The sequence below is a fragment of the Melospiza georgiana genome, chromosome 11 (genome assembly GCF_028018845.1).
Source record: "Melospiza georgiana isolate bMelGeo1 chromosome 11, bMelGeo1.pri, whole genome shotgun sequence".
Classification (NCBI taxonomy): Eukaryota; Metazoa; Chordata; class Aves; order Passeriformes; family Passerellidae; genus Melospiza; species Melospiza georgiana.
Window position 1 is genome coordinate 23484164 of NC_080440.1, and position 71325 is coordinate 23555488.

The following is a 71325-nucleotide window of genomic DNA, read 5'->3' on the forward strand; positions in this document are numbered from 1 at the left end:
GACTGTTGAGATAAAATGAAGGTATGGGTAGGGAAAGGCTTTAAAGGGGGAAGGGCTTCAAGGCCCTTTCCAACCAAAACCATTCTGTGATTTTATTTGTCACAGCTGTAAACCAAGGAAAACCAAGCCAAGTATCATGACACTAACCAGCTAACTGATGATAAAGTAAATTTTAAGAATATTGCCTTCTTTATCATTAAAAGAAGACTGTATTAGTATGCACAAGATAGTAAAGCAAAGTTGTCTTTATTCAAAACTAAACAAGGGTTTCTTGCTAAATTTAGACTAGTTCAAGAGAGATAGAGAGGATTTCTGCCTGTTTTCATCACATTATTTTTTACTGGATACGTTTTTAACAATAATAGGACGCCCTAGGAAGGATCCAAATAGCTGTCAGTGGTTTTCACTGAATGCTGTGACATTTCCAGGGTACTCTGAATGATTAAAATAATGAAATGTGATAACTTCTGGAAAAAAACCCCATTGGATAGTTAATAGCTGAATATTGCTTAAAGACCTTTTGGGTGTTAAATTGCCTCAGAAGGGACGAAGAGAGGAGTAATTTTGCTACATTCCCACCTTGCTCAGCCGACGACTGGATGAGATACATTTGCTTGGAGAAAAACAGAAGAAAAAATTTAAAAAGTAAGAGAAGAAGCTCTTGGGTCATTAATACTGATGCATCATAACTTAACAGTGTTCATCCCTGTCAGTCAGAACGTATTAAAACAACTTAAAACAAGCCACTGATATTAACAGCATAACATCCACCACTTCAGGATGGTTGCATTTTCCAAGCAAATTAAGGCCCCATCCAGCTTTACCTGGATACATCATTCTAAGAATACAAAAGGCCTTCCATTGAATTACAGACAATTTAAATACATTTCTTCTTATCATTTCTAAAAAACAAATACATTACACCTTTTTTTGCAAACTCAAAAGGTTACAAAGGCATGGGGTAGATTTCAAGAATTGCAGCAGGTTTTCCTAGAGGCATGAATTTTCCAGATCTGTGTATCTTTGTCTTCTCTGTGTGCATCCTGCATTCTAAGTCCCCTTGACAGAGCTGTCCATCTGCTCTCCGTGCTCTGAGTGTTGTGTGTGGGGCCCTTTGGAGAGCAGTGCCATAGGAACAGCTCATGGGCTTTCCCTCTCCATGCTCCCACTGGAGCTGCATGCTCCTCTCCATCTCTGCAGCCTTCCCCCGGGGTCTGAACCTCCACTTCTCTATTTTCTCACAGACAGAGATAAAAAATTACTTTGGGGGCAAAACTTCAGAACTAGACAGAGTTGTTGCTTAGCTACACACAGGCATTTACATTTGTATTGCCCGTCAAGAGGAAAAAAGACAACTCTATTGGAGTAGCAGGGATAAAACAGCACTGTAGAGAGTTCACCCAGCCCAGCCCGATGCTCTGAGGCAGGGTCCTCAAAGCATGCACCACTCCTGCCAAGTTACATCTTGTTCCAGCCTGTTCTTAGCAGACCTCCAGTGGTGGATAATCCACGTCTCACAATGCAGGCCAGCGGCCAGGGCCCCGGTGGAGGATCCTTCCCTCACACCAACAATGGTCCTTTTTATTCTGTTCTGGCAAACACAGAAAGGGACTTCTATCCCATAGATCAGGCTAATTCTCTTGCTTGGTTTCTGCCAGCTGAGCTTTGAAGATGCCCAATAATTCTAGTCCTACAAGAGTGTTACGAGCTGTTGTCTGACAAGCACATCATCAAGGGTAACACTTGAATGGTTTTTAAATTGTTTCTCTTAGTCAAAGAATTAAAATAAAAATTAAAAAGAGACAGAAGAAACAGTACAAGCTTTAGACAAATATAAAAGGAATGCTTAGACACTATGAAAACCAAGGGAGAACATAATTACAGACCATGTTTCACTGAGAGCATGACTCATTAGAGAAGACTAAAAAAACACCTTAAACATACATATCTAACTGTTTGGCTGATAATAAAAGTGATAATTAAAAACTCCAGACACTTTGGGACTCCTTGAATCCCTCAGATTCTTCCATCCAGAAGTACAAATCCGAGCCCATCCTCAGGTGGTGCACGGAGTGTTCCAACTCCCCCAGGTGCCAGATGGCTGCTGCAGCTGCAGAGCCTCTGGGCCTTGGACAAACCACACGTGCAGACCCTGGGATGGTGGCAAGCAGGAGTTGGTTGTACACAAGGCTGATGGTTGAGTGGGGCGTGAGCCCCATCAGGCTGGGCTGGCTGTGAACAGCCACGTGCCCCAGCAATGTTGGGTGCGCCAGTAATCTCAGACAGCAGCCAGGGGAGCTACTTCCAATTCAAAGAGATTTGAAAAGGCCATTTCCACCCCCAGTATGCTCACCGGCACCTGTACGAGATTACTGGAAGCTCAGTATGTCACAGCACACTGTGTGTTCCATCACAGAAGTGGTTTGAGCCTGAGTTACCAGCAATGTCTTGCCAAGATTGCAAGGAGCAAGGTCATTCCAGATGTGCACAAGGACACAGCAGCAGCATGGTTTAGATTATGGTTTTGCCCAGCTTCCCAGCAATGGAAAAGTAAAGCAAAACTTGACCTTTCTTTACTGAAAAAGCAGTAAAGCATTGGAACAGGCTGCTCAGGGCAGTAATGGAGTAGTAAAGCCAACAGGTAAGGCCAGCTTTAAGGTTCTATGATGCCTGTCTTTTGCTGAGAAAAGTGAAAGAAAAAGAAATCTGTTGATATCTGATCACTGAATAGATGTACTCCAACAGGATTTACATGAGCACCCACATACACAAGATGTTGTCTGATGTGTGTAAATGCAGATATATCAAAATAGATACATGTATTGATTAACTCCCGCAGCAGTTTAAACCTCCCAGCTATTAAAAACTCCAAAAAGGCAGTCAAATTGCTTAAAAGCTTAAGGAAGAGCTACTTTTCAGCTTTTATTATTCTGCATTCAGTCCAAGAGCATTGCAGAAGTCTCAAGGCATGCCTAGAGAGACATAATCATGCTGGTAAAATAACCTCAAGATGCTTTTGTGGAAACCTGTATTATGCTGTGTCCCTGAAGTCCCATCATCCCCTGAAGATGATGTTTCCATAATGAAATTGCAGCTGCATGATATTACCACTATTGCATTTTAAGAACACATGCTCAACTGTGTAAGAGAATGAACAAGAGCGCTGGAAAAAGCCATTGCACAGTAATCGTACTCTAGGCAATTTTCTTCAAAAAAATTTTAAAAACCCAGCAACCTGATTTTACATAAGGTAATTGCAGAGGTGAAAAAATGTAATGGGAGGTGTTAGAATTGTGCCACAGTTAAAACACAACAGTCAGCAGGGCAAATTATGGACTGCTTTTAAAATTAATATCAAACACCATGCGCCAAAAACCTAAATATGTAAATCTTGGCAAAAATTCAGCTCTTTTCTTAAAATCAAATGTACAGATTCCTCTTTGGAGTGTATAATGTATCCTTTGTGCCTCTGCCTAGCAACAAGCTGCCTGGGGCTGGATGCTCTCAGGAGAGACATTCCTATTATCCAGACCTCCCATCTCTTCACATCTTCTGCAGGGTTTTTAGGGGAAGTCAGTCCTATTTCAGGTTTTCTCCACACTCATTCTGTCTGAAGCAATGGTGTAAGGTGGGCAGGCTGCACAGTTCTTACATTAAACAGACTACTGGTGAGCTGTATTCTGTCACTGCACAGTTGTACTCACAATTACAGTCTCACACCCGATGTTGATCGTGTTTACTGGCAAGACCTATCTTGTCAATGATGACCAAAGCCTAATTTGTCACCTAATGGCTTGGACTTATTAATAGGACTGCACAGAGGCTTTAGACCCAACCTTTGCTCTCATATTGCCAAAGGCTATAATTAAATTTTAATTGACAGCCTGAATCCACCCAAGAGTTATTTCCTCACCCCTCCCAAGGGCTTGCAGGGTGCTGTTCCCTGGACCTGGCTTGCATTTACTCAGAGCTGAATAGTACTCACAGGAGCATCAGGGTTTTTACCAAGCTTAATTCAAGCCCCAGATCTAGAATAAAGAGTAACACACCTAACCTTTGTCTGAATCAAAGGCTTTTCCATTTTATGTGATGGGTGGCCATTCCCCATGGGAGGGCTGCCAGCCATCCACCACGTACCTGCATGAATGCCTCCTGCAGCTCCAGTCTGAACAGAGAAACCCCTTGACTGGTGGTCTCAGACCCTGTTTGTCAATGATAAGGTTTGATAAACTCTCTGTAAAGAGGATATCTTTGCTCTTCCAGCCCACACTTCTGCAGAAAAAGACCTTCTGCTACAACCAAAGGTCACCTTTGCAGCTGGGGTTGGAAGCTGTGGAGTCTCCCCCAGAAATGGGGGAAGGAAAGCACTGGCAGAGGAGGGCACACATGAAGGCATTTGTCTCCGTACATGTTCACTTAACTTCATTTCCATTCTACACAAAACCTTCTCCCACCCAAAACCACCCCAACAACACCCCACAGCAATACAGATTTTAAATAAGGGTTTTTTTCACAGACAGGATGTGAAAGTCAATGGGACATTTGATGCAGGCAGTACATTTTTATCCTGGAAGCAGCCTGGTTCTCCCTCCTGCCAGCGTATATTATTCCTAAAAAAGACTACCAGCTAAGAAGGGAAATCCACAGCTACAGACTCTGCATACACTGAGTCTGAAAAAAGAAAAGCTATTGTAGGCAAGGGAGATCAAACATGCAAGCTACACAACAGGTATCAAATGTCTTTTTCTTTTTCATTTTAACACCAGCATTTTTATATGTTTTATCGCAGTCTTGGTTCATGTTCAACACAGCAAAAGCTCACTGCAGGATTTCCTTCAACTTCGACAAGATCTGGATCAACTCTCAAAAATACAGGCTCTCTTTCCAGTACAGAATCACAGAACCATAGAATGGGTCAGGTTGGAAGAGACCACAGTGGGCTCACCGGGCCCAAAAGCCCTGTCAGTCGCCTCCCGAAGGTCACTGGGAGCACTAGCCCACAAAAGATGCAGAGTACACACATGCATGACGAGCAAGAGGCTCACCCACAATCCACAGCTTGGAAATCGTGTTGGTAGCAGCCCCCTGGCCATGAGTGACTTCATCTCAACAACCAGAAGTGTCTGTAGAGATGCATCAGGATGCTTGCTCTGCACTGGCAGACTCAGGAATGTTGTCTGGCAGCCAGCACACACAGCTGTGCTCTGTACCACAGTACCACCCAGTTAGGATATAAGTATTGAAGTGGGGTAGGCAGTTTAACTCTCTTTCCAGTGCATTTTTCAGTATATCTATTAGGGAGATAATGCCTGGCTGTGCCAGGTTGTTTCTCAAATCACTAGCCCCATGAAAAAGCATTTTTGATTATGTTTGCATATGTCTGCAGATCTTCTCCTAAATTAGGCTGTTGGCCTTTCCAGTAACACTTAGGTGCTTTTTACAGCAAGTCTATAGTGAATTGTGTTTGAAGAGAATGGCCCTAGATATCCTTGAACTTCTTTAAATCAAAGCAAGCTGTATATCTGAACCTGAGCAGATAAACAGAGAGACACAAGAAATACTTTTAAAATCCTACTCTCCTTTTGCTAATTCAGTGGCATAGCAGAAAAACCTGTGCAAAAGTCTACAATTGTATTCTAGAATCATACCTCGAAAGACTTACCTCAAATGTACTGTCTACAGGCCTGCTTTACCTTTACTAAAAGCCTTTGCTTATTATGGGTAATTTCTGAAGGCATGTTTCACCATACTTTTGATTTTTGGCTTCTAACTTGAGCTGGAAACTGAGAGCAGCTTTCTTGTTTCAGTGCATGCTCAGGCTCCTCGGCACAGCAGAAATCTCAGGGCATCTGATGGCCTCAGCACAAAGCTGCGTTTTGTTCTGCCTGTCTGGAGCGCGCTGGGTGTGATGGCACGCCAGGTGCTGCTGCAGGGACAGCCTTGCACACCAGAGCACGGCTCCACGGCAGAGCTGCTCCCAGGGAAACTCCACAGGCACAAGGCAGCAGCTTCCCCCACAGCCCTCCCAAAAGGGCAGAAATCCTGCGCCTCAGCCACCACTCAGCATTACCTACAGACACAGGGTCATTACTTACTTTGTTTGCAGCTGCTTACCCAGGCTTTGGCTCGTTATTTAATAGGGCCCCTTATTTTGATTATTCAGGAATTTAGGAGTTTTGTTAAAACCTTTGCGAAAAACACAAAGTTAAACACAGCAGCCATTTTCAAATCGTCCCAAAGGATCAAAGCAGGTTAAAGAACTACAACATGCAGTTGGTTAATTTGTGCTGGTTTGGCTCTGTGGGACTGGGATTTTCTCAAGCCTTGTGTACCTGTCCTTAATTGTACTTTCAATGAATTCCTGAATGGACAGTAATGCTGTCTACAGCAAGGCACACCACTTAAAAGCAAAGCAAATAATTTCTTGGGATCATTACTTCAACATGGTAACATAAACATGTATTTTGTGCCTTGATCAGTATCAGAATAAGCTGACTCAGAGCACTGACCAAAGATACCCTTTCCTACTGCTTTTGCCAGATTTATGTAAAAAAGAAAAAAAAAAAATTTTTAAAAAAAGAGAAAATCTACTGTTAGATAGTCAGAGAAACTGACAGACAAGCTTTGTATATATTTAGTGGATTAAATTTCCTTTAATAAACTGGAGCCATTTCAATAACAATAATAGACTCCTAGATGCTGGTTTCCAACAATTCATCCCATATAACAGTGCAATTTCACTTTGCATTGTTTTGTCTATGACTTGGATGAACACCATCTAAAGGCAGGATGTTGGGAGGATTTACATTGTGAACTCACCTTCAGACCTTGCCCTAAGGTTACCAAAATAATTTTAAATTCCTGGAAAGCCACACTACTGATCCCATGTCACAGTGAAAATGGAATAAATATCTCATTTCTTTTCCTAACAGCTTTGCTGTTCTGCTAGAACAGACCAGGATGGATCTCTTTACCTGCTAGCTCATATACATACCTCTTATTTTATCCCATTATATGGATGCTTTTAAGAGTCCACCAAAATTAATAAAGATGCATTTGACTATGTCTAGTCTGAAAAACAGTTAAGAACACTTAATAAAACAAAAAATTAATGATATTTGGAACCAGGATGTTAAAGCCCAACTTGGTGTCTAAACTGTATGGTCTTTGAAATCACCAATGGATCTGACATAAAGATATCAAAGCTGAAGTTTTCAGGAGTTTTAATTCTGATTTCTTTAATACATTAAGACAAAAAGTATTTGGAACATATATGTAACCAGAAACTGGCACCCCTGAAGTTGGGACAATTGGACATCTTAGTTTTCCTATAATATTTTCAGACAGGTGGTCTGGAAAACAGCCCCAGTTTTAAGCTTTACATGCTCATGGCAGTTGTACTAGGTTTGGTAGAAATGTGGTTTTAGGAGGTAAGTGACTGGCCAGTAGCAATTAAGTACATCAGAGCAGTTTTTACCTCTCACACTTTGCATTTCTCCTGACAGGAGTTCTTTAATGTCTATGCTCAAGGTTTTAATGCCTCACTTCCCATACAGCAGCACCATTGCAGAAGCCTCAGCCAGGGAAATCTGCAATGTTACTCACCCAGAAGGAGACTAACCATAATTGTTGACAATAATACCTGTCAATATTTACACTGTAACATAAACCAAGGCTTACACTATAATATAAACATGGTGGCTGGAGCATGGTGCAGCCAGGCTAAGGAGTCCACATATAGATTTCTTTCTCAGCTTCCTAATTAATCTTTTTATCACCATCGATATAAAAAAATGCAGCATTTCCAAGCTAGGCTGAAATTCTGTGTTTTCCTTTCTTAAAAATATGAAGGTGTTAATTTCTGTCTTGATCATTTTCTTTTTTTAATATTTTCAAAATTGCTGTTCTGTATTTTGAGTCTATAGTTGCAATGCTTTTATAAAGGTCCTGAGACTGCCCAGTGTTGTGTAAGAATTCGTTACTCTTAAACACTATCATCGGAGTTTCTCTTCTGAAATAAAAACCAAGTGCCTAGAGATGCAGCACACAACAGCATCCAAACCACAACTGCCCTGGCCTCAGCATTAGGACATTTCCTGTCTCTGTCATTGATTACCTCTGGTTTGCATATTAATCCTGCAGGAAAGTAATGGCAGAGAGAAAGATAAATTCATACTCAATCCCCCTGCCTACTTAGGAAGTCAGAAAAATGGTTTGGTGGTGCTCAAGAAGGAAACCCTCAGAAGGGACTAATGACTTCCCCTTGAATTATAACCCTTGTACAATCCATCACATTGATTCAGGGCCTCACAGTTCGCCCTCCTGACAGCCACTGCACTGCAGTGATTCTCTACGGTCCTACAGCAGAGACAGCTCTAGCTGAAAAGACTCAATTCTGCCTGCATGCACACCTTGAGCCCAGCCCTCCCTGGGCCTGTGGAGGCTGGCAGCGAATAAGAGCACAGGGGTGCAGATGCAGGCACCCGGAGTCTGCTCCAAGAACTGGATCTGGCCTGTGCTTAGTCACTGCAAGCTCCCTTAGGAGCCAGGTCCACTACAGAATTGCATTTAGCAGTGCTTCATCTTGAAGCAGCTGATCCCAAACCAAAACTGTGACTGTACCCAGTTGTTTTATCACAATGGGATTGGACACAGCCAGCAGTGCTGGATTTCCCTTTGGGGCTTACTCTCATTAGCATGCCTGACTTGCCAATGCTTTGAGGCAGCAGCTTTTTCTCCTTCTATCCTCAGACATTCAAGTCACCCAGCTTCAATGAAGGTTCACAGCCTAGAATGGTTTTCCTCCTCCAGCAGATGTGTGAAATTCTTTTCTGAAATGAAGGAGTGTGTTTTCCCTAGTAAAGTGCAGTAGTGTAGCTGTCAGAGCACTCAGCTAACTCCTTTATCAACAGGAGGGATTCAGGCCTGTGCCCCAGACACCATGATAGTGGCTTTGTCACTGTCAGGGTCATGGTGATCTGCCTCTCACACTGCAGCCATGTCACTTCCCCTGAAAATACTTGCTGGATCAGCAAAAGAGTGATTTTGGATTGACTTTCTCTTTGCTCCCCAAAGCATTGCTGAGCTGCTCCATGCTGGGCTGAGACCCTAAACTTCTCCCACTTCTGGGCATAATCCCAAACTTATATCTAGTACTACCAATTTAGCTCCTCTAAGGCCTATGATTTAAAGTAAAATTGCATCTTCACCCTGCAGACAAGAGGGACCTGAGCCTTGTCAATATAATCTGGATATGCCTGGGGTGGATGGGGAACAGCTCCATGCTCAGATCCTCAGGGAGGTGAGTTAACCAGGGTTCAGCTTTCAGGCAGATTCAGCAGCACGATGCTCAATGAAAGCATTTCTTTAGGTAGAAGCACAACTACTGATTTTAATCTCTGACTAGACAGAGGGTTTAAAAACCACATTTGCAGATCTTAACACCATTTATCTGTTGGAAATTTCCTCCACACCTCAGGATTTCAGTAACACTGGACTGATGTTCAACTCCTCCACGAGTCATAGGAGCATTAAACAGAGATGTTGGCAGCACAGTTTGGCAATGGCAGAAACTGTCACAGCAAAGTTTAAAAAGTAAAACGTGCATGCTAATGGGACAGTTTTCCTAAACTTACATTCCATGTAAATTTCTACAAAGCTTCTACGAAAACAGATAGGAATTTATTAGAACAAATACCCTGTAAATACAAGCTGTTTATATATCCATGGGCTATATAACTGACATTATTATATTCTTGATACCTTTTGTATTTATTTTATGTACTATTACTTCCATGATCACTATACTCTAAGTCAAAGAAAATCATTCACAAGTAGTGCAATCATCAAGAATTAATAAAAACACAAGAGTCACTCAGCAAGTAAAAGTAGAAAAAACAACAATGGGAAATAATTGCTAGTATAAGGAAGTGAAAACATCGCAACAGTGCTAATAAACTGGTTGAGTTGAAATTAGTTTTATACACTGCAACAAATATTTGGTGAAAAAAAGGAAGAGAAAGCCAGATGGCGCTGCAACATGTCTTGCAAGGAAAAGCCCTTCTGTTCATATGAGGTTTTGGAGATAGGAACCAGAAGAGAGAAATATTTGCAATGTCTTTCTGATAGTCTGCCAGTAAAACAACAGAAAATTTGTATTTTTACAGGCAGCCCTCACCATAACTGCAGAGGGGAATACAGACCACAGGCAGAATTAATGTCTACAGGTTCTGCTGAGGCCACTTCAAGGTGAAACAGATTTTAAAATTTCCTTATGTATCATATTTAATGGTTTCAGTCCAGTCTAGTGTATAGACTGAGATTTTACCACATCCCAAAGCTGTCAAGTTTTTTTAATGTCAGCTTTAAAAGCAATGCCAAGGAGTCCAACAAAGCCAACTATCCTTCTCTGGTTCAACCACAAGCTACTGAGCAAACTGTGAGTGGTGCTGCATGAAATTCAAGCAATAGGGATTTCTGGCCACAAAATTCCATCTGGGCTTGAATACCCTCTTACTATTTTAAACTGTGTCAGTAGTAAACAACAATCTGTCTTTGGTACCTATCTGGTCACTTTAAATCATCCAAACCTAAAGATTTCATGTGCTTTTCTTTAAAATTCAAACAAACAAATGAAAAGTTATACTGTCAAATTCCTCACTTTTCAAAAAGCTTCTGTCTATGAATCTGGCAAAAGAAAGCATGGCAGGGATGGAAATTTATATTTGCAAATTCATATATTGGAATATTATAATGACAAAGAAACTACCCAAAAATGCTCAAAGGCCAATGAGCATGAGCCAGCCCTAAGTCACCTGGTGTGGCCTCACAGCTTACCCTACTTGAGCAAAATGTTAGTCTGGCTGACCTCCTGATGTTTCTTTCAACCTGGATTATCCAGAGAATCTAGCAAAAACTTCCAGAAATTCTGGGAAAAACAACCATAATAAGGAACTCTTTCTAGAGAACGAAACCAGCCCCACTGCTTGTTCACTCCAGACACGAGAGTTCCCATGCTGCACACACCAGTCACACTCACAAGCCCATTCTGCAGTATTTATGGGCACATGCAATGCATATAAACTCATCCCATTGCACACTGTGGAACCTGAACTCAGTCTTGAGAGAGCGCAAAAACCCCAAAAGGGATCAGGCCCTACAGCCCTGTGCACAGACACAATCCTACTGCTGCACAGCAGCTCTAAATCTTGACTCATGCTGCAGAACTGGGATAGCTGGCAAACATCACATTGTATTTTGGGGGGGGGTTGTTTGTTTTGTTTTGGTGGCTTTGTTTGTTTGTTTGTTTTGGAGTTTGTATGGATTTTGGTGGTTTGGTTTGGTTTGGTTTGGTTTGGGTTTTTGGTGGGTTTTTAAGGTCAGTAATATTAATAAAAGACACAACAAATGGGAACAGGCTGCACCTGGGTAATGAAGGCTGCTTCTTTCATGCCTTCCCTCTGGGCCATTGCAGGGCAGGAGCTTGGGCTCCTGGGGGCTTCTTTTTCTGCCTTCCTCTCTCCCTCCTCTCCCCATGCATCTTGGAAGCTGGGAACAACTCCTGAAAACATGAGTCTGATACAAAAGAACCCTTGGAACAGCTAATTTATTTCCTTTTTTCCTTTCCTCTTTTCTTTTTTTCTTCTTTTTTTAAATGCATTTCAATAGCATGCATTGTTCTATGACTTACATTTGGGAGTAATTCCATACACAAAGGCCTTTTCATTTAACTAGATTAGTCTTTTCATTGAATTACTCTTTCCCAACAGTAGTTCTAGGGTCTGATTCTTCTCTTATTGACCTGGTTGCTGACAAGTTATGTGGGGACATACAAGTCAGATTCACACCTGTAATGAGACCTGGCATTTTAAACAGATGCATTCTTTACTCTGGTTTACAGATAACCTCCTTCCACTCCCTCTTCTAGACCACTGCTCCACTTCTGCACAATCCTGAAAAAATACATTAGGTTTGATTTTTCTTTGAATTCTTTCTTTTGGGGTATATTGCTGCAAATGGGTCATCTCTGACCTATTGCTGCCTATGCATTTGATGAAAAAAGTTTAAATTCACCTTTCAAAAGTAAACATTAAATCCAAAATTTGCACATAGATGTATTTAAATCATTCTCCATCTATTTGACATAACAAAATCTATTAAAAGAATTCATTGATCATAAGAAAGTTCTGTTGGCTAGAATGAAACAATGACAACACAGTTCAGGAACATAAATGCAACTGATTCCTGGTCTCATTCATTACCTAGATTAAGATTCAGCACCTCTGAAGTGAACTGAAGTACATCCTCTAAAAACACACCAGCACCTCCTAAACACTGTGTTGTTTGTGGATTTTGTAACAAACCGCTAAGTTACGCAGCTTCAGGCACATGCAAATGTGGTTTTCTGAGCAAGACACTTTACCAGCTAACAGAAATCATTAACACACAGTTTTAAAAAAGACAATGCTCAAGCACAGCAGAACTTTTATACCAGGCTTCCCATGCCAAATTTGCAATTTTATATACCATTTCATTTCAGCTCCACAATTTCCTCAACAAACTTTGCAAAAAAACCACATCCTCTAATTGTACTAGTGTGTAAATACATATGCATATATATACATACATATATGCTGTGGTTAAAAAAGGTGCAGAGACTCTACTAGGACTTTTGAAAGAAGGAATTAACATATAGAAATAGACTAAGCTATGCAATTTCAGCCAGAAAGTATAACAGCTATGAAGTCTTTAAGACCAAGGATAAAAACAGGAGTTTTATTTCCTGCAATTGAGTCTCTTCTATCCAAATTCTTGGCATTTCTTTCCTATTTTAAGTGCAAGGCTGCACCTAGTTTCTCAGCTAGCATTGTGTTGTCACTCTTGCTGAAGCAGGGAAGGTGCAGCAGTATAAGCACACCCCAAAGCAGGCGTTCCAGGAGGGAATTAATAGAGGGCTTAAGCCAGGAGTGCCAGATCTCCTCAGGAAACGTGCTCCAGAATTAGAGAACAGTACCACCACCTGACAACCTGGCAGGCTGTCATAATTTTCAAAAAAAATATGTGATATGTGAAAAACTGATCATCAGACTCTCCAGGGAGGAACGCCAATAATTTGTGTAAAAGGCCAGGCTGGGGGATCACACAGCTGTCTCTGAACACAACGTTTGGAGTCAGACAACACGCTGCCATGCCATGCCATGCCATGCCATGCCATGCCATGCCATGCCATGCCATGCCCAGGCACAATCCTATGGTCTCCAGATGACTTGTGGCCATGCTGCAAATTTGAACTTCACATTCAGAGGAGATACCCATGAGCACTCCCAGCCACCTCTGTTCCAGAGAAGCCCGGAGCCCTCGGGTCCCTCTTCTCCCTAAAATCAGCCCTGCCAGGCATAGTCTGACTGACATCTGCACTGCAGGCACGTTGGCTGCCCACCAAACAGCAGCCAGCATTCCCGACTATGGAACAGCTGTTTGTACAAGGCAGAATGGAGCAGCTGAGAGGCTGATTCAAGTGTACAAGCGATGTGCTGTGAACACAGCACACTGCACAGCAATGAGGGACTGTGTGGAGGGCAGCAAGCCCAGGGCAAGTGAGCACTACTGCACAGAGAAGTCCTTTGTCTAATGGGTAGTACTTGCTCTTTACAGAGAAAATGAACTACCTTACACTTCTAAATGCATCAAAAAAATAATCCAAAAGAGTATTGGTAAACTGTATATTCACGGTAAGAGCATTTTCACAAACTCCAGACGTCCTCATTTTAATGCTAAACAACTTGCATAGATGTTTCTGCTTATTTCTACACAGGAGCTTACTCATTTCCTTCTGGCACAAGTCCACACTGCTGGAAGGAAAGCTTCTCTTTCTCATAACGTCTGTTCCAAACATGTGTGTGCCAAGCAAGGCAGCACATCTTAAGAAAAAAAAAAAAAAAAAAAAAAAAATTATATATTTTAATCATTGCCTTCAAGATTTTAAATCCAAAATGGAAAAATGTGATTGCTGAAACTGATCTCCCCAACAACAGACGCTGGAAATTTCCTTATTTGCTTCAGGTATTAAGCCCACACCAGTTGCATGTCAGCAAGCAAAACCAAAATCAGAATCATGGAATGTTTTGCGTTGTAAGGAACAACAAAGATCGTTTTGTCACAACCCTCCTGCCATGGACAGGGAACCTTTCACTAATGTCTTTCCAGGATGTCTGGAAAACGTTCTGAAATGTCTTTCCAGGTCCTGCTGATTAGGAAGGAAGGGCACTACCCTTTGCCTTGATCATTGGCTTTTCACGAAAGCTCAGAGTAAATAAAAGTATTCAGGTCACTTTCAGGACTCGGATAGTGTCAGAACCGCTGATTCCTCGGGGCCGAGCGCTGAGCTCCGCCGGGCCCGGCCCTGCGCGGAAACCTCCGCCCGCGGGCAGGGAGGGGAGAGCGGGGAGAGGCAGGCGAGGAGGCGGGGAAGAGCCGGGAAGAACGGGGGAAGGCGGCCCCGGCGGCGGGAGTGGCTCCGGGCGCGCTGCGGCGAGGCCGGGCCAGCTCCGGGAGCCGCTGCCCCTGGGGAACCTTCCCCTGCCCCGCCCGGAGCAACAGGGCCCGGGCGGCCGCCATGGACTCCGGCAGCGAGACCCACGAGCTCAACGGCACGGCGGAGGGCGCGGACTCGGCGGCCGAGGAGCAGGTGAGGGCCGGGCCCGGCGCGGCGGGGCGGGGCGGGGGTCCCGGCGCCGTGTCCGTCCCTCCGTGTCCTTCCCGAGGCCGGGCGGGACCGGGACTCCGCGGGGTGCGGTGGCGGTCCGTGCTGCTCGCCTCCTGCTGGCTTTTTAGCCTGCCGTTCCTGCGGGGAGGCCGCTGCGCGGGGCCGTGTGCCCGGGCAGGGCCGGGCAGAGCATCCCCGGCCGCTCCTGGCTCCTACAACTGGCACCCGGGGGCCACCAGGGCCGCTCCTGGCTCCTACAGCTGTCACCTGTCACCAGGGGCCACCAGGGCCGCTCCTGGCTCCTAGAGCTGTCACCTGTCACCAGGGGCCACCAGGGGCCACCAGGGCCGCTCCTGGCTCCTACAGCTGTTACCTGTCACCAGGGGCCACCAGGGGCCACCAGGGCCGCTCCTGGCTCCTAGAGCTGTCACCAGGGCCGCTCCTGGCTCCTACAGCTGTCACCTGTCACCAGGGGCCACCAGGGGCCACCAGGGCCGCTCCTGGCTCCTACAGCTGTCACCAGGGCCGCTCCTGGCTCCTACAGCTGTCACCTGTCACCAGGGGCCACCAGGGCCCTCCTCGGTCGGGGCCCGCCCGCAGCTCGCCTCACCTGCAGGGCTTGGGAGAGGACATCCGCGCGAAATAAGCAATTACAAAAGCAGGAAGAATTGCTGAAGTGGTTGTGCCTGTATGGTTAATTTCCGTGCAGTAATCAAAATAAAAGCCGGAATACGCAGCTTTTTCATACTATGTATGGTCAAAACATGACCAGACATCCTCACTGGGAAATGTTCATTTGCATTCTGTTTAAGTATAAAGGATATTTGTAGAACATGCCACTTATCTGAAGAAAACAGACGGGTAAAAGAGTGGCTTTTATCTTGTTTTGGAAAGGACTAAACTCTAAAGGCAGCTCTTACTCCAGCCTAAGTCTCTGCCACACAGAAACCACTGTACTAAGCCCTCTTCTGTGTCGCTGGTAAAATGTTCTGGTTACAGACAGACTGGGCTGATTGTGTAGCACATCTGTCCTTCCTCCAACCCTCTCTCCCTAACAACATTTGGAGTCATGAATATGAAACCAAGAAAAATAAAAATCTGGTTTTAATAAATCCTGGAAATCCTACCTAAAGTTAATCAAGCCTAGGGTATGCAAGTCAAACTGGTGGTCTGGAGTGGTTTCCTCTAAACCTCTGACTTCTCAGGAGTTCTCTCATTTTCTTGATGCAGCTTTGTGATTGCATCACAAGTACAGACCCCAGTGTGGTCTGCTCCAAGAATTTTTCAGCAACTTTCCTGTTTTACTTCATCTTCAGTTGCAAGCAGCTCTCATTTTGTTACATCTTTCCCATCAAAACTCAAGTTCTCAGTGAGTGCCATATAAAGAATAAGCAGTGAGACATGCTATTCCATTGTTTTAAATGTATACAGTGGCACTTCAGTGAACTTCATAAACACTTTTTAAATTTTCTCTCTCTCTCTCTCTCTCACACACACACACACTCACACACCCAAAGTATATGCCAGGTAAAACAAATGGATTTTCCAAGAACCCATCTCTGAATAGAAGATACCTTAAAAAGTCTGCCAGTGTTCACAATTCCCACAAACAAAAGAACGCCCCAGCTCGGCAGCCTCCTAAACCTGGAGGGACCATCTGCAGCTGCCTGAATCTTCTGTATTGGGGTCAAGAGGTGTCTGAGGAATGCTCACAGGCATGGGAACATGGGCCACTCCTGTTTCCTTCCTGCCTGTCCCAGCGTCTGTCCTCTCCTCAAAACAGACTCTCTTGCACACCTTCACCACAGACCACTGCCTTCTCACACAGAAGAGCTGGCATGAAATGCAGATGTAGTTGTTACCTTCAAAGCAATCAAAGCATAAGAATTTTAAAAAGACCAGTTAAGCTCTCGGTAGGTCTGAACAAGGGTCACACAGTGGTTTGATGTGGTTTATTTTTACTCCAGCATTAATTTGAATACATTTTTTTAGCAGATGTCAGACTTTTGGAAGCAAGAAATTCCTTGCTTCTAGGATTGGTCTGGCATGGCACACCTCACTGACTAATATGTGGGATTACACCTGGCACAAGTATCTCATCTCTTCTTCAAAGGATCTGTTCATACAAATACAGATTATAACTAGTTTTTCATCCATCTAGTTGCTTTCCTTGTTCATTGTCCATATTGAAACACTCTCCATCCACCATGTTGTAAAATCTAGTTTAGTGTTTCCAAGATAACAGGACGTGCTAGATGAAGAGTTAAAGAAGAGCTATGAAAAAGGTGGACAAGAATTGCATAGTAGAAATAAACAGTTTTAATTGTGTTATTCCTAAAAATGTGTTGAAGTCCATATATTAATTCAGGGGTAATTTGGAACATGAAAGTAATTTGAGACATGGCAGTTTCTTGGCATCATATTGCAAGTAACCAGCCTGTAGGAACTTGAAATTATTTTGCTGCATATAGCCTGAAATAGTATGTTCTCATTACTCATATCAAACTGAATTTGGAGTGTTCTATATACTCCAAATATTGATACTATTGGTGTAAAGTTTTTTCTTGAATATTTTTAAGGAGCTATAATAAACAGTGTGTTAACCACACAAAATAGACAGCCCACAGCCCAGTTGTGAGAAATAGTATTGTAAGACCAAATGAGTGGAATGAGTAGTAATAATGCAAGGCAGAAAAAATTATACAGGAGCAAACTTCTATTTAAATAGCTGTGTGAACAAATTTAAGTTACTCCTTCATTTCACAAATTTAGTCATGAGATGTGCTGATTATTTTACAGTAATTTAATGAGTAGAAATATTTTAACTGGACCCTGGAACCAGTAGAGCTTTAGGAAGACAGTGCTAAAGCTGTTAAAGCTGCTAAAGCTGGCCCTCAGCAGACTGTACTTTTCCCTTTTTTAATATTAACTTCTTTAGCTCTCAGGACTCAACATGATTGCCACCGTTTTTTTCTTAATGTAGTCATGCTTGCATGATCTGTTTGTATAAAAGTGATTCTTCTTAAGCACAAGGTTTTGGAGCTGCTAGAAAATCATGACGTCTATGAAACACAAATACATGCTGAGTTTTTCCCTTTTTTCTTTTTTATTTTTTCCTTTTTTTGTATTTGCCAGCAACCGCATCATGTGATTGCAGAGTTCTCACAAACTAGTTAGTGTTACACTGGGTTGCTACTTGGGCGAACATCTCCCCCCTCTCCTCAGAATGAAATTTCCATGGGAAATGAAACTGATGATTCACTCCAGGGCCAGAGAAGGGGTTTTTCTCTCTTGAGTCAGTACTAAACTGAGCAAGTGATCTGATGTGTTTTTGAAGGATAAACCACAGAGTATCCTCTGAGGCAGTGTACAAAGAATCCATAGGAGATAAGGAGGCCACGAGGATGGTGAAGGGCCTGGAGGGGAAGCCTTGGTGTGTTCAGCTGGAGAAGAGGAGGCTGAGGGAGACTCACTGGGGTCACAAGTTCCTTGTGAGCGGCACAGGAGGGGCACTGGTGTCTCTTGCGGTGGCCAGCGATAGGGCCTGCGGGAATGGCCTGAAGCTGTGCCAGGGAGGGTCAGGGTGGATCTCAGGGCCAGGCTCTTCCCCAGAGGGTGCTGGCCCTGCCCAGGCTCCCCAGGGATGGGCACGGCCCCGAGGCTGCCAGAGCTGCAGGAGCCTTTGGGATGCCCAGGGTGGGATTGTCTGGGCAGGGGCTGGGCTGGGTGGCCCCTGCAGGTCCCTTCCAACTCAGCCTATTCTGTGAATCTGTAATCATCCATTACATGACTGATATGGCTTAAAATATTTTTTTTTGGGCAAATACTTTTTTTCTTTGTTGAATATTTACCTGACTGTTTTTAGATCAGCAAGGTCTCTGAGATGGAGGGGAGGACTAACTTCAGAGTGGCCATAAATGGCCCTTTACAATTTCGGTGTGTAGGTGATGGAGATATGAAAATTCTACAACTATAAGTATTATTAAATACTAGTGCAAAGTTGCTAGTTCAATCCTGTAACTGTAAGTTTGATCTTACAAAAAAATAAAAGTTCTGAAATGGTGTTCTGTTTCAGTCCTGTATTATTCCTTTTATGTCTGATCCATCTCTTTTTTGATTTAACTGGAATTTTTTCCAAACATGAAATTTTCCCTCAAAGATCTGGAAAAATCAGCCGTGTGGTATTTTTCTGAAGGATTAATACTTCAAAACCATAGTAAATTACTTCTTAAACAAAATTGCTTTTTAGCATCTTTTTATCCGTTCTGATTGGGAAGAATATTGCAGAACACAGTAAAGAGCAGCCCCACTAAGTTCAGTATGGCTCAGCTTTAGTTCTGCATATCTTCATTATTATTTAGCAAGTTTCCATTGTTTTATAATTCAGACTTATCCTAAACACGAGATTTTCAGGAAGCTTGCTCTATGGCATTGCAAACCCAGACGTCATTCTGGTCCAGTCTCATTTTCAATCAAAGCTGTTGGCCCATAAAATTGCATTAATAACTAACCCCAAATAGAAGGAAAACTGCTGTAATCCTTTCTATATCAATTTACTATGTTTAGCAAAGATACTTTATTGTTTTCAGATATTTCCATTTTCAGTGCTGTTTCCTTCCCATTGAATCACCAGGTGGGGCTTCGCTGTCACACACTCAGCACCTAAGGACATTTGCTGCAGAGCCGCCTGTATTTGCTTTTTAATAAATGCAACCAATAAATTCTTTCTGTACTTGAGAGGGACTCAGTTTTTCTGGGTCCCAGAGGGACTCAGTTTTTCTTGTCTCTACTGAGGAATTTGAATGTTCAATGTGTGTGAGGAGATGTTTTGGTTGCCCTGGGGCTGAAGCAGGTCCTGTGCAATGCGTACTGCTCTTTTGCCAAGTGACACCTGCAGGAAGAGCGTTCCTTTAGGTGCATCCTAGAAAATCTCCAGACATTCCACTGTCCCTCTGTACTCCTGTGGGTGATCAAAGCACAGCAAGTGTTGTTTGGTGCTGTGGGCTGCACACGTTGCTGCATGCCTGGAATCCCCCTGAAACCGTAAAGCCACATAACCAAAGTTCTACTACAATTTCTGTTGTACAGACTGTCCCTCTCCTGAGGTTAAGGCAACATCTCTTTTTTCCTTACCTGTGTATATATTGCTGTTTTACACACAATCTGATCTTAAAAAGTACCCATGTAGTACTGACTGCATCAGCTTCAATACCTCTGGCAGTGGCCTTCAGCTGGCTCCCAGAAGACAAGGCCAATTTGCTCTCTTTTTTGGATTTTTGTTTTCTGGTTTCCCAACATCAGTCAGGAGGCAGGAAGTGAATGTTTCAGGGGTTTTCATGATTACAGGCCATTTTTCCTGGTGAAGGCAAGATCACAGGCTGAGAAAAACCTCTGACATTTTCTGCTGCCCTGTTACACTCAGTCAAACATTTAGGCTTGTGATGGATTACATGTCTGGTGAAAACAGGTCAAGTTTGGTATTTAAATGCCCTGAAAAAACTGGCAATGTGTATATGAATATCTACCCTGTTTAAAAGGAGGCTTTTAGGTCTGGACTGTGGCAAGCCTGGCTTGGGAGTTGATAATGTTTAGTTCTGCTGAGGAGAGTAATTAGAGGCTGTCTTCTGCATTTGAGCTAACCCACAAAGCCAGACTCCTTTCACAGGAGTCTGGCAAGGAGCAACACATCTGGGCAGTAAAAAAGTCTCTAAGAAGTAGGTTTAAAGAAGACAGCTAGAACAATTATTTTTAAAGTCTAGAAGAGCAGAAAGAATGAAATTGCTAACCTGTTCAGAGACAGCAGAATAGAGGATCACTTACTCTCCATTCCTCATGGAATGGGACTGCTAAGTCTAACCTAGTTACCCTAAGTGATCTAATCCATAGAGAAATAGGCACTGCTGGGAGACAAGCAGTGAAATTGCAAGTCAGGTCACATGAATCATCATCAGGAAACACTCATATATTCATCCTGTTGGGTTAACTAGCCCTAAGTTTGCCCTGCAATTGGTTTTTATTTTCCTGCTTGTTTGCAGAGCAATTTAAAAAATACCAAACAAATTAAAAACAACCCAAAACAGCTGATGTGAAAATGGGGGAAAAAAGATTCCCTTTTAATTGGGCAATTCTTGGCAACAACACATCATATGATGTGATGGTAGTTAAGTGGAAAAACATCTGTGTATGGGTGTGGCATGGAAAGAGTGGCATGGAAGGAAGGAGTAGCAAGGAAAGGAGGGCAAGTAAAGCTCACACATTGGCCAACTTCACATCTGTCTTTAAAAGAAGATTCATGAGAAATGACAGAACTTTTTGGATGTGTAAGGAGAGAAAGTGAATTTAATAAATATCTGTATTTTTAAGTGTGCCTTCAGGAATAAATTAGTCACAACAACCTGTTGTTTGCTGGATTGTGTTACAGTGGTTTTTCCCTCTCAGCTTTTTCTCAGTGCAAACTTTTCAGCTTTTCCAGTCTCTTCTTTTCCCAGGGTAGAAACATGCTGACTGTTTGAACTGATCCTATAGGCAAGCTGGACAAGGTGTAAAAGGGCAGTAGAAGCAGGCAGGTTTCTGCTCTCCTTCTGGAGGACGGGGGTAACAGGGGAAAGCTGCCCAGAAGATCTCAGCACTGCTGTGGTTGTGCCCATGTAGTCACAGGAATCATTTGGTGGGCCAAGTGATGTCCCACTCAGCACCAATTACGAGATGTGAATAACCATTTTCCTCTCTGCTGGCTCCAGCACAGAAGGTGGCAGTGGTTCCAAAGGAACAGACCCATCAACATCAACCACTATGCCAACAAGAAGAGCGCGGCCGAGAGCATGCTGGACATCGCCCTGCTGATGGCCAACGCCTCCCAGCTCAAAGCTGTCATGGAGCAAGGGCCCTCCTTTTCCTTCTACGTCCCGCTGATCATTCTCATCAGTCTGTCGCTCACCCTGCAAGTCATGGTGGGAGTGCTCTTGATATTCCTTGGTAGGTAGCAACACCAAGAACCACTGACTCGTATTTTTCTTATAGGACACAGCCTGTAGGATGGTAAATAAACACCCTTTGCTTTTAAAAAGCCTTTACCTCAGAACCGATGCAGGTAAGAATCACAGAATCGTTTAGGTTGGAAAAGACCTCTAAGATCATTTAGTCAAACAGTTAACCCAGCACTGCCCTGTTCACCACTAAACCGTGTACATAAACATCACAATTACACACCTTTTAATTATCTCCAGGGATGGTGACTCAACCACTTCCCTGGGCAGTCTGTTCCAATGCTTGACAAACCTTTCAGTAAAGAAATTTTTCTGATATCCAAAAAAGCAGATTTTCTCTTGAAACCATAGAAATACTGCAACAAAGGGAGGAAGGTCAACGTTATGTGAAATCTTCAATTTTTGTCACCTTTCTCCTACTCATTTGCCCATACTATGAATATTTTTCCTCCAGAAAGCCTGAAGAGGAAGGAAAGTTATGAAATATTGTAAAAGAATCAGTAGGCCAGATAGGATAGTGAGGTCTATCAAGTTTCATAATAATGTTTTTGGCAAGACCTGTTACTTAATCTTATGACTGAAATGTGTTTCTTCCATATCATATAAGAAGATAATGTGAATGGGGAACTCCAAAGGGGAAGTGAAAGTCAAATGTCCATCGTCATGTTGGTGTGGCATGTTGTCTTTGGCTTGGCTGTGTTGCAATCAAACTGCGTCTACCATTGCCCACCTGGAATAAATGACACTGCCAATGGTAGGAAACAGCTGTGGATCATTTCTGCTAGTGATATGGGATCATTTATTCTCATAACATTTTTCAAATCTCATCCTTTACCTCAGTGGGAACTAGGTAACTGACCTTGGGCCTAATGCAAATGAAAAGGCAGACTTCACACATGGCATTTAATGAGTTTGGCATCCCTGACAATCTTTCAGTGTTGTGCTCTCATCACAGCTGAAAAAACAACGTTCTGTTCAAGGAGAAAGTTCCTAGGCATCCAGGATATGCATGACTTTTAATATTCACAGTTGATATGGCTTTTTTTCTTTCTTACAAAAGAGATGGAATACAGCTGTCTCTGCATTTGTTAGAGTTGGTGCAAAAGCAGAATCCAGGTCTTGGCTCAGAGGAGATTGCAGAAGGGGTCTGGAAAAAACCCAACCTGTTGATGCTGGCAGGTGTGGGAAACAAGTAATGGAAAAATCAGTAAAATACTTCTATGTTCCTCAGTTGAGGGTGTCTCACTGGTTGCTTCAGCAAGCTTTGAGGCTGTAAACAAGCTCCCTGTCTTTCTGCTGGGCAATAGTTTCTCAGTATATGCTGAGATACTGCTTTTTAACACTTGTTTCTGCAAGACCCTGCTGAAATGGTTTAAATTGCTATTATGTTATGGGCCGCATGTTCAGTCCCTTAGGTGGCTGGAGACAGGGACGACACACACACCTCAAAGCCCCATTTGACAAACAGAGTGTTTTGGTGTCCAAACCTAGTATATATAGGGGATTTGAAACCTCTGGTCCCAACTGCTGATTGATCTGATCCCCACAAGGCCCAGCTCCTGACCAGTGAGATGTCTGCAGCTTAGGATGGAGTGTAATTGGTTGAGGTTCCTGTCTGTCAACCCAGGGGCCAGTTTATGGAACCAGTTGGATTTCTGATTTATAGCCAAGTCAATTGCCCAGTACAAGCCAGCTTGTACTGTGACAAATTGCTGTCAATTTTATCTTTGTCACATTGAGGGTAACAGAGCCTTTGGCTTATGGTGATGCACCCTTGGAGCAGTGTTGTCCTGCTAAGGCAAAAGACAGGAAGAAGACAGGAAGCGGGACACAAAGGTACGAAAATGCAGGTATCAGACCAAGAACTTGCTTTTCACAAAGTATATTTTATAGTTTTGGCTTGCAGGAATAGTTTGTTTCTGTCCAGCCATGAAATTCTGTCTCTTCAAGCTCTCACATGGCCAAACAAAAGTCTGTGCCATGATCCAGTTTCTTTCCTTGAGTCAGGGTTTTGCCCTGGGAGCTACCAATTCTCACAGTTTCTACTAGGTATTAAAAGATTTTCCTCCTTCTAAAGAGCCTTTCACGAAAACAATGTGAGAAATGTTCAGCAAACTTGTCCTTGGAAGGGATTTGGTGACCTTAACTTTTTGGAAGAAAAGCAAAGAATGTCTTGAAATAGTTTCAGTGGCTTGAAATCATTTTCACAAACACCCTCATCTTAAGTGCTGTAATTACAAAGATAGGATTACTGCAATTCTACTTGAAAGTTTAGAACTTTTCCTAAACTGACAAGTATTACTTGTCTTCTCTGACCCTCCTGTGGACAAAGGGACAGCTCTGAAAGTGTCAGTTTGCCTTTCAGCGTGATTGCTTTTAACTCACATAACAGTCAGGCCATTATTGCCTTTCTGTTTTTATCCAACTGTCCCAAATGCTGTTATTCTGTGTTTCAGAACTCATGATTCAGCTTCATTTATTATTCACTCACATGGAGTCCTTCCAGGTCCTGTTGGAGTGCAAGCATCCACATGCCTCCAGATACTTTACAGATGTGTAAGCTCATTTTAAGTCAAAGTGCTTACTGAATTTCAGTTATTTAATGTCTGCAAAGGTGTGCAGTAGCTTCTCAGGGCAGTTCCCCCACACTGTTCTTCAATGCTTTGCCTGGCCTGTGATGTTTGACTACACTGCTTTAGCAAACAGGACTTGAGCAGGTGCTCAGAATTCCTTGAAACCAAAACAGCATTATTAGGGACCCCAGGTGAACCTGGCTGTTAGCCCTTCAGCATCACAAGTGTGTTTGCCACCATTCAACAACAAGGGATGCTGGTTCAGTGGTTCACTTCTGCAGTATGGAACACAGTGATGATGGTACAAGCAAGTAACAAGATTTATTTTGTGTGGTAGTGTCATAAGTTGTGTGTCTATGTATGTGTCCATCAGAAGGAGCCCTAGGTTTTATGTTGCTGTAAAAACTTGTCTGGTATAAACTTTCTCTCACATGTTGTGCACATGCAGACACAAACTCCAGTGATAGATGCTGTTGAGAACTTGGAGTCTCAACAGACAAAACCCATTCTCAAAACATGCTCCAGAATTCATCAGCACTCACTCCATCAGCATCAAAGGAATGTAGCCAAGGGTCTCAGCTGCAGGGCCCTTCCTGCCAGGGAATAGAGACAGGAAACTCTTGGGTTTTCACATGGTATTTCAGTGGGCATAGTATTTGGTCAGAGTTGGATCTGATGACCTTGGAGGTCTTTTCCAGCCTTAATGATTCTGTGATGCCAGGCAAGTGCCCCAGACTTCTCACTGTCTTAAAACCAAACCTGTTATCAGCCCGATGTAACTAATTTGTATGCTATCACGAGGCCTGGAATCAAAGCTTACACTCCATTAATGCTTATGTGAGCCTCCCTCACTCCCTTTAGCAGTTCAACCAAAAAACAGCTGCAAGAAACAAAGGAAAATGTTTACACAGCAGATGCTCTCTGTAGAAAGGACTGCAGCTACACTGCTCTGACACCCCCCTCTGTTTAACAGATCGAGTACCCTTGCTTGCTAAAAACAGAATCAGGGCAAAGGCAGGGAGTACAAGGGAATACAAGCTGGGGAAGGGCACCAGTACAGAAAAAATCCAGCCCTGGTAATGACATTTGTAGCATTTTAACTAGGAAATTTAACTTCATCCTGTCAGGGCTTCAAGTTTCATGTATTCAAGATTGAAATAATTTTTAAATGCTTAAAGTCTGCAACAAAGCTAGGCTTCAAAACCTCAAGAACTCGAAAGATTTCTAGTGATGTTAGTGCATCCATTACTTCCCATGTGTCTCCACAGAGATTAGATGCTAATTACTGAAGTTAATAAGCTCCTTGTGGTTACAGACCTTTCCCTTAGCACTTTCAGTGACACTGCAGAATCTGACTTCCTTTTAAATATGACTGATCCAAATAGCTTAGCATAAGATAAATTCTGTAACTGCAGCAGAAACCTTTTATTCTGGATTTTGAAATATACATATTATTAAACATTTTTTCTCCTTTCTCTTTGAAGTAAAATATGACCTTAACAACCCTGCAAAACATGGAAAGCTGAATTTCCTCAACAACCTTGCAACTGGACTAGTATTCATTATAGTAGTTGTGAATGTTTTTATTACTGCCTTTGGAGTGCAGAAACCAGTTGCTGAGCCAGCATCAAGACAGTAAGGACCAGGTGAGTGTGGTCTCCTGCAGCATGAGGTAGCAGAGCACTGCATCCAGGAATGCAGGGCACCTCAGAAACAGCCACAGGCTGATCTGTACTGTTGAAGCTCTTGCAGATACCTGAGCTCACTTCCCATTAGTGCAAAAGCAGAAGCTGCTGGGAACTGGTAAGTTATTACAATGTGTTTGTGAATGTGGAGTTCAAAAGTTGATGGCAGCATTTGTCACCCGTCAGAAGTGTAGGGATTGTCCTGGCCTAGCCACTCCTTTTCCTTACTGCTGACTGAGACAATAAGGGAAATTTTGTTCTGCTTTCTCCAAATGCCTCTCCTTTTTTTGAGGAAGGTTTGCATCCGGTCTGTTACTTAATGCTGAAGACAATCTGTTTCCAAGTAGCTAGGGCTGTTCAATCTGACATGTAACCCTGCACATGCTGGAGTCTCTGTTTCTGGGCTGGCTCAGATCGTGTGGCTGCTCTGTCCTTCACAGGACGGGGCTGTGCTCTGTGGGAGACTCAGCTCACGGAGATGAGCACTGTCACTTCACATGTGCCCGTTTAGGGCAATCCTCGTGCTCTACCTGCACTTGCAGCTTTGTTCTTTACTTACGCAGAAGGATAAATGTAGGGATTGTGGGGATCAAACTGGGTGTCTTCCTAGCTATGATGAGCAGTTTGGGAGGACATAAACCTAAATTATAAGCTCACAATGCAAGAAGCACCATGGTCAACGTCTGCCTGTAAAATAGCAGTGCTGAGTCTGTGTGTGCCAGCATTGCTGTGGCATTGGTCTGGGCTGCACTCTGTACTGCACAGGGAGCCCGTGCAGGTAACAGCACTGCTTTGTGCAAGCTTCTACAGGAAACCCTTGCTCCATAAAAACAAAGATACAAGGCCTTTAAATCATTAATCTGTAGATGAACAGCGCAACAGAAATCTGTGACAAAAATGGGAATCAAGCCAAAATTTATCATCAGTCAAAACAGCATGAGGAGAAATCACTGTTAAAAATTACCAGGAAAATTAAGAACTACAGTAATTTATCTCAGGATGTGGGTGTAATTTTCTCCTTTAACCAAAACCTGTGAAAATCTGGCAGTGAAACAAGCTAGTTTTAATGCATTTTATGGCCATCGTTGCTACAAACAGACTAATAAGTATTTAATTTTAACAGCGAAGAGCACATAGATTATCTGAGCTATTACCCAAAATGCAGGTAGAATGTTGACTTCAGGAGAACATGTTAAAGCAGTACTGAAGCAATAACCCCAAAATTAACACTGGCAAAACCAAGGGAGCTGCATGAAGGATTATTGGAATTTTAGCTGCCTTCACGGGATGAAACACACAAAATACCTGGGACAGAGGCACAGACAAGGATCTGGAATAGGCATAAGGAAGCTCATGTGGGCTCCTGCCTCCATGCTCTCACACATGCAGTTTCCTAATTAAACAGCCAAATGTGGTGTCCAGACCTGTTTTTTGCTGCAGACTTATTAAATGTGAAAGTTCTTTATTGCTTTGGAACATTACAGCTGTTGTTTGCTCATTTGTACGCATTGCCCTTGCTAAGAACATCTTGTCATCTGAATGTAACCTGAGAAATAAGTGTTTTTCAGTCTGTTGCCACAGTCTCCTCAAAACCCTGAGAGAAATGAGTGGCCATGTTCTGGCTTCACCTTTACTATTATGCATCCTTTTCCACAGAAAACTTAATTGCCCCTTTAAAGTAAATGTATCATTTACTATAATTCCTGTATCACTAAAATATCAATGTCTTTGTGTTTCAGAGACCTGGAGCATCCATTTTAGATGCAATTTGCAGTTGAGCCAGCTACACTGGACACAGTGGGGAAAGAAAAATAATTTGAAGAAGCTGGACACACCAAGCAGCTTTCTCAAGCTTCCAACACACCTATATACCTGAAATTTTCCCATGTGTTAATATTTAAATTGTCTGGCATCTAAGACAAGGTTAGCTTTGCCCTAAGGATGCTGTTTTTCTGGAATATTGGCATTTCAATTTCTGAAGAAACTTTTTTATTTTTTCAGAGAAGTGACATAAATTCATGAAACAAGGAAATAGCATCTGGTAGCATTTCACAGGACTTTTCTTTTTACATGCCTTTGCTTTTTGTGGCAATTTGTCATTTCACGATGGTAAGAAATGTAGGGCCTTTGATTCTGGTGTGGTCACATTGTCCTTCATTTCACAGCTTGGCACCAAGCCCATGCACTCTGTAGCCCAGCAGGGCTCTGGTTTGCAGTGTGTAAAGGTAGCTCTGCTTTTGCACAGCTTTTTGTTTTGCTTTCTTTTCCACTCTAGCTAAAGGAAAGATGAGACAAAAAGAAATAAGCAGCATTCTTTTGCCCAGTTTTGTTCACAGATAATCATTTGAATTGTTTCTTCTGGACACACTTAAAATTTCCTGCCCTTCATGCACAGACACACATCACCTAATTGTTAATGGTTTCTTACCATGTATTGCTATTCTGTGTATTCTGTCCATTATATGTATTTATTTGAATCATAGAGTAGTTTGCATTCAAGGGACCTTTGAAGCTCATCCAGTCCCACCCTGCCATGGCAGGGACACCTCCCCCTGTCCCAGGGTGCTCCAGCCCTGCCCAGCCTGGCCTTGGGCACTGCCAGGGATCCAGGGGCAGCCACAGCTGCTCTGGGCACTCAGCACCTTCATTGTAAAAGGTTCTTTCTTATATCAGATTTCTGGGAACTCTGTTACAAGTGCCACCTTTTCTAGGCTCTACTGGTAAACTGGAAGATCCAGGGTGAACTTTACCTGTTAAACTGGAACCAAGTGCCTGTCAGCAGCAACTCAAATGGCAAAATGAACTGAGTTTTTCTATCTAGTTTCCTCTCTCTCCTTCCCATCATTGATTGCTGCAGTTTTGTTCCTTTTATGAGTTTATGGCTAAAAGCAAAATAAAATTTTAAATTTTTATTTTTAAATATATATATAGAGTTATAAGTATCTTCTAGTCTCTTACCTGCTGGCTCAGGGACCTACACTTTTTCTAAATACACTATTGCTAATAATAGTGTAGGTTACAATAATTTCTTCAACAAAAACATTTTAGTAATTTTATTTCCAAAGTATCGTACCTACAATCAGAAAAATCTAAGTTTTCTAGATTGCACTTATATGTAAATGTAAGATGTAGATTTGTATGAATCAATTTTCTCGGTGTGAATTTTCAAAAGCTCCTTTGTACATAAGAATAGAAGATTGACTTCATGTCTCATCTCATTTACAGGTTTTGTTACTGACCTTTCTCTTTGGTTATGTCTCAAAGCCCACTGATGTACCAGACTTTCATGTATGTGTTCTGTAAGGATTACTAACAGAAAACAAATCAAACTCATGTGATTAGTGATGGAATAGATATTCTTTTTTTATTTTCTAATTTGTCTTTTGTTGCTTCATTTCCACTGTTACATGTATTTAACCAGTATCCAGCAGGCAGTGGTTTCATTTTGTGGGCTATACTAATGTAAACATAACTCAGAACAAGTTCTGAAGGAGGCATGCAGGACAACTTCCTTCCTGTATTTATTTTTCACAAACCACCAACTGCTGTAGGACTCTTCGTGCCCACTGTCTGTCTGTCATGGCTGTCACACTTTTGATGCTGCTTCCCATGTCTTTTATTGCGATTAAGTAAGATTTGCAAAACATTCTTAGACATGAAATCTGTATTTTAAGTCTTTGAAGCCTTCAGAGTTCATGTATTTTTTAGAAGACAGAAGCATCTGCAAGTTGGTTTCAAGTATAAATAATTTAATCACAGGATTATTATTCTTTTAAGTCAGGTGCTGCTTTAAAATCCAGGCAAATATCTCAGAGGGGCAGCAAACAAATACATATGTTTGACTCATTCTCTGGTTTGCTGTGCTTTTTCAGAGTTTTTGGTTGGAGGCAAATATCTCTTTTAAAAAGAGGTCATCAATAATGAAGGGAGATGAATTTTCCAGGCTCTGTGGGGAGCAGTTCGTGCCAGGTCAGCCGTTTGCTCCTGTTTCATAAGCTCTGGGCAGGGTGAGCACTGCTCACGGTCCTTCTCATTAGTGCCTTCAGCATGCAGAATAGCCTGGGCTGGGATTTTCAGCGTAGCTCTACTTACTGAAGCAGGTGACAACAACCATATTTACTGGAACTCACTCTGAGTATTTGTCTTCTAAACCAGGTCACTGCTGGAGCTCGTTCTGATGCTGAGTCTTATATAAAATGGGCTGAAGCAGAAAACACCATCCTGGTTTCTGTATCCCCTCAACTGCCATTCAGTTGTTTGAATTAACAACTTCTTTACCCTCAGTGAGTTTGCACATGACACTCAGGTTGCTGGGAGTATTGATGTGCTGTCAGGCAGGAAGGCTCCATAGTTTTATCTGGAGAGGCTGGATCATAGGCCAGTGATTGAGGCTGAACAAGGCCAAGTGCCAGGTCCTGTCCTTGGGTCACAACACCCCCAGCAGCTCCAGGCTGAGCCAGAGGGGCAGCAAAGGCCCTGGGGGTGCTGTGGCAGTGGCTGAACAGGAGCCCAGGTGGGCAAGAAGGACCAGGGCACCTTGGGCTGCTCAGCACTGGGGTGGCAGCAGGGCCAGGGCAGTGCCCATCCCCTGAGCTGGACATGCTGGGGTCAGTTTTGAGCCCCTCACAACAAGAAAGAGCTGCAGGGGCTGGAGTGTGTCCAGAGCAGGGAACGGAGCTGGGAAGGGGCTCAGCCTGGAGAAAAGGAGGCTTGGGAGGGACCTTCCCACTGTGCACAACTCCCTGACAGGAGGGAGCAGCTGAGGGGTTCTGGCTCTGCTCCCGGGAAACAAGGACAGGAGGAGACAGAGTGGCTTCAAGCTGTCCCCGGGGAGGGTCAGGTGGGTGCTGGGAGGAATTGCACAGCACCAGTTCCTGGAGCAGGTGGTGTTTCTGATAGGCCCAAGAGAAGCTGAGCCCAGGTACATTTCTCAGGTCGTGGTGCAACTTGAAAAGGGTCTGGGGGAGGCACCACCACCAGGACCCCACCAGCCAGGGCATGAGCATCTGCTGGGGGAGCCCATTACTGTTCACAGGTGATTATGTCTCTGGGCACTCAGCACCTTCATTGTAAAAGGTTCTTTCTTATATCAGATTTCTGGGAACTCTGTTACAAGTGCCACCTTTTCTAGGCTCTACTGGTAAACTGGAAGATCCCTCCCCCAGACCCTTTTCAAGTTGCACCACGACCTGAGAAATGTACCTGGGCTCAGCTTCTCTTGGGCCTATCAGAAGCCGAACCAGAGACAGGAGCTGAGACGTCCCTAGAGAAGGAAGTAAACTGAAATAAGTGAGAGAAGGTACTCCAGGAAGAGATAGATAACAACATGGTCATAGCAGGCCTTAGGGCAGAGTTTCCATCAGAGGCTGGGGGGCACCCAGGTGCTGCAGCATGACATGTCAGCTGTACGTGGAGTTTCACTCCTCTCCCCATCACTGAGTATTCCCATCCTGACACTGCAACACGTCCAGCAGCGGTGGGAGGGCAGAGGGGAAGGAGCATGGGCAGGACTGACCAAACAACTTGAGCTGATTGATAGCAGACAGCTCTTGGGCATGTCAGGAGGCAAACACACATTGTTGGGAGTACATCTACAGCAAAGAGACAGGAGAAAATGTGGTATATAAAGGCTTCAGCTGTTTGCAGGAATTTCTTCTTTTCACACTTGATCAAATTATTTTCACTGTATGAAATCATGAAGTCACAGAATCAGTGAATCATTTAGGATGGAAGAGATATCAAAGATCGAGTCCAACTTTTGTCTGACTCCACCTGTAATGCCCCACCTCATCCTGGCTCCTGATGTTCATGCAGTCCCTGGCTGTGCCAGTCACTGACGTGTCAGTGCAGGATCGGGTGTGAAACACGGGATACAATCTTTTCAAAATAATATCTGAACAATAATTATCGAACTTCCTAACAGGGTGGTGACAAAACATAACCTGCCCTCCTATTGGATACTATGGGTAATTTTGAATTCACTTTTCTCCTCCTCCACAGTCTGTTGAAGATTTTCATGGTTCATTTTATCCCTTTGGGTTCTCATAATGAGAACTATTTACTAACCTGGCTGCCTCCCCAAGAAGAATGCCACAGCTACAAGTCAGGAACAGAGACTCATCAATAGTTCCTCATCAGGCAAGTCAGGCTTTGTCAGAAATGGAGATGGCAAAAACTCCTTTTTCATTCAGCCTCCTTTCTGATGTTTTCCATTCCTCTTTTTCCAGTCTTCCAGCCTAGAAGTTGTCCCACCCCCTTTTTATATGGTACAAGTTTATATGGTACAAGTTGAGAGGTGAGTGTAAATATGGTGCCATGCTAGGAAGCACCACACCAAGATTACTGAAACATTGCAAAACATTTTCACTGGTACCAAAAATATTTGAGAATAAATCAGCTTCATCACCACCCAACATTACCACAGATTTCTGGCGTGAAGGATGAAAATAATCTAAACTCTTGGGAAGGCCTAATGTTTCAGATTTGTTTTGGACTTGTGGAAGATATGGAGGGAGACAGCTATGTCTCCTGAAATAGGAATAAGTTTTTTCTGTGCCAGAAAACATGATTCACCAGGCATGCCAGGGAGAGCATTGCTCAGGAAAGAGAGCCCTCAGGCCTCTCCATCCCTTGTGGGGTTTCAAATCCTGGCAACACGACTTGGGAACATGACTGAACTTCACAAACTGTATGAAGTGCACTAACTGGGGAACACTGGGAGCAAGCCACAATGTGCCTGTGTGGGTCACTGTTCTCCTTCATACTCCATAAAAATTCTTTCTTCTCCATGCTAGTAGCAAAACAGGTTTGGAAGCCCCACATCCCAGCTGCACTGGTAGGATGCCTCACAGCCTCTTGAAGGGACCCTGGTTATCACACAGAAGTCCTGCAACCTTCAAACCTGGTACCACTGATAATATTTTGCTTAACTTGCATGTCCTCTTCACTTGCAGACACAGGGTGTGATGGAATGATGTGTCTTGTTCATCTTTCCAGAGTCAGGGCCAGCCTAGACTCATCCAGGGCTGAATTTCATCCAGCTCAGAATGAGGAATTTACTTCCTACTTGTTTTCTTATTGACTCTGAGATCACCAAGATGAGTTTCACTTGTATCTCACAGGACTCGTAGCTTGGGAATACCCTGAAAGATATCATTGCAATTCTTTCATAGAAACCTGCTATCTAAATGATTACCATTAATAATAATTTTTATTTTGTGCTATAATTTTACCTGTTATACCTGGACTGTGAATTTGGTTCCAATCTGATGTTAGTTATCTCCCTACCTCCTGGCAGAACAGAGTTCTTGCAAAGCAGAGCAAAGTAGCCACGTTGAATTGGCCGTGAGCCAGCTCCAGAGGCACAGGTGAAACAAAACCCAGCTCTATGCAACCATTATGGACCAGGAATATTTAAGAGGCACAGGCATCATCTTTCCAGCCTTCACTGGGAGCTTTTAAAATGAATTAGCTCAGAGCCACAGAGGAAAAACAACGTCGGCTCTCTCAGTTTGTGCTGCAGCGGAGCGTTCAGCCCCGGGCACCCCGCAGGACCCGCTGAGGCACCCAGCACAGAGCAGCCCTGGGACAGCATCCGCAGGGCTGGAGCACCAGGACACCCCCAGGGCAGCTAAAGCCAGGCCTAAAAAGGAAAAAAAGCCACCTGAGTGTGATGAAATATTTTGCTATGGAGAAGATTTGCTGTGTAAAAGTAAATCGTGCTGTGAGAACATGTCTCGCCTGTGATTTATCCAAGCTTCATGTGCAGTGGCACTCTGGCTGCTGGCACCCGACTTCACCTGTTACCAGTTTGTGAAGCACAGAGTCTGAAAGGATTTTGCTTTACTAGACACAATGTTATTAAAGATTTATCAACAGCACCAGGGCAGAACGTTTTTCCTTGTGACAACAGTGTAAAGTGGCCTGTGCTCCAAAATAGCAAGGGCAGCTCAGGATTCCCCCAAAATGTTCTTTTATGCCAAAGCAATGGGACTGAATTAACTGGAGCAGTGTTGCTGCATAGCTGTCTCATCTCCTGCCTCTGACTTGTTTCTTTCATTTGGCTCCAATAACATCTCTATGCAGTGGGTGAGATGAAGATAGAAAATTTCCCCCTCCCCTGAATCCTGTAATTTTGTAGTTTCATCAGGCTGTTGTTTCACTCATATCCAAGCGTTGGTGATGCCCTGACGCTGTGCTGTGGTCCCTTCACCTGGTGCCTGGCAAAGGCTGCTCCTGCAGGGGCAGAGGGCTGGGGGATGCTGCCCAGCACAGCCGCCAGTGGAGCTGCTCCTCTCCCCAAAGGGCCACAGAGCAGGGGCAAGGAGGGGAGCCCAGCTCCCACTCACCAGGGAGGCAGTGCACAGAAGGGCACAGGATGAAGAGGATCTCTGCTCCTGAAGAAGTTATCTCAGAGATCCTCCTCCATCACCACTCAGGCCCTGTTCAACAGAATCCAGTGCCAAGCTCTTGTCCCCAGAGAGTCTTGTAGCAGCAGATGCAATCCTGGCTCTGGGTTAGTCACTCTACCTAAGGTTTTAAGTTGTGTCAGGGGAGATTTAGATTTGATATTAGGAAATATTTCTTCATGGAAAGGGCTGTCCAGCCCTGGCATGGGCTGCCCAGGACAGTGGTGAAGTCACCATTCCTGCAAGTGTTTAAAAAACGTGGATATGGCACTTTAGGACATGGTTTAATGGTGAACATGGTGGTGGTGCCAGATCAGCCTCAATTGTATTAAGAGCTCTTTTCCAACCTTAACAATTCTGTGATCCCATGATTATCCTGCTACAGCAACAAGTTCCTTTGGTGGGATGCTCAACACTCCTCATAGAGGCACCCATGCCAGCAGTTCCCCTTTACCCAAAGGAACAGGCCAGTAACAAAATTAAGTCTCTTTTTGGGCGGCCCAAGTAGCAGTGTCAAAGTCCCTTTACTGGTGCACCTCCAAGGCTTCATGGGCAGTGACCCTTGGAACTCCCAAAATGACACAAAATCAAGGATTAACCCAAAGACACCCAGTCTTTGAACTGATGAGCCCTGTTTAACTCCAGATCCCTAAACAAGCTAAGCAGAAAAACTGCAATTTTGAAATCAGGTGAAAATGTTAAAAATCCTGGTGCAAACACCCAGAAAAATTTAACCATGAGAGGCAAGAGCCCAGGAGGGGTCGGTCAGCAGCCACAGGAGGGCAACAACCAAGGGGTGCTTCTGCAAGGAAGAGCAGTGCATTAACTACAGGAAAAACAGCAGCATTCTTCTCCCAGATTTTATTTCAATTTAATTGACAGCTTCACCCCATTAAAAAAAGAAATACATTAATTCCTAAAGGAGGTACATCCAGAGAAATGAATACAGGACACAGGCCCTCTCAAGTGCAGCAAACTGATTCTTGCCAGCACAGCCAAGGCATGGCATAACCAGGAGTAACATCTGTGCAGGGAAAAGCATCCACAATGGCACATTTTGATCGAGTATGTTTTCAATTTATTACAATATGAGAAAAATAACAACAATTGAAAGAAACAAAAGGAATAGCTTTGTCTTGGCAAAGGCACTTGTAACTGCAAACTCCATCCAGCAGCTGTAAAGCAGCCCAGTGCATCCCAGAATGAATCATCACTTCATTCCCATTCCAGCTCATCAGGCACATCATCCTTCACCAAGTCCTTTAAATAGCAGTCTGGCTTTAAAGAGAATTGTGCAAATTCTTTGTAGGATCTATCACTTTGCTTCCCAGCTCTCTGCACACAGATGGTCCTGTACTCAGCCTTGAACATTTCCATGGCTCAGGCCAGTACCTGCTCAGCTCCTGGACAATTCCTGCCTACAGCATGGCAGCCACAGTGCTCACCAGGAGGGTCTCCACCCTTGGCATGGAACCACGTACAACCCAGCCAGGACAACTTCCCTGCACAAAGTGTGAACCATGTTTATAAATTAGTACCAGCACAGTTTCAGCAGTAAAGGCCAAGCTGTTCTTGACTTGCCAGGGAAACCAGAATTCTGCAGCTAAACAGCTTCATCCAAGACCCTGCTTGATTTATTCCCAAGTCTGTAACACTGTTTGCCTAAAAGGACCTGACTCCATGCAGGTGCACATGTGCTTCCTCCAGGAGCTGAAAATGGAATTATCACTGTGCTCCATATGTGCTGCATAGATGTGATGTGCTTGCAGAGAAGCAAGCTCCTAAAAGAAAAATATTCTAAGAATGTCTCCCAGCCTGTGCACATGCCAACTGTATAGGCAGCCTGACATTCATTGTTCATGTTAATAACTGGCACTAATGAAAGAACAAATTGTTTTCTATTCTTTGCTGTTAGGTCCTTTAACACTAGGATGAACCCAGACTCACTTTTTCTTCCTCCTTCTAGCTCTAACCCTTGGCATAGCTCATTCTGGATCACTTTTTCCCTGAGAGATATCCTCATCTCAAGCAACCTCAGGAAGGGAGGAAAATGTAGCCCTAGCCATAGTAAAATTTCCTGTACCATACTGGGAAAGAATTCTTCCCCCAGCCCTGGCACAGGTTGCCCAGAGAAGCTGTTGCTGCCCCATCCCTTTCAAAGCTCTCTAGTAGTTTAATATCTTTCTTATATTGTGATGCCCAAACTGCCCCCAGCACTGGAGGTGAGGCCGCCCCCGCGCAGAGCAGAGAGGGACAATCCCCTCCCTGGCCCAGCTGCCCATGCTGGGCCTGGTGCCCCCAGAGCAGGGATGTTCCCCTGGCTGCCAGGCTGTGCTGACTCATACCCAACTTTCCATCCACTAGGATTCCCAGGGCCCTTTGCATGGTGCTGCTCTCCAGCATCTCATTCCCCAGCCTGTCCATACATCCAGGGTTGCACCATCCCAAGTGCACAATCTGGTACTTTCCCTCGTAGAACTTCACTGGGTTGGTGATTGTCCAGCCCTCCCACGTGTCCAGGTCTCTCTGCATTCTCCCTTTACTTCACTGGGAAAGGGAAAGCTAAATGAATCTGGAACATTTTCTTGGTAGTCTGAAGTGCTTCAGGTCAGACATTCCGCTCCCTGGAACAGCCCATGGGCTGGGAAGCAGCCTGCAACAGCTCCAGGGCATTCAAACCAGGGCCAGCAGCTGTGGCAGACTGGGAACAAAGCAGACTGGGATGAGGCACCAACTGGGAATCAGAAGACACAATGAATACAAGGCACACATCAAGGGAACTGGCGCCCACAAACTTTTTCCAGGTGCCAGTACACCTGAGCTCAGGCAGTGACTATAAAGGGTCTAGACAAAACAGTTCTGAGATGGAGATCCATTTCTTAGTAAAGGCTTTGAGTGCATGTGTTTAAGTTCTTTTCTTAAATTAATTCTCACAACAGGAAAGCCGGAGTTCTTCAAACAGTTGTGATCCTTCATTCCAATATAGAAAACACATATGCAAACATGGCTTCAGACCCATGCGCACTTAAGAGATCATTTTAAAGCTCATAATAAAAAAATTTTTTATACAAACAATAAATACTTCAAGCATTTACAAAAATAAATGGTCCATTCCCATAAAGAAGGACATTTATAGCTGAAATTTCGAATACATCTGGAGGCAAGGCAATTCTTGATTAAGCTAGTTAATAAAATCTTTGGTATGAGTACAGGACATTTTTATCCACTGTTGGCTTCCTTTGGTGTACTGTACAGACAAGCAAAGAGACAGCTTTTCCTTAATTTCTTGACATGTCTTCCAAATACAACATACAAATATTTCTAACATGTCCTCCTATGATAATAGGAGAAAAACCCAAGATTCTCCTGGCTCTTCCTATGACTTGCGTTTCTAAAATGGAATGATGAGAGGAAAAAGAGAAAGTGAACACAGTTAGATTTCATTTTATCTAGGAAGCAGCATCTGCAAAAAATAAAAACCAATTAAAAATAACTCTAGAGGAAAGCCCATTTCCTTCAATTTGTAGAAATCAACTGCCAAGAGAGGTGAACAAGGAATCTGTTCAGATTCATTGCTGCAAGCCGAGACAGGAAGAGGAGATTGATGAGCTGGGGAAGGGGCAGCTTCACCCCTGAGCACAGCACTGGATGGTGTGGAGCCAGTGTGGACTGTCAGGGGGCAGTCAGAGCTCACACCCAGAGCAGCGTGGGGCAGCTGCAGCTGCTGGAACTCAGCAAATCCAGCCAGCATCCCCCAGCCCTGGCCAGGCTTCCACCAGCTCCCATGGGGCGTGGGAGCCAGAAGGTTCTGGGTTGTCCCATGACTGCTGGGAAGCATGACCCATTGCCATAGCAACAGGAGTTCACACGACCACTGCCTTTAAAAAGTGCCCCCATTTGTGGCATCTGCAGGCAAAATATCCATTATTTATAGCTCGGCATGTTTGCTGTGCAATTTGTATCCGGAGCTCGTTAATGAGTGATGAAACCTTGCCCCCCCTGTCGGGGAGCCCTGCCAGAGGAGGAGCCCAGCTCGCTGCACCCCTGCTGAGGGAAGGCAGGCAGGAGAAGCCCCTGGGAACTCACCTGAGTTACAGCAGTACCAGAAAAGGGCCAGCCCTGCAGCCACGCTGAAACACGCCAGGAAAAACACCGGGCCTACAGAAAATGGCAAGAAAACACACTGAGACAGAGCAGGGCACCAGAAGTTTAGCTCAGCTCACAAATCACCAATTGCTATCAATATGCATAATTAAGCATATTCAAATGAAGCTAACACATTCACAATTCTGTATGTTCTGTAGCTAATGTACTGTAGCTAATGTACTGTGAAGCACATTTATTAGGCTGCAATTAATTTTTACTACAGTTGCTCTGCCACCATTCCCTGTTCCCCTCTGCTCATCTACCAGCTACAGACTATGGCATTTAAGGAAAAGTTTCCAAACCAAATCTCCTGGAAACTGTCTGCCTGGAATTACACAGAGTTTAATGGTGATGGTGTTCAATAAAACCTTTCTAATTCATACCTATCCATTGACAAAACAGCATTAAGATTTATATCTGTTTCTTTATTACCTTATACTCTATTTGTAGTTACTATCTCACTACAAACAGAGATACAATTAAACTACACATCTACTTGTAGATACAATTAAGCTACACCTATCAATTTAAGGTCAAGTGTACTGCCTCAACAAATTCCTGGAGCTGCCTGCGTGGACAAGGACATTGGAGAAACACCACAGGAGCACAGATTTGGTTGCTCTTTGGCATGTAGCCTCCCAAGGAGGGTGGCTAGTGGCCAAACAATCTCTAGTCTGAGGCCAGGTCAGAAAAAAAAAAAAGTAGTAAGTAAAAAAAAAAAAAAAAAAAAAAAAAAAAAACAACCAAAAAAACCATACTACTTCTTCATTTTCTTATTTCCAAACACTTTCTCTGTTCATCCTGTACTGTTATGCTGCAGACAGCAGCAGCGATGTGTAAACTCTGAACAGCAATTTGGTTCAATATTCACAGAAACACCACCACCACAGACAAAAATATACATTGAGTTAACAGTGTTACTTATTTCAGTTTTTTCTCAAGAAACTGCAAAAAAGGCATAATTCACAGAAGGTGTTTTGAATCTCTCATTATTGTATCTAAATCTCTAAATAAAATACTGAACTTAAATGACACAATAGTTCATTATAAATGGTGAGAATTCTTCATCGTTATTTGAGATCTTCCTTTTCAAAATATCCTCCCATGAAAAAAATATTTGTCTTTGTAATCTGGCATTGAACAGAGGAAGGTGAAACTAATTAATATGTTTTCCTAAGGAAAATATATTTAAGCTTTTCCTGCCTTTCCATCATTGCTTTCAAATGACTTGTAGTTAAATTGAGAGCTTAAAAAAAATTGAAAAAAATTGAAAGCCAGATCAAAAAGTTATTGATGGCTTTATGCAAAATGAATAGACCTTACTGTTCAGGCATTGAAGAAATCACAGGAAATTAGGAGCTTAGCTGTTTTAGTGTAAGTAATACCATTGTAAATATTGATTAAACTCTACAGTCTCTTCAATTTCCTGGCACTGGTTTCCTCGACAGTAACTCAGTACATTTTCCTCCATTAATTCTACTTAACTTGTGACAGTAAACACATCATAAGCCAAAGTAGTTGCTATATACAGTGCAAATTACATGATATAATAAATTGCATCATAATCTGCAAAGCCATTCCATCCGGTGACACTGTATGATTTATTTACCCCTGTCATTTAGCATATATTGCTCCTTGTCAGTGTCTATCTCTGTGGGATCTGGGGTTTCTAGAAACAAAAGCAATACATGAAAAGTTAGTACTCAGCTCAAGCAAACAAACAAACATAATCAGCACATGCAAAATGGTGCAAAACACTGTATTTCAGAAAAATATCCAATATTGACATAAAGTATTAACCCCTCCAATGGTAAACCATTGCTAGAGTTAAAGTTGGACTGACCAAAAGACACAGGCATAGAGTCATCTGATGCAACTACAAATAGCTGCAGCCCCACCTCTGACCAGCCTAAGCACTGACCACATAAGTAACATTATACTTTTTTCCTAAGTTAGGAAAGCAGTAGATAATCCTTCACAATACCAGCAGTTTTCATTGTAATACACAGAAACTCTTTGTTAACAGATGCACTAATCTCAAAACATCTCTATAATTTAATGTATCACCATTCTTTGTTCTTGAGCAAATCTCCGGGCATTGATGTATTTAGCAGGTAAAGCACATAGAAAGAACTTCTTGGTGTAGATTATTCACTAAATTCAGGTCTCAGCTGAAGGCATTCTTTAAAACTCTGTGGGTTCTACATGTTAACATTTGGCACAAGTAATTTCAGCCTCTATCTTTCTGCAAATTCTAGTAGAAAAGGAGGCTGGCCATAGGACGAGGTGTTCAGTAGTTTCCAGCCTGGGCAGAAAGACCCTTTCAGAGCTGCCTTTGCCACACAGATTTGGAGATTATGCTGTCTGCAGAAGGGGGATGCACAGCTGTCACCAGACACGGCAGAAGAGAGACTTTTCATAACACATCACTGATCTGCAACACTGTTTTAGCCAAAGCTTTCTGTAGTCATGCAATCACAGACTCATAAAGGTTGGCAAAGACCTCTATGATCACCAAGTCCAACTGTCAAAGGGCTAGGAGGGTTAAATAAGGAAAGGGAAAAAAAGTAAGAGTTCTGAATCTGGCTGTCAATGAGGAAGAATTTAAGATTGATTGGTTTCAACTGCTCTCCTTCTCTCATGTGACACCAGGATGCAGGAGAGGTGCCTCGGAAACTGCCCAGTGCACCCAGGCAGGGACAGGGGAACATCCATCCCCCCTGCTAAAGGATATCCCTCTCTGTGGGGGGACAGGGCATGGCCTGGAGCAGGACAGAAGCATCTGTGCCCTTGGCTGTGAAGCCTGAGAGCCACCAGAGCAGCAAGGATTGCTGCAAAGCTCCCATTAGCTTGGTGTGCCCCTAGCAGCCTCACCCAGCCTGCCCCTTTGAGGAGCTGATGTCCTTCCTAGAAATTCCAACCAGGAAATCCTCACACTGCACAGACAAATCTCTGCCACTTCTATCGCTGCATGGGGCTGATCCAAGCCTTTATCCTTTAAGTCCATGTCAGCATGGAGAGAAATAAAAACATTTTCTGAGTCCCTTGGAAACACCCATTTGCTTCAACAGCTCTGAGGCTGCCCATACCATGTGCCTTACCTCCCCTCTAGTGGGAATGTTCAGACATTACCAGACACTTCATTGGCAATTTACAGTTCAGGCAAAGAAATTTTGTTCTAGCATGAATTTTAAAGCTGTCTTAAAAATGAAAAAGAAATATTTGAAAGGATTTCCTCTGCTGAAAAAATCTGTCATATGTATAGCTGCATGTAATTTATTACAGAACTACGGAGTTCATCCATGAACCATCCGTGTCCTCATTGATAATTTCTCCAGCTGTTTGTAATGCTGCTTGTTTCAGCTCAGCCTGCATTTAGAAGAAAAGCCCCATGTTAGTGATTCTTCATATTTACAAATTCTAGTGGCAGTTCTATAAATGCTTTGCGCTAAATTTAACAGCTATTGCTAAGAGCATTATAGAATGATAGCATGGTTTGTGTTGGAAGGGACCCTGAAAACCACCCAGTTCCAACCTCCTGCCACAAGCAGGGACATCCTCTGCTGACCAGAGTGCTCAGGACCCCATAGATTTTGGCCTGTAACAACCCTTGAGCACTTCCAAGAAGTAAAATTCGAGTAACAAATTGTGCGTGTTGGAGGTCTGAAGGATAATGCCTTTAATATTGAAAATGTCCAAGTTCACTTAAAGGAAAAGTTACTCCTCATGTTGACAAAAGGAGCTTTTCCCGAAGCATAAAGGTGTTTGCAGTTTTAGCTTCAAAAGCTGCACAGATGTTTCTTGACCATTCAATCCAGAATGCAGACATTTGTTTTAATTACAGAACTCTAGGAAGCAGCAAGCATATTAACACAATCATCTACATATTTATTTCTTAGGTCAACAGAAAGAAACTGCTGAATCTCAGCACACAGTAAAGTTTTAACTCTGTTCTTTAAATTATCCTTATCCTTCTGAGGATGGTAACATAAAAGAGTGTACCAAGATAACACAGAATTTAATGACTTTTCATGTTTACTGAAGTCAGCAGTTTGCAGCAGCAGCAAAACTGTTGGGTGCCACAAGGAGCTGTATGTTTAATGTGAAGCACTTCTAGCACAGGTATTTGCTATGCAGAGTCTGAACATGAGAAACCCTCACCCTGCCTACTCATGGCTACCTGAGGAAAGCTCAGAGTCACCACATGTGCAAGGATGAGCACGTTTCTGCTCTAGCTAAAAGTGGAAACATCCCACAGACCCTATGCAAGTCTCCTTGTAAGGATACATTTTCAAAAATGGCTTGTAGAATATGCTGTTGAACAACTAAAAAGCTTTAACTCTTAAACATCAAAACAGTCTTGAAATTTTTCTTCTTAGTGATTACACCAAGACTTCTCAAACTGCTCTTAATTCATAAAGGCTGTCTGTTAACTGCTAGTCAGCCTGGCAAAAAAACTTGTTTCTTGACCTCTACCAAAGTAAAAATGATAGATCCAAGGCAATTTGATTGAAGAGCCTGTTCTCCAAAGTGCACAACTTCTGCAAGGTGAACATCAGACCAAAGCATTGCCTCCAAGCTGCTGCGAGGCTCAGTCAATTGGGACTGGGGCTCATCTGAGATTCAGAGGCAGGATGGGCCCAGACTTCCCCAGTTCAAAAGGGTTCAGGTATGGATGTGGGGTAACTCTGCAGCCTCACCATGCAGGCAAGAAAATGGTCCTCCACCAGTTTGTGCAGGGTAGATACAAATTACTTCTTTCAAAATGAAAGACAAAATGAAGGAAATTACAATTTTACATCACAAAATCCCCTTACAGCTTTTGGAAAACTCAAGTCAGAAGGAATTAAGGTATACCCCAAAAATTATTTAAGTAACTTGTTTATTTGTATTATTTATAATCTGTTTAGGTTGTTTAAATGACCTACACTGCATCTGAAATTAGGTTTTGTAATACGCTGGTGAGGAAATCCACAACTCAATCAACTTACAAATCAACTTACTCAAGATTTTCCTGCTTGGCAGGTCATTAAACAGCTGTTCAGCATTGATCTGCAGAGCCCTGTAAAACTCCTGACAGTGTCTGTCTCCTTTCTTTTGGAGGTGTTTTAGCAGATCTGAGAGCCTGGTATGGAGTGATGCTTTTGGGTTCCTGAACTGCAAGAGAAAAGTGCTCATCAGAAAAGAGATTAAAACAGAAGAGAGATTAAAAGATCAATTTTACATCACTATGCCAGTTATGTAGCTTCTTTAGAGCTTCTTTGATATTTACTAAAAGAATGGGCCAAAAAGGGAAACCTAAAAAGGACACACATGCAGTGCACAGCCCTGAGCTCCATGTGGACAGCAGAATCTGATGGAGAGCATTTTGTCTCTGCCTCTCCTTCTGCTTTTTTCTGTCCCAATCAAGTGAAAGACACTGCATTTGACATCTTCCCTGCATCCAAGCTGACATGGTACTTGCTATTGTACAGTTTAATTCTGGCAGCTGTAGATAGAATATTTCAGCAAATCTTATCATTTGAAATAAAGTTTGATGCTTTCAAGTTTGTCCTTAGCTGCCTAGCAAGGGTCCCCTAAAAGGCACTTTATACTGCTTATCCTGGTCCCAGTACTGGAGTGTTCATCATCCCAAGATTTCATACTTCATGGGGTTTTTTTGTTTCCAGCCAATTAACTGCTGTACACCAACTTCAACAGGCACAAATTCCCATTACTCAGGTTGGCAAACAGTTGCAGTGGGAAATACATTTTTTCTGTAGTGCTAAATGTGATGAGTATTAGCAGACCTTATGAAGAGAAGGAAAATGCATCTCCAGCTTTACACATCAAACTGTTTTCAGTTTATTTCAAAAAAAATCCAAATCCACTCTCAGCAAAACACCATATTTCATAGCAGCACAGTGGAAAACCTTTGTAACATACTGAGTTGGGAACAATTGCTGCTTGAGGGGGACAAGAATGCCACAGATTTTACACAATACTTCTTATTCTGACAAAATTCCCACAGGGTCTTCCAGATACAGCTGAAATCATGAGCTTCCTAAACATTCAACAGAGTTGACACCAACTTGCCTGAATCTATTAAAAAGCAGTTCATTTCTGCCTAAGTGCAGAAGTCACAAATCATGTTTCAGATGCTTTATGGGTTTATTTTGAAACTCTTGAGGGAAGTGGCAAGACTGGCTCAGTAAATGATCTAGCTCTGCTCTACACCACAAAACACTATTTGTCTCCATGAAGTTTGATTCTGGTAGAATTGGACCTATTTTTCCTCATGTTCAAATGCTGATAGACCAAAACTCTCTGCAGACATGAAGCCAGCAGAGGGTAAGTACAAACTATGGTAAGTAGGATGGTGGAAGCTCTTAGCTGACTTTAATTTTGTCTCCACACAAGATCAGAAGCTTTTTTCTCCCTAAAAAGAGCTACTCATTTTTGAAAGCTTCACATCAGGGAGAGTGGCCTTCCTCCATACATGGTGGCACCACTGCAAGACATTTAACTCCACCCACTTCCCACAGCTCCACACTTACTAATGGGACTAACACCCCCACTTCTCTACCAATACTTTAAATTATTAATTCTTTACCAAAACTGATTGAGCTAATATAGATGATTTTGTGGGCAGAGATGGATGCAGCACAGATCATCTGGTGTGCCACTCCACACCACCTCATGGGAGGAGACAGGCATGTCAGGCATGTGGTCACAGGATGGGTGCCCTCCTGCCCAAGGACTGGCTGCCCCTGATCATGGCAGGGACTGTGGCATTACACTGCTGCTGAAGAGAGCATTCTCTCCCATGACCACTTGGCACAGGGAACGTGCCAGCCCTGTGACTGCTCCTCGTGCATGAGAGGCCAGACATAAGTGGTCAGCAAGCAGGAGGTGAGGCAGGCTGGCTGCATGGGGCACCAAGAGTTGTGTCAGCAAGAGGGCAGCTGGGGTAGTGAAGCAATACAGCAGTCAGAGACACAGCAAAACTCCTCAAATTACCTTTTCTGCTTCTTCATTGGTAAGAATTTGGGGATAGACTCTGTTGAGCTGAAGAACTATTTTATCAACCACTTGCTCATTCAGTCGGCTAGTGCTTATAAGGAAATACGTGTCATGCTGCAGCCGATGGCAATATGACTGATCTAAAGATAAAATAACACAGAAGAAACCAATGCAGTTAATTAATAAGCCATTTTTAAATTCCATACATTTCATTTTACTACCAGTGATTAAATAGCTAAAATAAAATTATCCCCACCACCTAATATTAGCAAGCTGAACTATCTGTTAGGGAAACATAACACTGCCACGTGCTTTCAAAGACTCATGCACTTGAAATTACACTAATCAGAACTTCTGGCTGGTCACTCCTACTGCCTCTCTCCTTCCAAAGGGAGAAGGCTATAAATCATTTAGAAGTCAAGTTCTGATGGATATTTAATCAAATACAGCCTTAAAGTTAATTAATTACTGCAGATAAATACTCTTATCACTTATGAAATCAGATTATGACATTTAAGGCACCTGCAAGATGCTTCTCCCGTCCAATGGGACGCTCCCATTCTGTTCCTGGAAATAATAAGGCTCATAAAAAAACTTATCATACATGACCATAAGCTGCCAGACTGTCTGCTAGAGCACCTGCAGAAAAAAACATCAGGGACACCCTTTCTTAAGTTCTTCAAACAGGGAGCTTGTCAGACACGATTCCCAACAGAGGAAGGGATGTGCCAGACCCTGGCAGCAGCCAGAACGTTGGACAAACCCATATAAAGCACTGTGCTTTATGTGCCTGTGCTGAGGTGTGTGGCCCCTGAAAGCTGTCACTAGCCACTGGCACAACACAAACTGGAACTTTCAAGTTACATTGGTTGCTAAAAACCCCTTTGTAATTTTGTTTCTGCTTAACTATTTTTAGCATAAAACCCTCATGTTGCTTTCTGTACAAGAAACATCAAACAGGATTTTGTTTGTCACAATCCCCTGCGTACATTTCTTCATGATCTACTTTCACTGCCTTTCTGGATAAAGCCACAGGGCCCTAAGGAGTTGCACTGCCACTTCATATTTATCACAGTAAATTAGTAAGTACAGCTGCATTTCACATTTGTAGGCCGAGATCAGCCCTTCCCTGCCCCGCTGCAACACGCAAGCACTCTCATCCACACCCAGGGCCTGGGAGCTGCCAACCACCTTTAGTCAGGCAGGTGCACCCTCCCAATTCATAAGTCCAACAATATTTACATAAGGACTCTGGACACTGTCTCTGACACCACTGTATCTTTATTATGGTTTCATCTTTGGTTTGTTTTCCCCTTGAAAGCCTTCTTAAGTTTATCAAGCAAACAAACAGGATCATTAAGGAGATAAATTTAAATACAACAGACATGAAAACCGGTGCAGCTCTCTGATGTTCTCTGGAAAACACAGAACTTGCAAACATCCATTCCAGAAAGCTCAGTGGTGTCTGCTGTGCAGTGCAAACATGAGTTGCTACTCCCTGTAAAATTCCTAGGTGATTTTCATAAATATACAGAAAAGCTGACAACTAAAACCTGGAAGGTTTGGATCTGATGATCAAACCATTTGTACATGTCCATAAGAACTCCTTTCAGAAGCATTTCAGGAAGAGGAAAAACTCTCTCTCAACAAAATGTTAGCTTAACACTAATTTAGTTTTGCCTCTTCCCTTTCAAGATCACAAGAAAGGAATGCCAAGGATTTAAGACTGGCTGCAGAGAAATGGTCTTGAGAAGATCAAGTGGCACTGGTTACCAAACGCACCCACGAAGAGCAACTGGTCTGTTCCTCTGGGCTGAAAGGATGACAGAGAGGTGAAAAACAAGATGCCACCCTCCTCTGCTACTGTGGCCCACTGCCATGTGCTACTGGCAACTTACCAGAAGTCAAGGGACTCTGACAGCAAGTCAAGAGAATCACAGAATCATTTAGGTTGGAAAAGAACCTTAAGACTTTTGAGTCCAACCATCAATCCAGTATCATCACCATGTTCAGCACTAAACCATGTCATGGAATGCCACATTCATATGTTTCTTGAACATTTCCAGGGACGATGACTGCCATGGGCAGCCTCTATCAGGCATGGGCAACCCATACCAGGCCTGGGCAATCCTTTCAATGAACAAATTTTCCTTTATACACAAACTAAACCTCCCCATGTGCAACCTGAGATTGTTACCTCTCATCTTGTCACTTGGTGCTTGGGAGGAGACTGACTCCCACCTGGCTACACCCACCCGTCAGGGAATTAAAGACTTCAACAACCGCAGTGAGCAAAATATTAAAAAGCATTTGATACTAGAGTGCAACATTAGGTTACACACAGTCCAAATCCTCCAAGCTCCATAAAACGGCTAAAACAACCGGAGTCACCAGGAAAACTAACCTGTGTGCTCCCCAGGTGTAGAGGCACAATCCCAGGGAGCTGGATGGAGGCTGGGAGCAAACAGCAGACTCCGCCGCCACACAACAGGCAGCCGGTGTGCCAGGGCGTGAACCGCGGCACGGCCCCGCTACCCCGGGCACGCCAGGCCGGGGCTCCGCGCGGCCCTGCGGCCCCGAGCCCCGCGCCCGGCCCCGCCCCGCCCGCCGTCCCACGGCCCGCCTGCGCTGGGCCTGCCCGGGCCGGGCCGGGCCGTGTCCCGGGGCGCTCAGCCCGACCCACGCCCGGGCCGCGGCCGCGCACCGAACCGCCGGGGCCCCCGCGCTGGCGGGGCCACTGCGGCGACACCGCGACACCGGCGCTGCGGCCCCGGAGGCTCCGGCCGGGCCTGGGAGCGCGGCGGCGCTCGCCAAGCCGCCGAGGATCCCCGGACCCTGCCCGTCCCGCACTCACCGGCCATGGCAGCCCCGGCCCCGCCCGGCCCGCGGGCTGCGGCCTTCGGACGGCGGCCTTCGGCCTTCCTGCCAGGCCGGGCCGGGGCGGGGCGGGCGGCCGGCGCTGGGCACCGCCTCCCGGGCCCGGAGGCGGCGGGGGCAGCCGGGGCGGGGGAAGCGGAGCGCAGGGCCGGGGGCAGCCGGGCCGGGGGCAGCGGAGCGCAGGGCCGGGGGGAGCCGAGCTGGGGGCAGCCAGGGCGGGGGAAGCGGAGCGCGGGCCGGGGGCAGCCCGGGCGGGGGCAGCAGGGCCGGGGGCAGCCCGGGCGGTACCGGGGCAGTCCCCCCGGAGCCCACACCGGCGTTCCCATCGCATTGACCTCCGAGGGAAAACATTTCTTCAAATGTCTGTGCTCACCAGCCCGTCCCGTGTGGAAGCATGAATTTACACTTGCACAGCCACAAGTTTTTAAACAATTAAAGCCGCGATTTCTTTTCCCAGAAGAAATTACAGTGTCCAAAACACCATGTCTACATCTTCACAACATCCATGCAGAATTTATATTTTCCTTGTGCTGCAGCACAACACGCATTTAAGTGCATCTGGACACGTAAAGTGCATTGGGCAGGTAGTGACTCAAGCCCAAGGAGCAGGGACAATTTATCTCCTAGAAAAAGTTTCAGTGAAGCATGTAATTAGTTGGGATAGTTAACTTTGTGAGTGAAAAAGTACAAGCAAATGTGTGGATGTAAAACCTGCTATTTGCCCCAGATTTCATCAACAATTAATTACCTAGCAAGGAATGGAAGAGAATATGCCTTGCTAGGGATAAATGCTGCAGAGGATTGAAGCATTGTCAATTGCTGTGACGTTCATGGTGCATATCCTTGAGAAGATTAGTAGAGTATATACATCCTGAGTTTATCCTATTTACCCTCCGGAATCCAGATCATCCTAACAGCACGAAAATACATTTTAAAATTACTATTATTATTATTATTATTATTGCCCATGGAGACCTTGATCACACCTGCATTGGTGTGATTTTTGGCAATGTATTTTAGTAAAGAAACAGAAATCTTGGGAAAAGTAACTTGGAATTTTGTAATTCCTTTTGTGATATATTTTAATGTGATTTTGGATGGGGCTGAGCTACCTGGCACAGCGGAAAGCGCCCCTGCCCATGGCAGGGGTTTGGAACAAAATTATCTTGAAGGTCCCTTCCAATCCAAACCATTCTTGTATTCTACGATTCACTTCCATATGCATATTAAAACATTACAGCAAGAGGGGTTGCCTAATATTAAGAAGCAGTGGGAGAATGCCATGCTGAGAATTTGTTTTCATGACCCCCTTATACCTCTGTGAATTCACTGCATTTTGTGCTCTACTAAAAAGTTTCCCTGGAAACTTTCAGAAATTTTAGAAGTTTTAAATTTAAAAGCTTTTACAACTTTTGAAACTCGTAGAATCTAAACCACTAAAGAGAAAACCTGGTCATCTTAGTGCGATATGGACTGAAATCTCCGCCAGTACTGTTTCCTCCCGCTAAAGAGACCGATTTGTTTATTTAAGCGAACTATTTTACTTACTAAATAACACCCTTGTCCTGGCAACATTATCATGTAGTGTTTTATCTGTTAACTGTTGGATCACAATACGCTTTGTTGTTTTCCCACCGCCAGAGGACTGAATCTCTTTAGCAACAAATTAAATCTAGATAGCGCAAGCAGTTCCTCTAACAGTCTTTCTTTGTGCTTAAGAAAATACAATCAAGTGTTTCTTAAAAAGGTCAGATAGCGCACTAGGCTCCCTTCAGTAAGTTTCAGTCAATAATTTACGAGAAGAAGCTCTAAAAGGGGGGGAAACGCGAAGGCAGTGACGGGTTGGCCACTCCCGTCAGAGCCACTGCCCCTCTGCCTGAGCTCCTGTTCCCGCAGATCTGCACCTTTCAGACCCTTGTTTTGCCCAAATTCCTCGCTGCGAATGTGCACTTACAGCTTCTGTAGAACATCATCCATGGGTTTCGGGGTGGGGGTGTGCCGTGCCCGGCACACGTCCCACGCGGGGCGGCCGCAGTGCGATTCTCCTTGATGGGATAAGCGGAGGTCACGGGCAACTTGGAGAAGCGAAAGTAAAACAGGGAGGGAGCGAGTCCAGTTGTGACAGCCGGCAGAGCTCCGCCGGCCCCGGGGGGCGGCTGCTCCTCTGCGCCTGGGAGTCAGCAGCAATTTGCTGATGACTTTAGGGGACGTATAATTAGCTCTGAAAACCAAGATGTTTGTTTGCTCAGAGTTATGAAGGCTTTTTGTGTGTATGCTAATAATTTCTAGAGTTGCTTTGCACATAAAATGGGTTATTTTCCAGTATTATTTATATAGTCAGAGCATGATTATTCGTATGATTATTTTGTTGGCTAGAAGGAGATGAAGAATTATCTGACTCCAAACACAAAAGCAGAAGCTGTGCTGCAAATTCCCAGCTCTTTATTCCTAACCAGTTAAGCCAAACCGTGAAATCGGAACAGAACTGACTTGGATGAAACTTCCCCCAGAGGGTGCTGGCCCTGCCCAGGCTCCCCAGGGAACGGGCCCCGAGGCTGCCAGAGCTGCAGGAGCCTTTGGGCAGCACTGCCAGGGATGGACAGGGTGGGATTGCTGGGGTGTCTGGAAGGGCCAGGGGTTGGACTGGATGATCCCTCAGGGTCCATTTCAGCTCAGGATATTCTATGATAGCCTGGAGCATCCACAGGTCTGGAAACCCCTGGCCAGTTTTAAGTTCCTGTATATTCACCCTGTACCTGGTGAATTACACACCCCTGGTTCTGCTCTATGCTACCCCATCATTGGAAATTTTAACAACATAAGTAAAACAAGAAGATGATGCAGATAATGAAAAAAATTGTGTATCTCAGTCCTGGCACAAGGGAATAATGGGCATGTATAGTGTATAAGTGTATAGTGATCACAAATAGTCCTGGTAAATACTGCACAGATTCTGGAGAATGAACAACCAGCTTCACAAACATGTTCAATAATGCACTTGGCTCCTTATCTAAAGCACAAATCAAATTGTACCCATGAAAAAATACTCAGCTAATTATTTTTTTAAAAACCGAACAATTGAATTCTTTGAAGATAGGAAGCAAATAAAATGGTTACAGCATCCTCCCCTTAAAATAGGTGTGTAAATAAACAGTTGACAGATTTGGCAAACTGACATTCTGCAGAGCTGTGGGAAGGGAACAAAGCCACTTCAGGTACACGTCCTCACATGGAAGTCATCGCTGTGCCAGCTCTGGGCCTCATCCGACCCCCAGAGCCAGGAATGAACGAGAGGATGGTGTGCAGCCTGTGTGAAGCAAAGCCCTGGGCAAGGGTTAGTGGAGGTCCCTTAGAGCTCTTGGGTTGATGGAGCTTGATGGAGAGCTGCTGGCGTGTGATGGTCTGCTCAAATGGGTGGATGCCTTTATCTTTTGTAAAAGGGATTTTGGGGGTTTTAGTTGTTGTAGTCATAGTCTTGTTTATGTTTTCCTCTTTAGTTAAATGTTTACAAAAATCCATAGGAGAGGCCTTTTTAATAAATAAAGGGGAGTTGTGGAGGCATGTGGACCTGCTAGGGGATTTCCTGCGTCTTTGCCCTGGGAGAATGTCCACTGGAACTTCAACCTCTCCCATGGACTCCTGTGACATGCTGTCAGTCAACCCCAGTGTCACAGCCCCTGTGGCCCATTGGCTGTTCAACTGCCTGCTAACCATATACGGTCACAGTTCTAGCAGTTTCTTTGTACCCTCGTTTGTCTGTACCCCCGTCTGTTTACCCTTGTGTTTCCCTTTTGGGCACTGTAATATTTTTCTCGCTCACACCGTCAGGTGATTGGTTGTTGCTGTTGGCTCTGCCCCTTTGGAACAGTATATAGTCCTGGACCCTCCACCTCTCCCTGTCTTTGTGCCTGGACCCTTTCAGAGTGCAGGTGAAATAAGCTACCACTGGAAACCTGTACAAAGACCCTTCTGCCTCCGCTGTCTCACACAAGCAGCTGCTGCGTGTGAGTGTGGCATTTGCTGCGTGCTTGGTGGAGCGCTCTCCTCGTGGGGACACTTCAGGAAGGTTTCAGCAACCAACCATCTGCCTGTGCTGCAACAGCTTAGAGGCCACTGCAGATTCCAGCTCATAGACAGAGCATAAGTCCTGTGAGAAACACCTCTGTGAGCAGTGTGCAAGTCATCAGTTTTACAAAATGCACAAGGAAATGCAAGTGTTCTGTAGCAGAAATAGGAGCTTGAATCCAGCTGGAATCACTGGCCAGCAAACATTTAAGGTCACAAGGTTTTAAATGTCTATTTTAGTGTCTCAGCTGTTTTTGTCTCCTTCCTGCACAGCACTTACTTCCCTTCTGACAATAAATTACATTTGCACAAGCAATAAAGCTAACTCCAGGGGGTGCAGCCATCAGAACTAAGCACAGTCCCAGAGGAAGCCAAGCCACAAATCTTTCACAAACAGTTTGGGTGTTGCTACCTTACCTTGCTGTAACTTTGCTGCCTCTTGCATTAGCTGCCCAAGTAAATGACAGTCATTTAGCCCTGGCACAGGGACAGTGAATTTACCTGCCTTCTGGGGGGCTTCCCATGGCTGCAGGCATCCCTGCCAGCTCAAGGGTGCACTTTTTGTCCCATGCAACATTACTCAGCTTCTCCTCAAGCAGAACAGGAGCCAGGCTGTCTGCTCACACAAAGTGTTGACCCAAACATCCCCACAGGGAATTTATTTCACTTGCAGTCATATTATTGCATTTTAAAGCCAAATAATGAAATTAAAACACCAGGGAACTAAATAATGGAATTCCGTGAGCATAATCATAGAGATGGGAAGAGGAAGGAAACTGAAAAGAGTTACAGAGAGGCAGGATCAAGGATATCTTGGCCACCCTTCACATGTGTACCTTAAGCATAATATTGCCAGTAGGGCAGATCACCTCCCTCCTATGCCTGTAACTCTTTTTAATCCTAGGCTGAGCTGTATCTTCTTTGTGAAGGACTTGTTTAACCATTTGTTCTACAGTTCAGGGGATCAGAGAAGCCCTCCCATTCTGGTACTTTTGAGGTTCTCTTCTCTCCCCTTATTAAATTTGCCCTTTTCCATTTTCTAAGGGCCAGGCCCTCACCACCCTCTCAGACAAGAATTTCTTTCCTGTATCTCATCTAACCTTCTGGCAGTGGGGAACCATTCCCCTTAGTCCCCAGTCCCTCTCCAGCTCTCCTGGAGCCCCTTTAGGCCCTGGAAGAGGCTCTGAGGTGTCCCTGGAGCCTTCTCTTCTTCAGGTGAGCACCCCCAGCTCTCCCAGCCTGGCACCAGAGCAGAGGGCTCCAGCCCTTGGAGCACCTCCAGGGCCTCCTCTGGGTCTCTCCAGCAGCTCCATGTGTTCCTGTGCTGGGGCCCCAGAGCTGGACACAGAGCTGCGGACGAGATCCCGGCAGAGCACAAGGACAGAACCATCTCACTTGAACTGCTGCCCACACTGCTGGGTACAGACGCTGTCTGGGTCTGACAGGCAACTGAAAACTGCAGGCAGAGTAGTTCACAGCACAACCATATCGTGATAAACACTAGCTAGTACTATCTGGATGAATTGAGAAGTTAATTGGGTGGAGTGATGGGAAGTACATCCCTTCTTCTTTTTGCAGTGTGTAGTAAGAAGGTGTGTAGCAGGATGCACCTTGGAATAATGTACAGTAGAACTGAGCTTATTAGAAACAAGAAAAAAGCTCTTTTGCTGCAACTTTCATCTTACTGAATTTCAAGCACGTGTTTTTGATCTCTGCAGAGTATGGCCAGGATAGAAGAGGGCATTTGCCAGCAAGCTACAGTAATTTGAATTTCAAAACTGAAGCTTCAGAACTGCAGGTTGTGAGACGATACCTGATTCATACCAAGGGAATATACCATAAAACAATTACTGCAGTCTGCTATAAGGTCATGTTTCCACCCACGAGAGAGACGTGATGATACCCATTAAACAGACAGCTGATGACAGTATTAAGTAAAGCTTCAATTGGAACAAAAATAACTATTAGTAGTATATACATCTATTTGCATATAAACAGTAGAAAAAGCACTGTATCTGTTACTTAACTATTCAAAAAGGACAAAACAAGAAAAAAACCACACCTTGTTTCCTTACATGATGTACAGATGAACAACAGGAAAAGAAGGCAGGCTTTCAAAAGCTACCTCAGCCCTTTATTTAGAGAGGTCTCAAAGAGATGATGCTGCAGTGATCCCGAGCTGGCTGCTCCAGGAAGGCTGCACTGCTGTCCCCACCTGCACACCAACTGCTCTTGCACTGGGACACCAGTAGAAGCTACAGGAGGTCACTGGTGGGAGCCCCAAGGTGGGGACACCACATCCCTCCATGTGCCACCTCCTCTCCCTCAGGCTGGCAGACCTGCAGATGGGCCTCTGCTGCACCCAGTCTCACACGGTCTCAAAACACAGAGCAGATGAACTAAAGACCTTTCTGATACAAAACAATGCGGCATTTAATTAAAAATAAATTTTTTTGTAGTTCTAGCATGCTACTTTGTAAAAATATGGGGGACTTTTCTTTCTGAAATTCTTACAAAACCCACTGATTCAGAGAAGATTGGAGTCTGAGGGGTGTGTAGTTATTATCAGCAACTTCATATGAGGCAAATATGCAAACTGGGTACCACCTCTCTAGCTGTGCAGAAGGGCATTATGCTTTTGCCATGGTCACACTGCACAGCACACCACAGAGAACAGCTCTGGACTGACAGCCCCAATATTCATATCTTTATTTGTATCAGACCTTGAAGTATTTCTCTTAAATAACCATCTTGGAATATAGAAAACTTACAGTTCATATGAATAATGAACTTTCTATGTTGTCTTTAAGGCACATATTTCTATCAACATTTCATTTTGGTCCAGAGAAGCAGTTGCATTTGAGACACCAGCTATCCAGGTATCTGGCAGGTTGGTTTGTTGTAACAATCCTTATGACTGTAGACTTCAACAAGGTGTATGGAGTTCACCATCTGCAGTGCAGAGTCGTGTCTCAGTACCATGTGTGCCCCGGGTGCACCACTGCTCTTGGCTACCTTCAGGTGACTGTTGTCTTTGCAACACCCAGGAACAACGACATCCCGAGTCTGCTCTTCCTGGGACCTGTAAGCACAAAGGGAAAAGTTGTTTCTGTTTCATTAATTCTGGTGAAGGTACAGAATTTGTGCATTTTATTGGCACATCAGGTGTTTCGCAAATGACTTGTGCTCTAACATGAAAAATTGCTTCTCCCAGCATCAAAACCAGTTGGCAGCAGTGGTGCAAATAATTGTGTCTCTGTAAAACCTCAACAAGACCTCAAGTACCTTTTTGCTGGGTACCAACTGAGCACCACTGTGACCTGCTGTCAGGGAACAGAAGCTACATGGGGTAATGCTGCACTCCTCATTGCCAAAAGAAAATCTTCTGACATAACTGCTGTTGTGCACTTATTTATTATTTTTATAGTATAAGGAACTTGGTTCCATCTTCTTGAGTTGGTAGTCAAAGGTCAAAATAAAAATCAAATCAAAGCAGCACATAGACAGAGAAGGACTGGAAAAAAGCTTTGCCTGGGCCAGCAAAACAGCCTTTGAAAAAAAAAAGTCTTTGCAAATTGTTCTGCCAGGATTATAGCTCAAGTCTAGGTGTGCTGGTTATAGAGCAATAAATCCAGTCCACCTGGGCAGAAGTCATCCCATTCTGATGTTTTTCCCTATAAATCTCTATGTTGTGAAACACTTCAATTATCCATAGTCCACCACTCAGGAACGCACACTGGCTAAAACTGTACTTGGAGAAGAAATGTACTCCTGGCTTAGCAACCCATTCCTCCCAGTTCAGGAACTACTAAGCTTTCATTGACATCTGCTGGCACAGAGTGCCCAGAGCAGCTGTGGCTGCTCTATCCCTGGAATTGTCCAAGCCAGGTTGGATGGGGATTGGAGCACCCTGGTCTAGTGGAAGGTGTCCCTGCCCATGGCAAGGGGGGTAATGGGACAGCTTTTAAGGCCCATTTCCATCCAAAACATTCCATCATGATGTGATTCTGTAAGTGTAGGGTGAGACAGTAGGCACCTCTCTTCCCTGCAACAGATTAAACCCTGAGGATATCAGAGGGACAGTGAAGGCAGTGAGGTTTCACCTCAGCAGAGGATGAGAGGAGCTATTAAGAGGGTTGCAGTGTCACCAAGGGGCAACTGTGCATGCAGTGGGCTTTGCTCTGTGTGCATGACCTTCAGTCAGACACAGTCTTCAGTTTGTCTGTACTTTGTCCTGAATAAGCGTGACTGTTTTTTCAAGCACTTCAACTTTCCTTAACTCCAGTTCCCAACTGAGCTACTTCAAAACACCACAGTAAGAGGATTAGAACCCTTCTCTGCACCCTTACCTGGCTATATAAACCTGCCCCGGGCACTGCACAGCCAAGGGCATGATGCATTTGCCAAGGACAGACTGTATCTGACAGATAAAATTTGGAACTCCCATCAGGGGAGAAGAATAGCCATTACAGCATTTGTCAATGGGATTTAGAGGATTCACAAGAATATTTTTCTGTGTGACTTGAGAGATGCTCCTTGCTGGAGGGAAAACACTGTTAACAGGACATCTGAGACGTGTGAGAACACAGCCACAAAGCTGCCTGGTGCTGGTACTGCCTCTCAAAACAGCTTTTATACTAGAGGATGGGAGGGCATTTTTTCCTTGCTGTATGCCTAGTGGCTTTGTACAAGACCCTGGGGTAATCAGGAAAGCATTATGAAAACAATAATAGCAGCTCTATTAAAAGCACATGTTGCTGTACATGCCCCTTTCGAGCTCTTGCAATGACAATTAAGACTGAAATTCAGAAATGGGTGTAACTTAAAAGCCAGTTTATCCTACCCTTCTAACAGGGCCCCAAGGTGAAACCACAGCTCACTTCTGCTGTCTCAGCTTTCTTTGAAACCTGCATGTCGAAAGGTACTGGGAAGATCTGAGCCTCTAAAAGGTGGTGGTGGGGAACACAGAGCACAGGAAAAACAAGAGGTAAAAAAAGAGTAACTCCATGAACAGAGAAGCTCAAGGCTGGACCAGTCACGGGCAAAAGCAGGGAAAAGGAGGGAAAGGAAATCTGCCCCTCTCCTATGCTGCTGTCTTCCCTTCATGGCGCCATGCAATCAAACATTTTGTGTAGGGAACTGTGTCAATTCCATACAATTGTATCAGTGAATGCTCTATGCGATGCAGCATTAAACCCCGCAGTGATGCTGAAAATGCTGAGCTGCCTCTCCTAATAGCATGCTGGCTTTGTGATTTTTTACAAAATCTTTTCAGTTGGGATTCTTTGTTGTTGGATTGCTCTTATTTGCTTTTTGCCAAGTAGAATGGTAAAGCATCTTGTAGTCAGAAAGGTCTCTGATACAAAAATTTCAGCAACTAAACTTATCTTCTGTGGGATAATATACCAGCCTGCTTCTCTGCAGAAGGATTTTTTCTTCTTGGTAATATGTTCCAGCTGTGTGAATAGCTGAAAGGAGGACTTTAACCCTACTGAGACATGGGCTTTTCCACTTGACTAGCTTCTGCAGTCAGATTAACTGCTTCATAGAGAATGTTTTGTAACTTAGAGCTGTGACAAATAATTCACCTCTAAGCAGCCCAAATTTGAAATGCCCAACTTCTTCCAAATGTTTCCATGCTAGACAAAAAAAAACACACCAAGTTTCTTTGATTCTCTTTAGATTGCATTTTTGAGCTGGACTACTTTTTTTTTTCTTGTTGTCATCTTAGCTGACAGAGAATGAAAAGGAGTTAGAGTACAGCTGCATTCCGTTCTCCTGAGTATGGAAAATGCTGGAGCATCAAATCTCCTTTACAAAAAATCAGCACATCCCTTGAGTCAAGGGAGTGTCTATTCCAGGACAGGTTACAGGACTTTTACACTGAAAAGCAGAGCAACAGAGCCAAGGCGTGGCTATTTCTGACCATCACTAGTAAGATGATGCAAACTGAAATGAGCTCTCAGCGATTTCTTTACACTTGCTGTCTGTGCTGCTCCTGGGACAGTATCTTCTACACATGCAGAAGGTTGTGCATATTTTGTCAGAACAAAAGTGGTTCCAGTTGGATTCAGGATCCCATTTCTGGCACAGAACACTTGCATTTCCTTGTGCTTTTTATGGAACTGATGGCTTCACTTCCAGAACAAATGTAAATGCTACAAACTACTTAAACAAGCACAGGACAGTCTTCTTCCTGAATGGATGCTTACCATTTAATTGATGTACATTACAGCAGTGGACAGGACAATTCTTTAAAAATTTTAAAACTGGCAATGATGTTTATCAGAGCAATTGCTTATTTGCATTTCCTCAGGCTGTATTCCTAGAGCAACAGCTCTGCTGAGACTGTTGCACTAGTTTGCTGTGAAGCTTTGCCTCTTTGCTGAAAACTGAAGGCAGTTTTTAAGCTCTGTCATTTTGGAGAAGGTTTAGGTTGAATATTGGGAAAAAATTCCTCACAGAAAAGGTTGTCAAACCCTGAAATACCTTCACCTGGGGAGCAGCTACAGCTGACCATGAGCAGCGGGTGAGCGTAGGCCCCTCCACATTAAGCTGACCCCACTCTGCTTTTGGACACCCATTTCTTTAACGTAACGCCTCAGTGATCTTCACTCCATCTCTCAAACACTACTAGCAGCTGGCACAGAGGAAGGACAGCTGCCATTAAGTTTTTCTTTACTGATATTTTACCCTGTGCCTGTCATGTGGCAGAGGACAACCTGCCTTCCTGGGCAGATGCCTGATCCTAGCTCTCCCACACTGCTGCTTGCTGGGATGGCAGAGAGCTGTTTGTCTCGGGTGGTGGGTGCCCAAGCAAGTGCTCCAGAGCACAGTTAGTGCAGGGTCAGGTATTATTCTTCATCACAAAATAACTGACTCAAAAATAACACATCCTGGTACATCTTGCAGTCAGGCTCTGAGAGCCGTTCCCAACATGCTGACAAGCCCTCTGCCCAGCAGTCCTCCTGGGGACTGCTTTGGAGGTTCAGGGACATTGTTCTCCTCTAACTGCGTGGCCCAGGGCTGCAGCTAATCTCCCTTCCCTAGACACAGACCCTTGTCTTCAGCTCATCTGGCTCAAACCTCTGCACCACAGAGAAAACTGCTATCTCTGCTGCTCTGAGCTTCTCAGAAGCAACGCTGGGGAAACACCTCCCTCCCAGCAGCACCATGATCTGTAACTTGTTTTTCCCTGCTCAACATTATTTAGTGTTTTCAATAATACAATAGAGCAAATATGCTGTAAATACTTGCAGCTCATGCATATAAGACCTTTTTCTGCTAAAAATTGGTATGTTCATCCTTATTATGATTCTTTACATCCAAATGAAAGAGGTGGCATCTGGAATGACAGCACTCTGTAGTTAATGATCCCAGGTATTTGTACACATATTTCTTATCATTTTAAAGCAATTTGTTCAACCAGAAAAGCAGCCAGAATGAGGATCATTATAATTAAAGCAGTTGCCACTAAAATTCAATGTTTTCCTGCAAAACTGCACATTCACGATGTTTGTGATATGCTTCAAACATGAGGGGAGAAAGTTCTCATTTTGTGGCAGCCAGGTCCAGAACAGCACAGTGGAGCCCCTACAGTCACACAGCTGGGCTTCTCTGTTATTTATAAGCTCTGCACATCAGCACTCTGCACTCACATTGTGTCACCTCATTGCAGCCAAAATTATCTTGTCAGCGTCCTAAGGCCCCTCTTTAACTGATTAGAGTGTTTTAATCTTAAATTTGTCTGTAAACTTTTATTTGTTTTGTAAACCTGTATTTGTTAATACCTTACCTGCCTGAAAGAATTGATTTTTTATATTATACTGCCTTACTTAAAAGAATCAGCTTTTTATTTTATCTCTTCTTACAGTATTTTGACCCTCAAGTACTGAATCAAAATGTTAATGTCAAAATCTATTCAATTAAGTCTGAAAAGTAGCACAACCTACATGATTTTCTAGTCAAAAATAAATTAAGATATACTCAAGAGAGTCTTCTTCAAGGATGGAAGAGTTCTTACTCTTCCAGATACTTCATATGCTACAAGAATATGAAGCAGAACTCTCTTCAAGAAAAGAGAGAAAGCTATCATAAAAATGACTGAATTTTTCAGGCCTCCACCCTCTCCCTTGTCAGACATGGGCAGCACTCATCTCAACTTCCCCTTCTAAGTGGGCTGCAGAGCCACTTCCCATGGCTGGGTTGCAGAAAACAGCATGTACCACAGCCCTGGAAAAGGCAGGGAGGAAAGGATTCATCCCCTGTGCCTCTTCAGACAGCTCCTGCCTAGAAAAACCAAGCAGGATTGCTGCTGTGCTTGGAGATCTCATGATGCATTGGGCAATTCCTCCAAATGGCTGAAACTTTAACACAAGAAGAGGATAGGGTAGGATAGAACAGGGATAGGGTGCTGATAGACTACACTAAACTAGACTGAACTATTTCAGTTGGAAGGGATTCACAAGGATCATTGGGTCCAACCGCCTGACCCCTTTAAGGATGACTAAAAACTAAACCTCATTACTAAGGGCATTGTCCAAATGCCCCTTGAGCAATGCCAGTTTGGGCCACCAACACAGACCCGCTCCAGGACTCTGTTCCAGGGTCTGACCACCCTCTTGGTACACAAATGGCTACTCATGTCAAGCCTGAACCTTCCCTGAGGAGTCTTGGTTAAATTCTCTTTTGGTTCTTGACCATGGATATGCAGAAATATATGGAATCTTTCCTTTGGGACTGCCCACCCTCAGTTTTGCTGCTGTTTTTCAACCATGCCACATGCCTGTATTTATTTCTTTGGACAATCAATACTGTAACAGCTTCACCACTGCAGCAACACGCGCCCAGGTTTAGAGATTTCCTCCAGGCACAGGCTGCCAACATTCCCCCCTCACACTGGAGGGGAAATGGTACCACAGCAATCACCCAGACAGGTGTAATGTGTCCTTTCATTCTGGTCCTCCCAGCACAGCCCAGCTCCATGTTTGCACCTCCCCAGTGCCTGCATTGTTCTCCTGCTCCCAGTAAGCCAGATGAACACAGGATGAGGAAACTTAGCCTAATTTGTTACACACACTAAAAAAAACAACTTGCAAGTGAAATACAAAACTGACAGGCCATTTGTTGTCTTCATGGAATCTGTCAGTAGAATTCCCACATCTCACCTTGCATGTCTATTCATTTTACAGAATTAAAGAATAGAAATCACTTGAAATTACTTGATTAAACAGCTCTTACTTGAGTGAAAAAAGAGAACAAGGTGTAAATGAGGAAGGGTCACATCCATTCCAAGAGCAATTCCAGGACAGTTTTATTTAGAATCACCTTTAATGACACTTTCATCTCGATGAGAAGCAGTGCCCACTCTCCATATCCAAAACAGCCAGACTTTTGGCTAAGGGTGCACAGACTGATATACCTGCTCTCATAGCTGGTTTTAGCTCTGGTTAGTGTTTAGCCAGGATCCCATCAGCTCATTCAAACCTACTTTATTTTAACAGCCTTACCTGTAGAAGCCTTGGTTATCATATGCCATCTTAGTCATGTCACCGAATACAGATGTATTCCTGAGTTTCTTATTATTGTTGTTATTGTTCCTTCCCTTAAAACCAAAGTAAGCAGCTTGCATGTGCTCTAGTTCTTCAGTCTTCAGCTGGTACCACAGCTGCATTTCTCTGTGAATATACCAAGCAGTAGAAACAGTATTGTGATATATGGCTGTACAGCTGAGCTGTTATCTGACCACAGGCCTGAGTCTCTAGAGCTTAAATCTCATTCCAGGTTTGTGGTGGTGTTTGCAGGGGTCCCAGGACCAGGGAAGAGATGAGGATCTGACTCCATGTTTCAGAAGGCTTGATTTATTATTTTATGATATATATATTATATTAAAACTATACTACAAGAATAGAAGAAAGGATTTCATCAGAAGGCTGGCTAAGAATAGAAAAAGAAGGATTGATAACAAAGGCTTGCGACTGACTGAGACAGTCCGGACAGCTGGACTTTAATTGGCCATTAATTAGAAACAACCACAGAGACCAACCACAGATGCACCAGTTGCATTCCACAGCAGCAGATAACCATTGTTTACATTTTGTTCCTGAGGCCTCTCAGCTTCTCAGGAGAAAAAGTCCTAAGGAAAGGATTTTTCATAAAACATGTCTGTGACACAAGTTTACTGAAAAAAAACCACTTCAACATGTGCTGAACTTCATGTGTAAGCCAAATTTGTAGAGATTTAAATAACACCCTAAAATAGGGAGTTCTTCAATAGCATAAATATTATTGTGCAAAATAGTGTTATTTTAAGTACTGTCCAGCACTCCTCAAAAAACAAACAAACAAACAAACAAGAAAACGAGAACGATTTTCTTATGAGCACCAATGGACAGTCTGCTTCTTTTGGCTCTTAGCTGGTCACCTGAGAGATCATCTCTGCCTGCAAACCTGCCTTGGAGCTGGACTCTGTTGCCAATGGGATGGAGCAGCTCCTTCAGGAGACAGGGAAAGAAGCACAGGGGAGCAGGGAACTGAGAAAATCTCTGCAAAAGGAATAATTTTACAGCCTGATGACAGAATCAGGTCATTATGTCCAGAGTGAAGGGCTTTTCTTTTGTAAGAGGAAAAATATCAAGTCATCAAAATAATGAGAATGGCTAGTTTTTACAAAACTTCATTTAAAATAAATTAATAACAAGGACTGTGATATGAATAGTCTTATCAAAAAGAAAAGTGGCAATTCCAAAAATGTCAATTAACCTTTCATTTCAAAGCAATTTATTTCATGCTACCAGTAAATACCTGAATATTATGACCGACACTAAGGACTCATTTTTTGACACAAAAATGTCTTTTAAGAGAAACAGAAAATCTCTATTTTGGCTACACTTGGATTTCAAATGACAGAAGTTCCCCCTTCAGCTGGTTCCCACACAGCTTCAGATAAATCACAGCTCAGCATAGAAACCTTCACTACTGTCTTCCCCAGTCTCCCTCCAGTGCACTGGAGGGCCTGGTGGGAGTAACCAGCAAGAAAAGGGAGAGGTAAGCCAAGTTCCTGTGGAAAGCTTTCTGCAGCAGTGACTGCAGGAGGCTGCTCTCGTGAGCACCAGCAGCCTGGCTCCAGCCTACAGGCAAACACGCTCCTGCTGACACTATCCACACTGAATTTTTATAATGAACTGGATTGAAAATTTGACTTTTTCCTATTCCTGTTTATAATCCACCAATTTGTGCTCCAAGCCAGAAGACAAAATTCTCCATTCTTCCGGCCCCATGCTGGGACAGCTTTGAGGATGCTCAGCAGATGGTGAGGCCTTGGATGGCTCTGACACAGGGAGATTCCATTTCCCAGCAGTGTTCAAAGAAAGAAAGGGAAAAAGGAAAGAAATAGAGAAGAAGGGGAATGATTGCCAATCTTCAATAACTTGAGAAGAGAAATGCTGTGCCAGAAAATAAGACTTGTGTGTTCAGCTTCTGCATAATCCTGGATAAATCCAGATCTGCCTAGGCCTGTTGAGGTTATCTGTTATAACAGGTATCAGGTATTTAAGTACTCTGGAGTTCCAAGTCCTTCTACGCCTAAAGCCTGACCTACAAATTAGGGATTTTAAGTAATGAACATTATTGCAGTGCTGCAAGCAGCAAATCCTTTGAAGCATTTGTTATCACAGCAATGGGGTCCATATGATGTACAACTCTTACACTGTTATTAAAACTGTCATCTTGACCTACCTTTGAGTTCTTCTCCTCTCACTTTTCTTTGCACATTTAATCAGACAGCAAGTTAAGAAAGCCATGGACATCAGCAGAATGACAGCACAGCTCACAATGGAGGCAATCACTGCGACCTTAAAGCCAAAAGTCTCGTATTTTGATATGGCTGCAACAAAGCAAACACAGAATTGTTTCTAAGATCAGTCCATGAATTTATCTTTCATATTTTCATTAAACCGTGCTAAAGCCTGCCTGCTTCACACTTCTGCTCAGTGAGGACTTCCCCATTACTATGTGTCAAGATACCAGGGAATCTCAGCTTCAGCTTTGACTTATGCAAGCCTCAAACTGGACTATGTAAAAATCTCCTGTTTATAAGTTACCCATGAATTGTTCACAAGCATTTCACCACTGCAATTAATTAAACACAGCACCCTTAGCACTGCAGTAGCTTAAAAGCACAAGTCTGCAGATGAGCTGCAAACTCTTTATTAACAAGGACTGAAGCTACAGAAATGAATACTAACACGGGTAAAGGGGCTTAAAGAAGCCATTTAGAGCAAGGACAGTTCCATGTAATTACATCCTCTTTGGCAGGCAGCAAACAGCAGGTCTTCCTCTGTTTGGGGAAGAATACAGGATGGAAGAAGTGATGTGCAGGGCTGAGTGTTCACAAGGATCTGATGCTGGAAGCGAGTCATCCAGACAAAAGGAGTAGGAATGTGATGTGGCACAGCTAACGCAGATCTCTGCCAACCCACTTGGAGCAGTAAGCATGTCTTGCTTCAAAAGTCAGCTAGTTCTCCCAATGTCACAATGACCAGCATCACAAATGGTTCAGCTGACCTCCACACAAAGTATTATATTTCTGCAGCCTCTGGGGGAATGATTTCTCTCATTTTTTCTTTTATGAGATCTCCAAAGAAGAGGTAAGAATAGGTGAGTGTGGGAGAGAGCACTAAGTGTCTGAAGAGCAATGTATCCATTGGGGATTTGAAATTATACGAGGTCTGAGGCACCTCAAAGCTCAGAGGTACCAAGTTTTCCTTGGGTCTGCTTCTGGTCAAACTATTAGCAACCTTAGAATAAATAAGCAGAAACACAGCTAAAAGGTAGTTAATGCTGTTGTCATTCAGACACTATTTATCTATATGGTAAATTTCCCATGCAGCTGCAACAACCAAGAATTGTTCAAAAAATATCACTGTGCTTCTTTTACAGCAAAAACATTGTCAGAAAAGACTGCCAGGAGATAAAAGGTTCGCAAATATGTTTGCACATCAGTTGGTCATTCCCATAGTGTTGGGGTGATTTATGATGATGGTCTATTCCCTGATTCTCTGCTTTATGCCCCAATATGATTGCTGTGTCTTTAACGTGGGTCTGAGGGAAGGGGGAGCCTTGGGGCCCTTTGCTGGGCTTTTCCAAAGCCTCAGTGGCCTGGCGTCCGGCAGTGTGGTGCAGTCTGGGTTTTGCTTGGCTAGTTTGGGGGTTTATTGATAGCCCAGGCGGAAATTTGTTTGGTTTTTTTCTTTGCTTTTCTTGGGCATGGAGAGGCTGCAGCAGCAATCCTTCAGCTGCTTTTCGAGGTGAATTGGACAGTTCAGTTTTCATCCAAGATCAGTGAGAACAAGTGCCAGGAGAAGAACTGGCCGGGCCTGGCGGGAGGGAGGGGCTGCTCCTTTTTGGTCCCAGACCTGGGAAAAAGCCAGAGCCGGGCAGGGAAAGCACATCTGCTTCACCAGGGGACCAACACCACAGATTCACTGGGTTCCCATCTGCTTGCGCCAGCTGCTGTGTGAACCTTTTGGTTTTTTCTCTGAGACAGGAGCTGGCGTCATCTTTCTCCCCACCCGCCTGCTGGCCGTTGTGGGTTTTTATCTTGCTCTGGTGTTTTGGGGTTTTTTTCCAGGGCAGGAGGGTGTGTGTGTTAAGGTCTGACAGTTCAATATCTAGCATTTATTTACCTTTTCTCCTGTGCTGCATGGGCAATCTGTTTGTCAATAAACGGTTGGGTTTTTTCACTTTCATCCACTAGTATTCATTTCTTATTGGTGGAAAGGGATTGTTGGAACCCTTTTTTTTTCGAGGAAACACTCATTCCAGAGTGTTTTTCTCCTAAATTTGCCTCTAAACTGAGACACCCATACATTCTCTAAAAAAGCATACAGCTTTTAGCTAGAGGCACAGTTATTCCAGGTGCTACCAGTGACATGAGATCAGGGACGAATCCAACAGAGTCTTTTCTGTGTGTCATGATAATGGCATGTCAGAACATATATGGAGTGGAATTACCATTGAAGAAAATGGAATTTGTCTTTTTCTTTGCAGAGGTATCTAGGAAGAATCCCAACACCGCAGGATAGGCAGGGCAAAAGGAAGGCACTGCATCCCAGAGGGAGGGCAGGGTTTGGGAAGAACCTTACGCTTGCAGGAGGGCGCTCCGGCTGTCCACTGCGCGCCGTTCCCTTGCCAAACGCAGGTGACCACGGCCGCTCCGTGCAGCTGGTGCTCGGCGGAGCACTGGAAGGCGAGCACGCTTCCCAGCTCGGTGCCGTTGCCGTGCAGGAGCCGCAGCGAGCCCAGCGGCGGCGGGAGGAGGCGGCCGCACTGCCCTGCGGAGCGAACACAGACACAGCAGCGCCGCTGCCCTCAGGGAAGCCATCCACGGGGGCTTCACTCACACCAGACTGTAAATCGGTCACAGCCAATGGTCAAAACTAATGCCAGACCTCGGGGCGGCCAATGCTGGCTGCTCTGCCAAGCATCAGCCCACGGCTACCCTCCATCAGGGCCATTCAACAGCTCCCCTGCCCTCATCCCCAGCACAAAGCAACTGATGTCGCGACATTATCTGCTCAGACTCGTACATGTTGAACACTAAAAACACTTTAAGAAAGTAATTTCTGAGTAGCACGGTCCCCCATGGATCCCTGTATTGTTAGATTCTGATTAATTCAGTACTCAGGCTGGCTGGGAGTATTCATTACGTGTCTTCCTGCACACAGATTTCCAAGATCTACTGGACTGGTCATGCAGTTCAGCGTACTTGGTAGCATCTTGGCATGATCTGACTGAAACTTCTTATCTTTACAAGAACTGCATGTCTGTTTGGCTTGGCTGAAAGGGGACAGCGGGGTCAAAACCACAGGGAAGAGCATAGAAAGACACACGCATATAACTTATCTCACTTTCTGAGTGACAAACTCTGCTTTACAGTAAATCATTAATTTTTAATATATTTTTGTTCATTCCAGATTTCTATTCTTTTGTTGTTTATACAGCTGCTCTCTGAGCTGTGGAGCAGTTCTCCTCTTGGCCACCTAATGTTAGCCATTAACTTCATACACCAAATTGTATTGTCACAACATTCCTTGTTCACAGTAATTTTAAACAAAACTTTCAATAAGAGATGATTAAAACAACACATAACATCTAGATAACTTCAAATGTAACAAGCACTTTTTCTGGGTCTGTACATGTGCTTTGACAGAATCTAGAAACTCGGATATTTTTAACATTTACAGAATACCAGCACTGCTTCTGCATCAGAGCCCAAGTTCCCTATTTTTCACTGGATTTCCAAAGACTTGAGAAAACTCAGAGGCATAGTGCTGCAAGCACTATGATGACACATACAAAAATATTAAAAGCATGTCTACAGGCAAAAAGAAATTACAGCCTCCCTGAGAACATCCTGACAGAACCACATGTTGTTAGCAAATGTATTTTACTTTGAATGCTAAAACTCCCCCCGTGTCATTACTGTTGCTAAGCCCCCAAATCATACCACAGCAGGCAGGTGTCCCACCTATCTCCAATTCATGCTCTTAAACTCCCTGTCCCTGGAAAACAAACCCAAAGGAATCTCAGCAAAAGACCAAACAGAAGCCCCAGTGACAATTACTAGACTAATCTACTCAGTAAATATGCACCAAACACTAGCTTTGAAAACCATAGCTCTTTAATTCCATGCTGATTATTTATCTTTGTTTTGCCACTTCTTTCAGCCACTTACTATGGCAGAAATTGGCCTCAATGACAGCAATTATTTTCTATAGGACTGATTTCTCTTCACCTCTTCCCACCCACATCCCATTCCTGGAACATACAGGATGCATTGGACAATTTTCCTTCTCACTCCAAATGAGTGTTACGAGTTTGGGCTTTTCTTTTTATTTTAATCACTCTGTGGTTTACCATGAGAAAACATTGTCCTAATCTCCTAATCTGTAAAATAAGGATTTTACATATAATTGTTTGGTTTTGGGGTTTTTTTTCATTTTACAATTCCAAGGCTATTTTTAGAGATCAGTCACATTCTTAGAGTTCACATTGGTGACTCTTGTAGCTGCACAAGATGCAAAAAGTAATTAGAGCTGAATTGGACTTGATGCGCACCTGCTGGGCCACCACATGCAGCCTCAGTAGAGGCATTCAGTATATCTGCCAGTTATTGGACTCATTGTTCACTCTTTGTTCTCCAAAGAACAAATAATTTGGCACTGGATCGTTTCTTTCAAGACATATTTCATGTACTCCAGCACCGAGTTACACGTGCAGCTGCAGCTGCTGGAGTGTTCTGAACCTTCCCTGCCCCGTCCTTGCCCAAGATGGTGTCTGCCAAGACATCAAACCTCTGATGGCAGTGACCTTGTCAGCACCATTCCTCACCTGTGGGCTTTAAATTGTTTTTGCTCCACTTGAGCTCCACAGAAATGTCTATTAGCCAGCATCCCCTGAAAATGTGGGCATTTCCATGCTTTGCCCTGGGCTGCAACAGCATCACGGATCATGCCAGGATGATCATTCTCATATGAATGTATTTGGGGCTGGAACTACAGAGGTGCCTCTCAATGAGAGCTACACATCCAAAACCTTCTGTACCTGAGCTGAAAGTTCATCAACAACTTCATGTACCTGCACTTGTGCAGAGGAGAAATGCTGTTCTTCTTTTAAGAGCTTTCAATACCACTTCTTCTCACTAAGCCAAAAACTTAAATGTGTCACTGCTTTTTGCTTTTCACAAATGCATTTATTGAAATGCCCAGATGGAGCTTTGCCAGAATAACCTTTTCACATTTCAACCAAGCTGAGATTCAGCTTCTCTGCATAAAATCTGCCCTAATTTTAATCATCAATTAACTTCTAAAAATGCTTTTGGAAAACTTTCCTGCAAGCTCTAGTGTCCTTCACTTCCTTCACCTGCAAAGTTTTTGTAGTTAGCCATGGCATTCACTTTTCTGCTGGGTTAATTTTACCCTTACATCTCCAAAGAATCATGTTTAAGTAAGCTTCCATCCTTATACTTACATAAGCAGATGGTCCATATAGACTTCTTTTTTGAATACCCTTCAGGCATGTTTATCAGACTAAATCTACTACAATCAAGAATTTTATTATTGTTTTTATCATTAGAATTAATTATATTTTTGTTTTCAACTGAGACTCGAGTCTGAGGCTGCATTGCTGCCTGGTAAAACACAAACATTTGTGCTGACCAGATTAACATTTAAATTTGTATTTCTTTTATAAACATCTAGAAAATGTTATGTTCAGGTCTTGGTTTGCATAACTGGCACCCAAAAATGTAAAAATGAAAAACTGTAAAATTGAATAAATCCCCTAATTAGAGAGCTGGAGGCTCTCTGCTCTGGAGACAGGGTGGGAGCACTGGCATTGTTCAGCCTGGAGAACAGGAGGCTCAGGGGAGACCTCAGAGCCCCTTCCAGGGGCTAAAGGGCCTACAAGAGAGCTGGGGAGGGACTCTGGAAAAGGGCCTGCAGGGACAGGACAAGGGGGAATGGCTGAAACAGGGCAGATTTAGATGGGATATTGGAAAGAAACTCCTGGCTGCCAGGGTGGGCAGGCCTGGCACGGGGTGCCCAGAGCCTTGAAATGCCCACATGGACAGTGTCCCAGCTGAAGGTGTCCCTGCACGGCAGGGGTGCCACTGGATAGGCTTTAAGGTTCCTTCCAACCCAAAACCTCCTCTGAGCCTACAGTTCTATGATTCCAGTTTCTGCAGCTTTTTGCAGAGCAGAGCTGATTTATACAAACGCAATTCTCAGCTTGGCCTCACACTGAGAGGATATCCAGTGCTCAGAAAATCTCTGAATCTGATGCTGCTGTCTGGCAGTGCAGAATGGCACTGGCTACAACAAACAGGTTATTGCATATGACAAATAACTGTCCTCAAAGTAAGACAGACACTAAAGCATAGTGTTCTCCTTAAACTCTTAATTCACCCAACCTCTGGGTTCAGAAATAAACACATACATAATTTCTAGGCAGGGAAAAATAGTGAGTAATGTAAAAATTAAAATAATTCAAAATATCTCTTCTTGTGTACGGCCAGGATTATCTGTATTGCAAAATTGATTTGCCAAAAAGAGGAAACATATGGTTTCATTGTCATCAAGCCGTGGGTTTATGTTTTGCTGATAAGAAAAAGAAATGAGAGAGCAACCTAGGCATGCCTGCCTGGTAAACATTTCCTGTGCGCTTCCACAGCAAAACAGTGAGTAAAATCAAATACATTGCATAAGTATCTACCAAAATTATCTAAACTGCACAAGTAATTACCTGGAAGCACGTTAGCAAGGCTGACACTTGCGGTCTGTGCACAAAGAGAGCAATCCATGTCTTTGTCTCATTATTCCCAGAGACACAAAGGTTACCCCTTTACATTGCTTACTGTTGGGAATTGATACCACTAAAATACGCTGGAATAACTAGATGCCAGAAAGAAAGAGAACACTAGGGTCTATCAACACTGTAGAAAATAAACACCAATATTATTGCTGCAAGTCTCTTTTCCTAGAGAAGCACACCTCAGAAACTGGTGTCCCTGAAATCACAGGTGTGTTAAGCATCCACAGCAATCTCAAAGAAGAGCTCTGGGAAGAGCTCACTGTGTTAAAAAGCAAAAGAAAAGCAGCTAGAAGTGAAATATGAAATAAAGCAGATGTAGCAAAGCATCTTGTAGAGAGTGAAACTGGCCCTGGCATTGGTCTCCTCACCACCAGGCCTTTGCTTCCTTGCAGAGCTGGCCTCAAGGGCTGCCAGGGCTGGCATTTTAAACCAACAAATGGCCACCAGGATCTGATCCTCCCACGAGAAAATCCAGATGCTGGCATGGTTTTTAAAGAAGTTAGTGTA

General features: G+C 43.8%; 3 protein-coding genes across 8 annotated transcripts in view; 1 reads left to right on the forward strand and 2 right to left on the reverse strand.

Moving 5' to 3' along the window:
- The first annotated feature begins 14496 nt into the window (after positions 1 to 14496).
- NINJ1 (ninjurin 1) lies at positions 14497 to 29792 on the forward strand. 2 transcript variants are annotated; one of them, XM_058032094.1, is made up of 4 exons: positions 14497 to 14686; positions 21445 to 21679; positions 25748 to 25909; positions 27688 to 29792. In XM_058032094.1, exons 1-3 carry the CDS (start codon positions 14615 to 14617, stop codon positions 25900 to 25902), a joined length of 462 nt encoding a protein of 153 aa, XP_057888077.1. In that variant the 5' UTR covers positions 14497 to 14614; the 3' UTR covers positions 25903 to 25909; positions 27688 to 29792. The 2 variants fall into 2 exon arrangements, with proteins under 2 accessions (XP_057888077.1, XP_057888078.1); XM_058032095.1 differs by lacking the exon at positions 25748 to 25909.
- A 5410-nt stretch (positions 29793 to 35202) lies between these two features.
- CARD19 (caspase recruitment domain family member 19) lies at positions 35203 to 50379 on the reverse strand. Of its 5 annotated transcripts, none has more exons than XM_058031965.1 (6): positions 50336 to 50379; positions 45502 to 45644; positions 43506 to 43659; positions 40112 to 40171; positions 38443 to 38514; positions 35203 to 35858 (listed from the first exon to the last, which is right to left on the reverse strand). In XM_058031965.1, the coding sequence occupies exons 1-6, from the start codon at positions 50352 to 50354 to the stop codon at positions 35737 to 35739; spliced, it is 570 nt and encodes a 189-aa protein (XP_057887948.1). In that variant the 5' UTR covers positions 50355 to 50379; the 3' UTR covers positions 35203 to 35736. The 5 variants fall into 5 exon arrangements, with proteins under 5 accessions (XP_057887948.1, XP_057887949.1, XP_057887950.1 ...); XM_058031966.1 differs by having other exon boundaries at positions 35203 to 37747; XM_058031967.1 differs by lacking the exon at positions 50336 to 50379 and adding an exon at positions 48359 to 48421.
- A 4752-nt stretch (positions 50380 to 55131) lies between these two features.
- SUSD3 (sushi domain containing 3) overlaps positions 55132 to 71325 on the reverse strand; it is a 24769-nt gene continuing 8575 nt past the window's right edge. Inside the window, exons 2-5 of the mRNA XM_058032140.1 lie at positions 66591 to 66779; positions 64183 to 64330; positions 61956 to 62123; positions 55132 to 55528 (exon numbers count right to left, since the gene is read on the reverse strand). Of these exons, the coding sequence (XP_057888123.1) occupies positions 55318 to 55528; positions 61956 to 62123; positions 64183 to 64330; positions 66591 to 66779 (716 nt within the window). The 3' untranslated portion in view covers positions 55132 to 55317. The remainder of the gene's footprint in view (positions 55529 to 61955; positions 62124 to 64182; positions 64331 to 66590; positions 66780 to 71325) is intronic.

Coding starts and splice junctions, on each gene's coding strand:
- CARD19 (XM_058031965.1), bottom strand. Junction 43,660..45,501: donor CCAATGAAGAAGCAGAAAAG/GTAATTTGAGGA, acceptor TTTCTCTTGCAG/TTCAGGAACCCAAAAGCATC. Junction 40,172..43,505: donor GCCAAGCAGGAAAATCTTGA/GTAAGTTGATTT, acceptor TTTTGTTTCTAG/AAACCCCAGATCCCACAGAG.
- NINJ1 (XM_058032094.1), top strand. CDS start 14,615: ATGGACTCCGGCAGCGAGACCCACGAGCTCAACGGCACGGCGGAGGGC. Junction 14,687..21,444: donor ACTCGGCGGCCGAGGAGCAG/GTGAGGGCCGGG, acceptor TGCTGGCTCCAG/CACAGAAGGTGGCAGTGGTT. Junction 21,680..25,747: donor AGTGCTCTTGATATTCCTTG/GTAGGTAGCAAC, acceptor TTCTCTTTGAAG/TAAAATATGACCTTAACAAC.